Raw genomic sequence first — 72,089 nt, forward strand, 5'->3', positions numbered from 1 at the left:
ACACTTTCAACACCTTATGACGCGATGTTTTATCTATCTACCCAGTATGTGCTGAGAAAAAAGGCCACCACTGAGCTATTTCTGCTCACAGACAGACTAACAGGACTACTGATGGAGTACTCATCCAGGTGGATAGGATATATGCTAGACTGGTATCCATTTAACCATCTGAATGTTAATCAGGAGTCTTTAAGCGCAAGTCACGTAGCCACTTTTAAAAAGATAATCACATTTCTTTTATATCAATTAAAGTTGTATAGCAAAGCAGTACTGAAAGATTTTTAAAGAGTTTGAAGTTCAAAGAGATGAAAGTTGTGAGTTATTTTATGTCCTTTTAGAATCTTTGTAAGGAGAAGACAGCGATAGAAAAAGTGGAAGAGGGTAGAGAATTGAGAGATAACAGAAAAACATGAGCAAGAGAGACAGAAAGGGGGAGAAACAAAGAGAGGAAAAATGGATCAGAATGTTGTAGTGGGATAAGAGAGTCAAGGAGACAGGCAGAGAGAAACAGAAACTGGGATATGCCTTCCAAAGCCAAGAGAATGTTTCCCATCGTTCTGAACATCTCCCACAGAGTAGGGGGAAATTACTAGCACACACACACACACCGGATGACCTATCAAACACGTCATCTCACCACAGGCCTAGCAGCATTGTCACTACAAGGTCTTTCCTCCTAAACCATTATAATTAGTCCACACCAAACTCCTGCAGTTGACCCCTATGGTGGTACGGGAAATCCCCGGAAAATTACTGCAACATAATTGGGAAAATTCTCTTCAAAACAACAATCTCATTTGATATATCTGGCAAATTAAAATAGTTTAAGGACAGAAACTTGGACTAGAAATAAGACCTAATAATTATGTGCTTTGAAAAACAACTCGTTTTTTTTAAGTCAATGATTTCCCTTGAATTTCTCCAAGATCTTTTTCCATGGGACAAATAGATTGACTCATTTGTGATGCACATCTACCAACATAACTGTAATTTTGGCAGTCAATTTGTCTTTGAAAGTGCACTGTACATACCACAAAATGATCCATATCATCTCTAGATGCCATCTCTGATCGTTTCCTTTCTTTCAAAAATGTTAATATTAATCTTCTGCTCGTTTTAGCTGATAGGCTCAATCTAATTGCTATGCTCAGCCATCGAGTGTCTGAGTTTTTAAAAGCAAAGTTATAACTTCCAGCTCATAAAATATTATAATAGGAGGTGGCACTGCGATGCCTAAGGTAGTAATCATGTCATCATGACTGGAACTCAGATCAACAGGGGTGCCAGAGAGTCATACATAACTCCTGGTATACTCATTCCACCCAAACACCCTCTGTTTATGTCGGGGAAATTAAGTGGGAATATCATTACATTTGATATAAACCTGGGGCTAATCGTCCTGGTTTTGATTACTATGACACTGAGGAGAATAGAGGCTTCATCAGCCCTGACATCTCAAGTCCCTGTAGTGCCTATCAAGCGCCGCATTTCCCAAACTCGGTCCCGGGGACCCAAAGGGTCCAGGACTGAGTTTTGGAAATGTTAATGTCGTGAAAGCAAGAGAAATAAACAGAGTGAGGACTCCAGATGCCTGTGGTTCTGCCCATTAGCTGTGTAGAGACAAGGTATCGTAGAGTATCCAGGGTGAAGTGTAATAGCCACTCCTAAGATGACAACATGTGTCCCTCTGCATTATTGGTTCTCCCATTTCCATTAGGGTTGAGATGAGCCTCTCTACCCCTGCCTGTCCACATCCAAGGAATGCACAGGGGGATGGGCACAACACTGGTGCCAAGACCCACACATTTATGCAACACACATCAGCCATGAAATTGAATTCATTCAAAATGCTGCCAGTGGCCAGGCAATGGGATATGAATCCAGGCTGTAATAACATTCGCACTAGTCTTTTTCTACTAGCACTGACTTTGCTGATCACTACTTTATTGAGGAAAATACAATTATTATGACTGTAACAGGTGGTTTCTCTGGAGAAGAGGATCTACTAAATGACTAAAATGTACACTGAACAAAAATATAAACTCAACATGTAAAGTGTCTGTAAATAAGCCCAATTGTGGGGAAAAACGGATTCTGTTTGGCTGGGCCTGGCTCCCAAGAGGGTGGGCATGGCTCCCAAGTGGGTAGGGCCTAATTTATAGATTAGGGCCTAATTTATAGATTAGGGCCTAATTTATTTATTTCAATTGACTGATATGAAGTGTAACTTTGTAAAATCTTTGAAATTGTTGCATGTTGCATTTATATTTTTGTTCAGTATGAAATGTATTTGTTAAATGCATGTGTTGAATATAGGGAGTCGACCTATAAGCGATCTCTTTTCACACAGATACACACACATGAATACAAATGTATGTAGACTCCGGGTTCAGAACGCTGATTATACAGACTTAATTAAAGTTTTAGATTATACACGTAGTCAATTATCTTGGGCTCACATAATCATAATCGTATTTTGCTTGGAAAAGGTCACGTCTGTCAAGGACGGCTTCCCAGAACAACAGTATTCAGTAGACCTACAGACTTACAGCAGGCCTACAATACCTACCTCTCTGAATTGCTCTGTTTCAACCATTTCTCCGAACATGTGCCCTCACATTCACCAATAGTAGCATGTGGCTGAAGAGTTCATCTGAACCATAAACAGGAAGAAAGCCAATCCATTTGCTTCTTTCTCGACCTTTTTCCCTCGACTACTGTACCAATGACATCCAATCCTCTAATATGTATGAAAAGGCCTGCTGTGGAGGTTAGTACAAGGCTAGTGGCCAAGAGTACGTCCACCATTTTCATGGGTTCACAACAGAGAGCAGTGGAAAGTTGTAGCGGTAGATTGAGTCATTTAGATTCATTAAGTATGCAAAAATGAACACTCAGTGCTACAGGTATCGTAGCCTAAAGGATGATCGTAATGATATATGGGAAACATTTTTCAATTGTTCTCTTCCATTCATATAAAAATAGCATGATGAGAAGGACTGGTAAGAGGATGAATTCTGCTGGTCATATGGTCTTATCTTGGCTTTTTTTCTCAACTCACCCATTATCTGCCATGTGATGTAATGAAAGTGGCTTGGCTTGTCTGTTATGGTTGGTGGGTTAGCTTGATTGGATTGTTGCTCCCAGGTGCCATAGAAAGAAAATAAAGGTCAAATAATTGTCAAGAATACGTAGATGAAAAACTAAGGACAATGTCCTTCTGTAGCTCAGTTGGTAGAGCATGGTGCTTGTAACGCCAGGGTAGTGGGTTTGATCCCCGGGACCACCCATACGTAGAATGTATGCACACATGACTGTAAGTCGCTTTGGATAAAAGCGTCTGCTAAATGGCATATATTATTATTATTATTATTAAAGTGCAATTCCACCACTTTCCGACTTCCTTTTAATTATCACCAGCACAATACCAGTGTCTAAATATGTGAAAACGGCCCCCTTTACTACGTTTTGTAGAAAAAAAAATATAAAGTTACTAAATTCTACCCGATGACATCCTCAAAAGTTAAAAGATTTTAAGAAACTATGATTTTCAAACACTATGAGATTTGCGGTGACGTGGGGAGCAAAAAAAGACTCCCTCTGGCCAGAAACACGTTGGGGGGGTTTAGAAAATCACTTTTAATCCTACCCTGTGATGATAAAACATTTTGAAAACATTTCTTCTTATCTTTTTAACCACAGATCATAGAAACATGCAATTTTCACAAATGTAGACACTGGTATGGTGATGTAGATAATGAATATGAGATATTAAGTGGTGGAATTGCACCTTTTTTTCATAGATAGCATTAATGATATCTATTGTCAAATTGATCATACTTGTTTGCCCATTAGTGCAGACAGCCTATGTAGGCCTATTGCACATAGTCCACGTGCATGACATTAAAGATTTTAGCTGAAATAAAAAATTGTAATCCAGGACAGGTCACCTTTAACTCCAGTGCAAAGGAAAGTTCCAGAGGTTCTGTTGGAAAAATTCCAGCAAGTCACTCCGTTTAAGTAATGTTTTGCAACAGAATCGGTGGAATGAATACACCCCTGTGTCTGTCAACAGGTATGTTCAGGGCAGGCGCCTTGGCTGTGAATGGAGAAGTGAGTATGAGAATGATCATATAGTGACATCTACTGGTAGTTGAGCAGTTGGTACTTAGAACTTTAGGTTATAAACCGGGGGTTTGTTCAGGACCACAACATTTTACAGCTGTTTGCAATTAATCAATACATCGGAATAACCACTACTCCCTGCTCCAGACTCTTTGTTCCCTGCAATACTCCCAGCACCAAAGATAAATAGAACTATCTGTAACGACAGGCTTTCACAGTCTTGTGGCATGCAGGAGAATCGGGTTCAAAGCCTGGCCGTTGACATAAAGCAACTCCCACCCCACCCACCCCAAAACACTATACCGGCAATAGCAATACCAGCACTACTCTTTAGCCCAGGGGTTCCCAAACTTTTTCACTCAGGCCCCCCTTCCAGCATTGAGGAACATCCTGCGCCACATCTACAGTATTTCTATGGGCACAAGCACTGTTCATGACACAAACTGTTCACACCCGTCTTGTTGGTGGAGAGAACATTTTGTGGGTTTAAAGCTTATTTCCTGCAATTCTACACATTTTGTCATGGGTACAGAGAACGTGTTATTCGTTTCAAAGCTAATTTTCATGCAATTCTAAACCTTTTGCCATGTCTAATATTTGACCCTCGCCCTCCGTAGGCGCTCCCCACAGTTCGGGAACCACTGCTTTTGGAATTTCAATGTTGCTGAAAGTTTATTGCTACCTCCACTAGATGAGAGCATTGTCAAGAAAAAAATAAGTTCCAGGGGAAGGCCTTTACAGTTTTTTCCAACTGCTTACACACAATCTTTTCATGTCACACAATTTTTGAAACCTCTCACTCAAAGTGCAAAACTACACACCAAATAACCAAACCCATACGCTATTTATCAGCCTTTGAGTCAGTTGTCAATTGCATAAAACACTTTTTTCAAAACACTATACACAATTCTCTACCTAAAACACAAAAATCTAACAGGAAGTGACTTGCTTTCCTTTTCCAAACACGACCAATCAAAATGTTACACTTATTCACCAGGTCACACACACACTCCTAATATGTGCAAAAACGAATAGCTTAACTGATCACTAACCAATCACTGCTTTACTGTAGTATAGGTCTATAAATAGGTCAACGGTCAGATTACCTGTTTTGAACAATGGATGCCAACAATGGACAGAGAGCAAGAGGAGTAGGAGGGAGAGGAAGAGGAAGAAGAGGACGAGGGCAAAGAAGAGAAGGAAGGAGAGCCATCTCTGATGGGATTAGGGCAACACACGGTTTGACCATGAGAGAGGCTGGACTGAGAGTCCAGTCCAACTTGAGTCGATTTACAGTGGCGTCCATAATTCGAACCTTCAGAAATGAGAACAGGTATGCTACTATCTAATGACTATTTTAGCATTACAGTAATGTACTGTAAAATACTTATGACTGCATAGTATTGCATAAACATTTGTAACTCTAAGCCATCCATTTACTACACTGCATTGAATGAATGAGGTTGGTTATCATGTTGTACTACATTTTTTTGTACATTGTTTACAGTTCCTATGCTGAACACATACTGTGTTTGAATTCTGTACAGAGTGGAAAGGCAAAGACATCATGGAGGACGAGGACGCTTGTTTACTGCAATTATAAATATGGTTTTGGCCAACAATGCAATTAGGATTCGAGAGATAAGAGAGGGCATATCTTGAATAATGCCACCATATTTAACAACATCAATGCTGTAAGCCTGTCGACCATACAATGCATCCTCCAACGGCACCGAGTGACGATGAAACAACTTTACAAGGTGCCATTTGAGAGAAACTCTGACAGAGTCAAGAATATGCGACATTACTTTTTAGAGGTATGTATGCAACACTACTTCCAGTACTTCAGACATACCATATTTACTCATCTGTATATCATTTTGTCTGTTACAGAGAGTATTGGAGCTGGATGCCCATGTAATTCGCCATGAATTTATTTATGTGGATGAGGTTGGCTTCAAACTCACCAAAGCCAGGCGTCACGGAAGAAATGTAATAGGACAGAGGGTATATTACCAATGTCCCTGGACAGCGTGGGGGTAATATAACTATGTGTGCTGCCATCACTCAAAACGGGGTCCTCCATCACAATGCCACACTGGGTCCGTACAACACCGGCCATATGCTCACTTTTCTGGATGCAATTTACAAATGCTTGTCCCTGATCCAGATCAGGAGCCTGCTAGATTTGTGGTTTTATGGGACAATGTTAGTTTTCACCGGGCTGCTCTGGTCCAAAACTGGTTTGCCACCCATCAACAATATGTAGTTTTGTACCTACCCCCATATTCACTTTTTCTAAATCCCATAGAGGAATTCTTCTCATTCTGGCGCTGGAAAGTGTATGATCGCCAACCCTATGCCCACATGCCGCTTCTCCAGGCAATGGAGGACGCATGTGGGGACATAGAGGTTGCCTCTGTCCAAGGTTAAATACTTCCCTCGATGTTTGGCAAGAGAAAACGTATCTTGTGATGTGGACGAAGTATGGTGGCCAGACCCAGGCCGGAGAAGAGATGAAGCTTAGCTTAGCACTGGTGACTGTATTGAAATGTAAATATAAGCCTATGAAAGACCAAAGAGCATTAGATTTAGAACAACAGTGTTTACATGGTATATCCAAAAATGTGCTATTATGAAAACAGTGTTTGCCATTTGATGCAAATGCTTCATTCTGACATGCATTTGTGGCATTTTGAATGCAGTGTTACATTTTGAAGGAGATGTGAGACATTTTGCATTTTGTGTGTGCAGTTTTGGGAATTGTGTGTAGAGTTTTGAAAAAAAGGAGACAGTTTTGAAAACTTGTGTAAGCAGTTGGAAAAAAACTGTAATACTTAGTTGATATGGGGAGCATTCTGGAAATTACTACTGAAATATAAGAATACAAGGTGAAAGGAATTTAAATCGTAGATCACTGTCTAGTATTCATCAACCAAAGCTATTGTGGATCGTGAACAAGCACCGTCATGCTGTTCATTTGGATTAAATGATTTTACCCTCAATCCTGATTATATGATTTTACAGAACATAAATAGAGCCTACATGAAAGCTTGATAAATTAAAATTAAAATATATATTTAACTTGTATTTATAGATGTGACATTCTGGGGGTCAAATATGAGGTTTGAGAGCATTTAGTGCACATGCATTTATTATAGGATACTTGGATCACAAATGAAATACTTTATTTGAATCCACCAATCAAATGTAGAAAAAAAGGATCCAAGCACATTTCAAAGGTCCCTGTGTGAATAATATGGCACTCAAAGGGCACAGAAAGCATCTCCATCTCCAAACAGCTAGGCTGCCCATGACAGCTGAAACAGAGCAGTACCTAGACAACTGCTTTGCCATAGTTTTTGTCAGGCCTGTAATCTGGAGGCCACACACTGCAAGCCTGTGTACATGGCCGTGACTGCTAAATATCACGCGCACGCGCGCACACACACACACTGTAACAGAAGTGCTCCCAGGGGAGACAGTATGGCAATGCAACATTTTCAGACTTCTGTAGTGAAATATTATACTTTATTGAATTCACTACTAGAAAACAAGGTGGTCTCAGTTTCTCTCTGTGTGTGTGGGGGGGGGGGGTGAAAAGACATGCAGGCTCGTGAACAGATTGTTCATTCGAATCCAGACCATAACTAATCACAAGAACTGCATCAAGTGCAGACACATGAATCCACGAATGATTCACTATTTGTCTTTTTGAAGATTGGTGTTTCCCTTTAAGAACCAAAGTAGCACCACGCATCAGCGTTCATCAATGTGCTTGCTGCTCTCAAACGGATCTCATGCATCTCAGACCAGCCCCGTGCACGCGAGCAAAGGCACACCGCTCTGGCGGAGTCCTAACCAGAGACTGGAATCGCGGTGTAATCAAGAAAGGAGGCGGTATCTCCGGTGTAACGATGGAACTGTAAAATAAATACGGAAGGGGGAAACAGGTAAACCTCAATCTTTTTAGATTCAAGATGTTGTAGCCTAATGTCATTTGGCTTAACTGTCATTTTGCAAAGGATGCTCAACATGAGACAATAAGTAAGAATGGAGTATTCTAGAAATTGAGACAATGCAGGGGGAGCTGCAAGATGTAGCGAAACCTAAAATATGATTTTGTTTATGAAGAGTTACGCACGCACATATAGCACATATCAGATGTCATGATGATGATGGTTGTTGTTGATGTTTGTGTGTGTGTGTCGCTGTCCAGCCGGAGCCTGCTGTTCCAAGGGTGCACCGCAGATGTTTGTGTACAATGTCATCTTTCGGTATACGTTCGCGGTAGCGGTAGGCTATTCTTTGGCCAGGTGATCACAACCATTACAAATTACACGTCGATTTTTTTTAGAATTGAGCTTGATACATTATTAGGCTATTGCCGCAATGTATTTGGTAAGCTTTTGATAGAGATGACGCATATGGAGGGCGGGTTCATTAAACGTTGGGAAAATGCACAATAATCTCAAGCCAAACAAACACTTGCCATGTTGGTACCCTATATCGTGACTGGCCTTCTGGCATGCAATTCGACCTTGCAGCAGTTTGCTATTTTCATTAAAACAGTCAATCTGACGGCATATGTCAGAAATATAACCATCTGTCTTGTAAAAGAGCTCTTGACTTTGTGTTTGTTGGTCTGGGGATTTTAGATTGTAGGTAAGCATACCCTACTCACACTCTCTCCCAATGTCCTCTAGAAATAGATGTTGTTTTTCCAGGAATCTGCAGTGGTTCAGCTTTGCATTATAGATATAGGCCTAAAAGTGTGTATTTACGGTCTTTGCCTATGGGTTTCAAAGGCCCGGTTCTGCCCAATTGAGAGCACATGCACCCCACATTGCCTGGTCCCACAACAACACCTATATCAGCCTTTTTCTCTAGCCGCCTCCTCTTTAGTGTTTACAGATTGTAGAGGACTGTCACCAGACTGATGTCAGCAAACTGGCCATGCTCCACCTAAATCAGGCATGTCTAATTTTCGGTCTTCAACTAGATTCAGGGGGCCGCACTGAAAATTGGTTGATACAACCTATTTTGGGGTCAAGTCATTTTAAAGTATACCGAGTTTGTTTTCCACCCCAAAGGATTTTTTTGGTAAAAACATATTTTTTAGTTTGACACCCTTGACCTATAGCCTTCAGTTGGATAAAAGCAAGCTTCTGCCTTATTGAAAAATTAATGCTTTCCATTCAGACATGCAAATACAAAAGGGGTAGGGGCCAGAGGTTGTTAGGCCTACTGGACCAGGTACCTCAGCTGTATGGTCAGCATTTTGGTCTGCAATGACAATTTTGCTGACCATCCAAGTGTAAAAATGACCAAGCCAGTATTATATTTGCTAGCTACGCACATTCTAATATTCAAATCCCACCCCTGATCCAGCCTGTTACACATATCAGCAGCTCACGTTCTGGAAAATTGGCAGATTGACCATCTCCATGGTGATCACTGTCATAGCATGCTGTTTCCTCTCAGTCCCCATTGTGCAGATCTTTCTCTCCAATTCCTCCTTTCATCTCCTCAGTGGTAAAGTGCTCTTTTTATATGTTTAAAAAAAAGTTGAGTTAAGAACACATTCTTATTTACAATGACAGGCTGCCCCGACCAAACCCTAATCCGGGCGACGCTGGGCCAATTATGCGGCGCCGTATGGGACTCACAATCACGGACGGTCGTTTTTCAGCCTAGAATCGAACCAGGGTCTGTAGTGATGCCTCTAGCACTGAGATGCAGTGCCTTAGAGCCCTATAGGTGAGATAGAGCTAAACAAATAATGTTAATGACGTTGTCATATCCTCAATCTCGGTTTGTACCGACAGATGTGGCCTATTGAATAGCACATCAATATAGAATATGCATAAAAACGTCTGCCTATGCCCACACATATTGTCTCAATATATTTATTTTAATTTTTAATACCCTCAAACATCAAGTTAGGCATACCTAATTTCAAAATAGGCCGTCATCACTGTCAATCTTATTGAATTAGTGTTTTGTGAGCAAATAAGAGCAGATGATGGTAACAAGCTATTAGCTTATCTTGTATTTTGAATCAATGCATATATCCTGCCTCGTGGTGTGCTATATTGAGTTTTGGCGCATGAGAAAAAGACTACTCAGCTTCAGCTAACCATCTTAAAAACTCATTAGAAATTAGGTGTTTTTGGTGTAGCGTTATAGGCCTGCTATGCTGTGCTATTATATTTGGTTCTGTTATGTCAAATGCAAATGAATCATTATGTGACATTGCGAGACATTGATTCAGCTTTGATCTAATTTTACTAAACGAGCACCATTGTGAGAAGTGATATACTTCTGTTCGTAATAAAGTGATGAGTAGGACTATTGAGCGTAGGCAACAGATCTAGATTAGTGTTATTTTAAGCGATTGGAACTCCCTTCATGGTTCTAAAAGGACAGCACCAGGATCGCACAGTGATGTGTAAAGGGACATTTAAAAAAATCTAACTTCATATTCCTCATCTCCAGCACCATCCCAACATCAACATATGTGAAAATGGCACGTTTCTATGTCTAGTAGTAAAAAAAGATAGAGGAAGTTTCCAATGACATAATCAACCAGTTAGTAAGCAATGCCTACTCATGATTGGTTCAAATCACATGATGCACAACGATGACATTGGAAACACTTCCTTTATCGTTTTTTCCATTATACATAGAAACACACCATTTTCACATATGTTGAGGTGGTGCTGGAGATGATGAATATGAAGTTGACATTTTTTTTATGTTCTTTTATAGAAGTTGAACCAACTTTGGTTGCTGACGGATAACTGAAGGATAGCTCTGCCATTCGGCCAGTTTAGGAAAAACAAAAACGATAATTTGCGGTATAGCTTAATAGTCCTACGAATACATGGTATAGCTATTTGTAGGCTATTGCCTAATGTAGACACATATAGCTTAATATCAGTGCACTGTTTGTGAGGAGAGCTTTAGTTGTTAATAGGCATTTCATTGTGTTGTGTAGCTTACACTACACTGTATCATAAATAAACTTTGATTTGATTAGCTTGAACACATGGTTTCAATATAGGCCTTCCCTATTACAGAATACAATAAAACAGAGGTGAACTATCAATTCATATAATTGATTTACATAGATTAAACATGCTATCAAATCAATTGACCAAGTAGTGAACATAAATCATTACTAAACTCAGTAGAATTGCAGGAAATTTGTTTTAAAACAGCCAAATAATCAAGCTTTTATGGTGGTTTATTCATGCATCTCAATAAACACATTATTACCTCCAACTTGTCCCAATTCGTATTTCCAATTGCCCACCCTGACATACCAAACTAGAATAGGCCCTATGTCTCAACCAATATCCAGTATAGGCTAAATATTCCAAACAGGGCTACAGCAACGTCCAGAGAGGGTCAGGCTCCTTGGACTTTGCGGTGGCCACTCTGGTTTAGGTGTCCGTGGTAGAATGGTGTCGTAACCAAGTGGTCATGTATTGCTCTGGTTCCACTGAGCAAGAGAACGTCCGTGGAGTTTTATGAACATCAAGGCACTACATTGTTGGGCTTGTAAGTAAGCATTTCATGATAAGGTCTACACCTGCATGTGACAAATAAAATGTGATTTGATTCGACTCCAGGAAAGGGGATGACATTTCATGCTAAATTCTAGCAGTCCAAATTACTGACAGATGGTTGACTTCATAATCATTATATGATGGATTCTTTGGTCTTTGTTTCAGTGGGGATTTGCATGCAATGATATCCAACTATAATGCAAACATGCTGAAGGGCAAAATGATGTCATCTGCGCCGGTGACCCTCTCTCATATACTGTACTACTTTAACCACTGAACCACACTCATAGTATCTGGAAGTTCTGAATTTGTGGATCCAGATTCCAAATAAATAATGAAGAAGTCTATTTTTCTCTAATATTTACAATTCTAAATTCTAAAGTTAGGCTTATCCCTCCTGGATAAGCCTACTTTGTCATTACTCCTGTGAGTCAGTCGCTGTCCACAGTCCATGTGCTGAACACCGGAATTCCGATCCTATAGCTGTCCATGGTGCTGAACCGCTGATCGCTACTATTGTCACTTATTTGGTTTGTTTCAACATTGGATCTTTTACACTTTTTCACAGAATTCCAGATGTGTTCATTTTCCTGTGAACCTGTCTTTTTGGATCAGCAGGGTTTCTAGAGGTCCCGATAAGATCACAGCTAGACTCCTCAAGGAAAAGTATCTCTGGTCAGTTAGGGGCAGAATGCTGCTGTTACTGGTTTTCATGACCTTTCTTGAGAGCACTCAAATTGAAAGACTACGCCTGGACCCTATAGATTAGAGCAAATCATGGTTTGCAATACAAATGTTGGCTGTGACTTATCTGCTTAGGATCTTCTCCTCTGTCCAATTGTTGGAATTTCCTTCTCCAAACCAAAGTCTTTTGGGTGATTTCAAAACACAACCTACGTAAAGAAATGAAATAAACACATATGGATGTTTAATGTAATTACAGTGTAGGTATACATTGTTACATAGCCTTCTTACTAAAACCATAAGTCAAGGGGGAGGTATATTTGAAGTATATTTATACATTTTGAAATAGAACAATGTAAACTAAGAACATGCTAATTCCTGAATATCTTTACAAAGATGGCAACACAGTTAAATATTGCACGTGGCTGCATTTGTTATTATGATCTTTGTCAAATCAAAATGAATGTTTATTGGTTGAGTACACCAATTTGCAGATGTTATTGCAGTTGCAGCCAAATGCTTGTGTTTACAGCTCCAACAGTGCAGTAATAATCCAGAAAATGTTTAAAAAAATAAGTTATATCGGATGAGCCATTACTAGAAGACAGTGCATTCGAAAAGTATTCAGACCCCTTGAAGTTTTACACATTTTGGTATGTTTTTCCCCTCATCAATGTACACACAATACCCCATAATGACATAGCAATAACAGGTTTTTAGAAATGTTATCCAAAACTGAAATACCACATTTACATAAGTATTCAGACCCCTTACTCAGTACTTTGTTGAAGCAACTTTGGCAGCGATTACAGCCTCGATTCTGATTGGGTATAACGCTACAAGCTTGGCACACCTGTATTTGGGGAGTTTCTCCCATTCTGCTCTGCAGATCCTCTCAAGCTCTGTCAGGTTGGATGGGGAGCGTCACTGCACATTTTCAGGTTTCTCCAAATATGTTCAATCAGGTTCAAGTCCGGGCTCTGGCTGGGCCACTCAAGGACATTCTGAGACTTGTCCCGAAGCCACTTTTGCATTGTCTTTGGCTGTGTGCTTAGGGTCGTTGTCTTGTGGGAAGGAGAAACTTCTCTCCACACAGTTGCAGAAACATCTCACGGATAATCAATGGAAACAGGATACCCCTGGGCTCCATTTCGAGTCTCAATTTGAAGGGTCTGAATAGTTATGTAAATACGTTTTTTGTTGTTGACATTCCTAAAAACCTGGGGTATCTGATGAGGGGATAAATAAATATTACATTTTAGAATAAGGCTGTAACGTAACAAAAAGTGAAGGAGTCTATATATTCCAAATGCCTACATACTGTCTACATATAAAATGGGTGAAACAGTATGCAAACACTTGACCAGTGTTCAATGACCAGTGTTCAATGACTCTATGTACTTAGGGAAGCAGTCTCTAAGTTGCAGGGTAGAGTACCGAGTGGTAGCTGGCTAGTAACAGTGACTAAGGTTCAGAGCAGGGTACTGGGCAGAGGCCGGTTAGTGTTGACTGTTTACCAGTCTGATGGCCTGGAGATAGAAGCTGTTTCTCAGCTTTGATGCACCTGTACTGTCTCCGCCTTCAAGATGGTAGCGGGGTGAACAGACCGTGGCTTGGGTGGATGAGGTCCTTGATGATCTTCTTGGCCTTCCTGTGACACCGGGTGCTGTAGAAGTCCTGGAGTGCGGGCAGTGTGCCCCTGTTGATGTGTTAGACTGACCACACCACCCTCGGAGAGCCCTGCGGTTGCGGACGGTGCAATTGCCGTACCAACAGGATGCGCTCGATATTGCATCTGTAGACGTTTGTGAGGTTCTTAGGAGCCGAGACAAATTTATTGAGCCTCCGGCGGTCTAAGAGGCGCTGTGGGACTATTTCAGGTTGTCAGGGATGTACACGCCAAAGAGCTTGAAGCTTTTGACCCTCTACCGCAGCCCCGTCAACGTGGATGGGGGCATGCTCCCTCTGCTGTCTCCTGTAGTCCACGATCAGCTTCTTCTTTTGGTTGATGTTAAGGGAGAGGCTATTTTCCTGGCACCAGTCCACCACGGCTCTCAATGCACACTCACAGGACTCCACACACTGACACTCCATCACACACACACACTCACTCACTCACTCACTCACACACTCACTCACTCACTCACTCACTCACTTTATTTGTTCATACACACTTAACATGCACACACATTTATACTGACTCTACACACACGCACACTCTCATACAATCATCATATACACTACTGCTACTCTATGTATCATATACCCTGGTACCTAGTCACCTTACCCCTATACATATCTACCTCCATCACTCCAGTATCCCTGCACATTGTAAATATGATATTGGAACTGATTCTGTATATAGCTTACTTATTTCTCACGTTCTTCTTATTTGTATTTATTGTGTGTTTTTGTTCTAGCTTATGTTTTATTTTAGTACTACATTGATATTGATTACTGCATTGTTGTGTTTTTCAGCTTGCAAAAAGGGTATTTCGCTTTACTTGTCGATGTGAAATGAACAACTTAACTTGTAGGCTGTCTCATAGTTGTTGGTAATCAGGCCTATCTCTGTTGTGACGTCAGCAACCTTGATGATTGAGTTGGAATTTGGAGACGTGGGTGGTCCCGCAGTCATGGGTGAACAGGGAGTACTGGACTGGGCTGAGCACTCACCGTTGTTGAGGATCAGTGTGGCGGAGGTGTTGTTGCCTACATTCACCACTTGAGGTCAGCCTGTTAGGAAGTCCAGGATCTCGTTGCACAGGTGAGGGGTCAGACCCAGGGCCCTGAGCTTAGTGATGAACTTGAAGGGCACTATGGTGTTGAAGGCTGAGCTGTAGTTGATGAACAGCATTCTTACGTAGGTGGGATAGGGCAGTGTGCAGTGCAATTGCGATGGCGTCATCCTAGAATCTGTTGGGGCGATATGTGAATAGGCTGTCAGGTAAGGTAGAGGTGATATGGTCTTTAACTAGCCTCTTAAAGCTTTTCATGATGACAGAAGTAGGTGCTATGGGGCGATAGTCATTTAGTTCAGTTCCCTTCGCTTTCTTGGGTCCAGGAAGAGTGGTGGACATCTTGAAGCAAGTGGGGACAACAGACTGGGATATGGAGAGATTGAATATGTCCCTAAACACTCCAGCCAGCTGGTCTGCACATGCTCTGAGGACAGCTTGGGATGCCATCCGGCAGCCTTGCGAGGGTTAATACTCTTTCTTAGGTTGGCTACGGAGAACGAGAGTGCATAGTTCTCATGAGCCTCGGGCGCCCATGTCGGTGTCTCTGTTTTCCACAAAGACGGCGAAGAAGGTCTTTAGCCTATCGGGTAGCTAAAGTGGAGGTGCTCTTGCTACATCTCAGGAGGGGAGTGGGACGGGTGCTGGCTCCTGACCTGTGATATCCAGATGTCAGTCCAGCAACCTCTCCTCAACCTCTCCTCCCCTCACACTCCCGGGTATAGGCCCTCTGTTAAGGACACCTCCACTGCCTGGAACGGTGTAGATGATGCTGCAGTTTTCTGACATGCAAGGTCATAATGACGGTAATGATGTTGATGATGGTGATGTTGTCGCAGTTGTGGTTGTCCCGAAACTAGGCCTTTGGCCTGGTTATGAATGGTTAATGGCTATGATAATGGTACTGCTGATATTATCATTAGTGAAGTAATTATAGATGCCTCTGTGACCCTTTCAGGCCCCTATTTGTTACCTTTGTCCTCCTCTAGATGGCACAGCCTTCGCCTGTGGACCCATCCTGTGAAAGAAGCCTCACAGATCCTCACTGCTCAGTGTTGTGGCAGATACAGTGCTCTGCTTCTGGATCCCTCCTTCCCTCTCCTTCTCTCGCTACACTGTTTGGCCTCTTTCGCAGGATTATGTGGATAGTTGGACTGATTGATTAAATGGACAGAGCTCTGCTGCTGTAAGCTGCTCTGCAGTGCAGTGACTAGGCAGGATTTTGAGATTCTTGGTAATGAAATGTTGTCCTGTCTAGAGGCCGACCGATAAATCGGTTGACCGATATTATCGGCTGGTATTAGCCTCTCACTGAAATATTTTATTTCACAGATAAATCACTGTTGTCGCAGTTGTGGTGCCGAAAATAGGACTTTGGCCTGGTAATGAATGGTTAATGACTATGATAATGGTACTGATGATATTGCCATTAGTGAGGTAATTATAGATGCCTCTGTGACCCTTTCAGGCCCCTAGGCCTAGTACAATATCTATTTGTTACCTTTGTCCTCCTCTAGATGGCACAGTCTTCGCCTGTGGACCCCATCCTGCGAAAGAAGCCTCATAGATCCTCATAGATCCTTCAACGATTGCCTGAGTAGGGCGATCTACGAGCTGCTCATTGAACATCATTCAGCCCGTAAGTCACAGTGTGATAGAGTGGACATGGTGGTTTGACGGTGAGTAGCTTGACACAGCCGGCGACAGCATATTTGAACAAGTAAATAATCAAAAGTACACTTCAGCAAGCAAGCAGCATTGTCCTGATCATATGCTTACTTAGTTAACGTTATCTGACTAGCTAGCCAGCAAGATAGTTAGGCTAACTGGCGAGCTAGCAATCTGTGCTACTTTTGTGCGAACACTGGACGGGCGCCAAAGTAAACACTGACTCATCCTTGGTGCAAAAATTACACAGTTAAAATACAGACGCTGATATCTAGTGGTGATATTACAAACTGCATCTTACTACATTTCAGCTGCATAGTTTGTGAAGTTGTCGACGTTGCAGTTTCAGATTTACTTTGAGACTAAGTTTAATTCATTCAGCCCTTCTTGTTTATTAGTGTGCTTGTGGCGCTTCAACATACACACTTCTGCATTCTTATCCACTGCCTTAGACACATGTTTAAGTTGTACCTAAGAAGGTAAACTGAACACGTGTTTGTAGTTCTATAGACGAGATCGTTGCCTTTTGGTGGTTATCATGTAAACCAACAACTAAATGTTCTTAAATAATGTTGATTTTAATATTTAGTCAAGAAATCATAATTTAGAGTATTTGTTAACCTTTTTGGAGCACAATTTATGGAGAATAAGTGTGTTTTTCATTGGGCATACCTGGAACCAGTTACAAGTTCTGCATTGGAGCTGTTGTGTCTTGTGCAGTCATATTGTCGGTGCTGAACCTTGCCTGTAGGATTGTAGAGGAGATGGGGGTCCTTCTTAAAGTTGTTTTGAGGAGTATACTCTGCTCTCACACATTTATCAATTTTGTCAGTGTGATTATAATGTTAGTATTTGTCGCGTTATGAGCAGTTCTGGGCTGAGGTTGTGAGTGCATGGGGCCATTTCCCTAGCTTCTAACTGAGCGGGGTGGCCTGATAAGAGAGTGTGAGTCATAAGCTGCTGCAAACCGACTCATATATCTATTATTTAACTAACTCAGTGGATAATTATTCCACTGTGTTGTTCATGGGGAATGGGAGGACATCTAGGGTCTTGGATACTGTACATACTGTTGTAGAGCTACTGTTACAAGATACATTGCTGTCAAAGTATTCATACCTCTTGACTTATTTCACATTTTGTTGTGTTAGACTGCATTCAACATGGATTAAATATTTTAAAAATCTGACCCATCTACACACAATACCACAAGTATTGTTTTTAGAAATGTTAGCAAATGTATTGAAATTGAAATCCAGAAATATCCAATTTACATAAGTATTCACCTTTGGCAGTGATTACAGCTGTGAGTCTTTCTGGGTAAGTCTGTAAGAGCTTTGCACACCTGGATTGTGCTACATTGACATTTTTTCAAAATTCTTCAAGCTCTGTCAAATTGGTTGTTGATCATTGCTAGACAACCATTTTCAGGTCTTTGCCATAGATTTCCAAGTAGATTTAAGTCTAAACTGTAACTCGGCCACTTAGGAACATTCAATGTTGTCTTTGTTAAGCAACTGCTGTGTAGATTTGGTCTTGTGTTTTTTGTTATTGTCCTGCTGAAAGGTGAATTCATCTCCCAGTGTCTGGTGGAAAGCAGACCGAACCAGGTTTTCCTCTAGGATTTTGTCTATGCTTACCTCCATTACGTTTATTATTTATCCTGGAAAAACTCCCCAGTCCTTAACAATTACAAGCATACCCATAATATGATGCAGCCACCACCATGCTTGAAAATATTACCAGTGGTACTCAAACAGGATGCATGTTTTGAAATATTTTTATTCTGTACAGGCTTCCTTCAACTAGGTTAGCATTATGGAGTAACTACAATGTTGTTGAACCATCCTGAGCGGTTTCCTTCCTCTCCGGCAACTGAGTTAAGAAGGACGCCTGTATCTGTGTAGTAACTGGGTGTATTGATACACCATCCAAAGTGTAATTAATAACTTAACTTTACGCAAAATAATATTCAATGTCTACTTTTTATTTTATTTTACCCATCTACCAATAGAGGTGCCCTTTGCGAGGCATTGGAAAACCTCTCAGATCTTTGTGGTTGAATCTGTGTTTGAAATTCCCTGCTCGACTGAGGAACATTACAGACAATTGTATGTGTGGAGTACAGAGATGAGGTAGTCATTCAAAAATCATGTTAAACACTATTATTGCACACAGAGTGAATCCATGTAAGTTATTATGTTTATTCCTGAAAGTATTTAGGCTTGCCATAACAAAGGGGTTGAATACTTATTGACTCGAGACATTTCAGCTTTTCATTAAAAACTTCTTTTTTTTATACGTAATTCCTCTTTTTTGGGTATTAATTCAGGCTGTAACACAACAAATGCTGAAAAAAGTCAATGCTGTGAATCCTTTCTGAAGGCACAGTATACAAACTGCTTTAGAGATTCCATGACTATGCAGAAAAACTGTCAGATCAACCGTTGGGCCTAATATGTAAATAACCTATTCCACAGCATTTGTTGCAGCCACCACTGCTCAAATATTCAGAAACCAGCCATGCTCAATTCTGACTGTTTTAAAACGGGCACGTTTACAGTAATGTTGATGTTAATGTTAATATACGCATGTTTGTATGCTCAGCAGTACACACTTTTAACACACTTCTCAGACTCTCACTTGACGTACATCAACATACATACTATTATATATACCTCAGTGGGAGGCGCCGACAGAGATGGCCGCCTCGCTTCGCGTTCCTAGGAAACTATGCAGTTTTTTTTTTTTTTTTTACATTGGTTACATTGAATGTACATACATTACATTTTACATTGTGTTATTTCTTACATTGGTACCCCAGGTCATCTTAGGTTTCATTACATACAGTCGAGAAGAACTACTGAACATAAGAGCAGCGTCAACTCACCATCAGTACGACCAAGAATATGACTTTCGCGAAGCGGATCCTGTGTTCTGCCTTTCACCCAGGACAACGGAATGGATCCCAGCCGGCGACCCCAAAAAACGACTTCGTAAAAGGGGAAAATGAAGCGGTCTTCTGGTCAGACTCCGGAGACGGGCACATCGTGCACCACTCCCTAGCATTCTCCTCGCCAATGTCCAGTCTCTTGACAACGAGGTTGATGAAATCCGAGCAAGGGTAGCATTCCAGAGGGCCATCAGAGACTGTAACGTTCTTTGCTTCACGGAAACATGGCTCACTGGAGAGACGCTATCGGAGGCGGTGCAGCCAGCTGGTTTCTCCATGCATCGCGCCGACAGAAACAAACATCTTTCTGGTAAGAAGAGGCGCGGGGGCGTATGCTTCATGGTTAACGTGACGTGGTGTGGCCACAACAACATACAGGAACTCAAGTCCTTCTGTTCACCTGATTTAAGAATTTCTCACAATCAAATGTCGACCGCATTATCTACCAAGGGAATTCTCTTCGATTATAATCACAGCCGTATATATTCCCCCCCAAGCAGACACATCGATGGCTCTGAACGAACTTTATTTGACTCTTTGCAAACTGGAATCCATATATCCGGAGGCTGCATTCCGGAGGCTGCATAGCTGGGGATTTTAACAAGGCTAATCTGAAAACAAGACTCCCTAAATTTTATCAGCATATCGATTGCGCAACCAGGGCTGGAAAAACCTTGGATAATTGCTATTCCAACTTCCGCGACGCATATAAGGCCCTGCCCCGCTCTCCTTTTGGAAAAGCTGACCACTACTCCATTTTGTTGATCCCTGCCAACAGACAGAAACTAAAACAAGAAGCTCCCGCGCTGAGGTCTGTTCAACGCTGGTCCGACCAATCTGATTCCACACTCCAAGTCTGCTTCCATCACGTGGACTGGGATGTGATTCGTATTGCGTCAGACAACAACATTGACGAATACGCTGATTCGGTGAGCGAGTTCATTAGAACGTGCGTTGAAGATGTCGTTCCCATAGCAACGATTAAAACGTTCCCAAACCAGAAACCGTGGATTGATGGCAGCATTCACGTGAAACTGAAAGCACGAACCACTGCTTTTAATCAGGGCAAGGTGACCAGAAACATGACCGAATACAAACAGTGTAACTATTCCCTCCGCAAGGCAATCAAACAAGCTAAGCGTCAGTATAGAGACAAAGTAGAATCTCAATTCAACGGCTCAGACACAAGAGAAATGTGGCAGGGTCTACAGTCAATCACGGATTACAAAAAGGAAACCAGCCCCGTCACGGACCAGGATGTCTTGCTCCCAGGCAGACTAAATAACTTTTTTGGCCGCTTTGAGGACAATTCAGTGCCACTGACACGGCCCGCAACTAAAACATGCGGACTCTCCTTCACTGCAGCCGACGTGAGGAAAACATTTAAACGTGTCAACCCTCGCAAGGCTGCAGGCCCAGACTGCATCCCCAGCCGCGCCCTCAGAGCATGCGCAGACCAGCTGGCTGGTGTGTTTACGGACATATTCAGTCAATCCCTATCCCAGTCTGTTGCTCCCACATGCTTCAAGAGGGCCACAATTGTTCCTGTTCCCAAGAAAGCTAAGGTAACTGAGCTAAACGACTACCGCCCCGTAGCACTCACTTTCGTCATCATGAAGTGCTTTGAGAGACTAGTCAAGGACCATATCACCTCCACCCTACCTGACACCCTAGACCCACTCCAATTTGCTTACTGCCCAAATAGGTCCACAGACGATGCAATCTCAACCACACTGCACACTGCCCTATCCCATCTGGACAAGAGGAACACCTATGTGAGAATGCTGTTCATCGACTACAGCTCGGCATTTAACACCATAGTGCCCTCCAAGCTCATCATCAAGCTCGAGACCCTGGGTCTCGACCCCACCCTGTGCAACTGGGTACTGGAGTTCCTGACGGGCCGCCCCCAGGTTGTGAGGGTAGGCAACAACATCTCCACCCCGCTGATCCTCAACACTGGGGCCCCACAAGGGTGCGTTCTGAGCCCTCTCCTGTACTCCCTGTTCACCCACGACTGCGTGGCCACGCACGCCTCCAACTCAATCATCAAGTTTGCGGACGACACAACAGGAGTAGGCTTGATTACCAACAACGACGAGATGGCCTACAGGGAGGAGGTGAGGGCCCTCGGGAGTGTGGTGTCAGGAAAATAACCTCACACTCAACGTCAACAAAACTAAGGAGATGATTGTGGACTTCAGGAAACAGCAGAGTGAACACCCCCCTATCCACATCGATGGATCAGTAGTGGAGAGGGTAGTAAGTTTTAAGTTTCTCGGCGTACACATCACAGACAAACTGAATTGGTCCACCCACACAGACAGCATCGTGAAGAAGGCGCAGCAGCGCCTCTTCAACCTCAGGAGGCTGAAGAAATTTGGCTTGTCACCAAAAGCACTCACAAACTTCTACAGATGCACAACCGAGAGCATCCTGTCGGGCTGTATCACCGCCTGGTACGGCAACTGCTCCTCCCACAACCGTAAGGCTCTCCATAGGGTAGTGAGGTCTGCACAACGCATCACCGAGGGCAAACTACCTGCCCTCCAGGACACCTACACCACCCGATGTCACAGGAAGGCCATAAAGATCATCAAGGACAACAACCACCCGAGCCACTGCCTGTTCACCCCGCTATCATCCAGAAGGCGAGGTCAGTACAGGTGAATCAAAGCTGGGCCCGAGAGCCTGAAAAACAGCTTCTATCTCAAGGCCATCAGACTGTTAAACAGCCACCACTAACATTGAGTGGCTGCTGCCAACACACTGACACTGACTCAACTCCAGCCAATTTAATAATGGGAAAAGATGTAAAATATATCACTAGCCACTTTAAACAATGCTACCTAATATAATGTTTACATTATTCATCTCATATGTATATGTATATACTGTACTCTATATCATCTACTGCATCCTTATGTAATACATGTATCACTAGCCACTTTAACTATGCCACTTTGTTTACATACTCATCTCATATGTATATACTGTACTCAATACCATCTACTGTATCTTGCCTATGCTGCTCTGTACCATCACTCATTCATATATCTTTATGTACATATTCCCTCTCACCCCACCCCCCCTAAGTTTTAGATGCACTATTGTTAAGTGACTGTCCCACTGGATGTCATAAGGTGAATGCACCAATTTGTAAGTCGCTCTGGATAAGAGCGTCTGCTAAATGACTTAAATGTAAATGTAAATATTATTTATCCCCTTACACTTGTGTCTGTAAGTCGCTCTGGATAAGAGCGTCTGCTAAAAGACTTAAATGTAAATGTATAAGGTAGTAGTTTTGGAATTGTTAGCTAGATTACTTGTTGGTTATTACTGCATTGTCGGAACTAGAAGCACAAGCATTTCGCTACACTCGCATTAACATCTGCTAACCATGTGTATGTGACAAATAAAATTTGATTTGATTTAGTAAGTGACGCAGGAAAGACACACTCTCGTATCTTTCTTGCTTTAACAGTGTCATGTACATGGAATTCCTGAGTGTATATGAGATTAGTCAAGGTCACCTTTCCTTGAGAGAGCAGGGACATTCTGTTTCCGGAGTGTGAGCGTGTGGATGAGCGAGAGACCATGCTGAGGTGTGACAGTGTGTGCATGTGTGACTGTACCGGTGTGTGCGTGATATACATAACCATGGGGTGTGTGTGTGTCCAAGGTGTTACATTCCATCAAGGATGTAAAGAGCTTTCACTGTGACTCCCACAAAGGTGCAAATTTATACAGGTGGTCACTACAGATGCTAGACATGAGAAGGATAGATAAGCACTATGAGGCTTGATGGTAGATTAAGGTTTTCCCTACTTCTCTGTCTAGCTTCTTCTCTCGCCCCCCCCCCCCCCTGCAATATTTTATCTTTGCCCCATGGCAAAATATGTATAATTATTGGGGGGGACCTAATGGTACCTTGCAGGGGGACCTCATGAAATTGCGGTACGTCATTGTCTCTTTCATCAGCTTTGAAGCTGCTTGCGTGCTGCTGTACCTGTCTGATGCTGCCCGTACTTTTGGCTGAGGATGGTGTTATATAATAGGGCTTAATAAATCCTGTATGAATGCCTTGTGATGTACACAGATATACACTATATATATATATTTTAAAGTATGTGGACACCCCTTCAAATGAGTGGTTTCGGCTGTTTCAGCCACACCCGTTGCTGACAGGTGTATAAAATTGAGCGCACAGTCATGCTGTCACGTCCTGACCTTAGTTCCTTTTTTTATGTCTCTTATTTTAGTTTGGTCAGGGCGTGAGTTGGGGTGGGCATTCTATGTTTTGTTCTGTGTGTTTGTCCTGGTATGGTTCCCAATCAGAGGCAGCTGTCAATCATTGTCTCTGATTGAGAGCCATACTTAGGCAGCCTGTTTTCCCACTATGGTTTGTGGATAGTTGTTTTCTGTTTGTGTGTCTTCACCTTACAGAACTCTTTCGTTTCGTTCGTTCGCTCTCTTTGTTGTTTTTTGGTTTGTAGTAAAACGCCAAATGGATCTACCTCCTGGTCCTCTTCCCCTGTCTTACCCACCAAGGGTAGAGACAGAGATGACCTCGCCTACTGAAATACCGGATTGGGCAAAGCCACCAGAAGACGACTCAAGCCAACCAACTACTGAACCTGACTGGTGTCAGGAAGAATCACCCTCTGCCTCAAGTGACACCTCTGAATGGGAACAGCTGATAGACTCATTGCTGATAGAGTAAGGGCACTGTCATAAACAGAGGCCCATATATGCACTGTAAGAAAAGTATTTCCTGTTGTAAGATATGTCATCACCCTCTCTGCTCTGAGGGAATGGGAGGAGCAGCAGATCGGGTGCAGAGAATCAAAAGGTATATAAAGAGACATTTGCCATTACTTTGGCGCTGACTTCTTGAATTCTGAATTCATTTAGACAACCATTTGACTTCGGGTAATTGCCACCTGACTCAAATTACTTAAAGATTCTAACTTGTTGGATCTGAGAAGGGTCTCTCCGATATACCGTTTAACTATTGAACAGCTGTTCTCTCGCCTGTGGCCTTGGTGCTTGTATACTGACGCAAATTATACCCAGAGCCAGTCTTTGAAACTGCAACTCTCGGTTGAGCTCAGTACCTAGCCCTAGTTGCATGGCACGGACGCTGCGGTAGTTCAACGGGACTGAGAGTCACTCTAGTCCTTAAGTTGATCTCCTGTTAATACCTACGGTTATCTGAATTGACCCTGTCGCCCGCGGCCTTGGTGCTTGTATACTGACGCAAATTATACCCAGAGCCAGTCGTTGAAACTGCAACTCTCGGTTGAGCTCAGTACCTCGCCCTAGTTGTGTGGCACAGACTCTTCGATATTCCAGTGGGGCAGGGAATCACCAGCGGGTTCTCTCATCCAGTCCAAACTTGGATCTCTCAATTTAGTAAACCGCCGACTTCAAGTCAACCTTTCAGCCAGTAGAGGGGAGTCGCTACTAACTAAATTCTAAAAGAACTCAATTGAATTGACCAATTGAAACTCTGCTCCCGATCTCGTGGGTCTCCTCGTCATCTCTCAAAGGTAATTAAATAACTATTATAAGCATTTAATGTAGAGATAAGTGTTATCATTGTACCCGGCATTTTATAGAGCATTAAGGCAATTGCATGTTTTTGATTAACGCTGTGTGTGACCGAGTAACAATTGTGTATTTTGAAGTGTGTTTGATTGTAAAAGACAAAAAACAGAGTGTTTTCAAAAATAAACGGTAGTCTTATTTTGTCTCGAGTAAACGGTTCTCTCAAAGACAGTTAACGGCACGGGAGATAACAACTCTGACACTCCCCGCTACCGGGACACTGGAAACGGAGATCAGTACTCTATGACAGAATGAGTTACTATTAAAAGACAAAGAGGAAGGTGTGTCCAGTAGTAATTCATTTAATTGTCTTATCGATCTATCTAAGTTTTATTTTCCAAGCGATACATAGCCGACGGGCAGAGTAGTGAGACTAAGTTGACTAAAGGTCTTCACACTTTAAACTAGATACATCACAGAGGGGAAACACTCAACCACAGGGAAATCATATAGAGACTGGTAGGACTAGTGCTTAATAATAACTCAAGGACCAATTAGTGGTGAAACAAAGAGTCTAGAGGATAAAGGTGGGGTTCACACATCCCAGATAGAGCTAGACCGTTGAGAGTGACAAGGCAAAAGACCTCTCTACGCGGACAACGCTTTGATATAGAAAGAGAGGCAGGGCTACGCGAGTGGTCCTGGTTATACCGAGATAACCTGAAGTATCTATAGTGCCCTGTCCAATCCAGGGAACGGAATGCTAACCACCTCTAGCACCCCGCTGCCGGCCAAGGGGCGGGGCTGAAGGTTTCGTATCGCGACAGGTTATTGCAGTGTTCAGTTTATTTATTAAAGTAAACATGAACACTTACCACGCTGCATTTTGGTCTGATCCTTCCTTTTCCTCATCTGAGGAGGACACGTTCATTACACATGCAATCTCCATAGACAAACATTGGCAGTAGAATAGCCTTGCTGAAGAGCTCAGTGACTTTAAACGTGGCACCAATGTTCCCTCTAAACTGCACACGTTCTGGACTGCCATGCAGAAGAAATATCAGCTCGCGCAGAGAAGCACAAGATTGAATTTCACTCAATTCACTCAATTTCACTCAATCTAGAGTTTTCCCTGTTAGTCAACACAATCAACATTTCCCTTTATTGTGGGAATTGTGATTGAATCAACATAATATTAGTCACTTTCAATGTAAAATACTGAAAAAAAGCAAACAATGCCAGACTTAGTATACAAAACTAACTATACAAGAGATTTTGTTAAAGGCAGAACGCATCGGATTAGGATTCTATTGCAATGACAGGCACGACTCAGACCCGTACTCTACACAGACCGGTGCGCCATAACCAATCAGAGCTGAAGTAGGCTTACTGTATATGCAAATAGACCATTGCCATATATGGATCTGTGTCATTCACTTTGAACTGGACTGTGTTTACAGCATGAGCGGTCATGAGGAGATGAGCTGTTTTGAGATCAAAGCTAGAGCTACATGTAGCGACGTGCACATTTGTTCATATCCTTTGCTAGTGAGTTATTAGTCCAGTTATTGGCAATTTGTAGTCAGCAATAGGGGAGTGATTGCTTCTTACAAGGGCCCAAAATGTGTGTATTTCTAGATATCTTTGAAAGTGTGTCAGGTAAAGAGTTTTTTTGTCTTTAAAGTGGCAGTGTTGTATTTTGAGACAGGATTGAATAAGCTAAGTGACCAGAGGGTAGCATAATTTTTCTGATTCTCTGTAATAATGGTATGGGAATAATGATGAATTTTATTTTGTAAAGTGGTTTCTTGCATCAAACAACACAACAACATTTCCAGTCACCTCCTTGTCTGAAGGACAAGTGGATGAACAGGTTAATGTCAAGCCCTGCATGTTTTTTCAAAACAAAAATCTCATGGCATGTAGGGCTCAATTGAACACCACACATTGGCTGCTACTGTAGGCTGGACAATAGAACAGCTATTTACATGTTAAAATGTTATGGGATGCATTTTCTCCATTGTTTTTGATGGTAGGCCAATCTGGTAGGCCTACATTATGATCAAATAGCCACAGTAGCCAACTGCTAAAACGAACTAAAAGCGGGTACAGCCTCAGTATTCACAGTAAACGCACACCAGAAGTTGTACATAATTTTTACAACTCTCAAGTTTGCGTTCAGCAGACCTGAAATTTGCTCAGTGATGCAAACGATTTGAGGGAACATTGTGTGGCACCACCATAGGATGCCATCTTTCCAACAAGTCAGTTTGTCAAATGTTTGCCCTGCTAGAGCAACCCTGGTCAACTGTGAGTGCTGTTATTGTGAAGTGGAAGCGTGTAGGAGCAACAATTGCTCAGTCAACAATGGCTCATAATGGTCAGGGGCTGTTTTTCTTTTTCGGTCTAGGCCCCTCCGTTCCAGTGACGGGAAATCTTAACACTACGGAGTTATCCTAGGAGCGGATCCTCTGTTTGGTCCACCACCCAGGACAATGGATCAGATCCCAGCAGGCGACCCAAAACAACGGCGCCGCAGAAGGCTCCATAGACCGGCACATCGCCCATCGCCCACCGCCCACCGCCCACCGCTCCTGTGTATACTACTGGCCAATGTCCAGTCTCTTGACAACAAGGTAGACGAAATCCGAGCAAGGGTTGCCTTCCAGAGAGACAGCAGAGATTGTAACAGTCTCTGTTTCACGGAAACACGTTATCAGAGTCGTTACAGCCACCTGGTTTCTTCACGCACCGCGCCGACAGAAACAAACATCTCTCTCTTAAGAAGGAGGGCAGGGATGTATGTCTTATGATTAAGGAGTCATGGTGTGATCATAACAACATACAGGAACTCAAGTCCTTTTGTTCACGTATACGCTGATTCGGTGAGCAAGTTTATTAGCAACTGCAATGGTGATGTTGTACCCACGGCGACTATTAAAACCTCCCCCTACCAGAAACCGTGGATTGATGGCAGCATTTACACAAAACTGAAAGCGTGAACCACTGCTTTGAATCAGGGCAGGGCAACCAGAAACATGACCGAATACAAACAGTGTAGCTATTCACTCCGCAAGGCAATCAAACAAGCTAAGCGTCAGTATAGAGACAAAGTAGAGTTGCAATTCAAAACACGAGAGGTATGTGGCAGGGTCTACAGTCAATCACGGACTACAAAAAGAAAAACAGCTCTGTCGCGGACCCTGATGTCTTGCTCCAAGTCAAACTAAACAACTCCATTGCTCGCTTTGAGGACAATACAGTGCCACCGACACGGCCCCGTTACCAAAACCTCCTTCACCGCAGCCAAAGTGAGTAAAACATTTAAACGTGTTAACCCTCGCAAGGCTGTCGGCCCAGACGGCATCCCTAGCCACATCCTCAGAGCAAGCGCAAACCAGCTGGCTGGTGTGTTTACGGACATATTCAATCAATCCTTATCCCAGTCTGCTGTTCCCACATGCTTCAAGAGGGCCACCACTGTTCCTGTTTCCAAGAAAGCTAAGGGAACTGAACTAAATGACTATCGCGCCGTAGCACTCATTTCTGTCATCATGAAGTACTTTGAGAGACTAGTTATGCATCATATCATCTACACCCTACCTGTTACCTTAGACCCACTCCAATTTGCTTTACCGCCCCAATAGGTCCACAGACGATGCTTTCGCCATCACATTGCACACTGCCCTATACCATCTGGACAAAAGGAATACCTATGTAAGAAAGCTGTTCATTGACTACAGCTCAGCATTTCACACCATAGTAACCTCCAAACTCACCAAACTCAGACCCTGGGTCTCGACCCCGCCTTGTGCAACTGGGTCCTGGACTTTCTGACGGGCTGCCCCAAGGTGGTGAGGGTAGGAAACAACATCCCCACCCAGCTGATCCTCAACACTTGGGCCCCACAAGGATGCGTTCTCAGCCCTCTCCTGTACTTCCTGTTTATCCATGACTGTGTGGCCATGCACGCCTCCAACTCAATCATTAAGTTGGCAGACTTGACTACAGTGGTAGGCTTGATTACCAACAATGACGAGACGGCCTACAGGGAGGAGGTGAGGGCCCTCGGAGTGTGGTGTCAGGAAAATAACTTCACACTCAACGTCAACATAACAAAGGAGATGATCATGGACTTCAGGAGAGGGAGCACCTCCCTATCCACATTGACGGGACAGTAGTGGAGAAGGTGGAAAGTTTTAAGTTCCTCGGCGTACACATCACGGACAAACTGAAATGGTCCACCCACACAGACAGCGTGGTGAAGAAGGCGCAATAGCGCCTTTTCAACCTCAGTAGGCTGGAGAAATTTGGCTTGTCACCAAAAGCACTCACAAAATTTTGCAGATGCACTATCGAGAGCATCCTGTCGGACTGAATCACCGCCTGGTACGGCAACTGCTCTGCCCACAACCGTAAGGTTCTCCAGAGGGTAGTGAGGTCTGCACAACGCATCACTGGGGGCAAACTACCTGCCCTCCAGGACACTTACAGCACCCGATGTCACAGGAAGGCCAAAAGGATTATCAAGGACAACAACCAACCGAACCACTGCCTGTTCACCCCGCTATCGTCCAGAAGGGGAAGTCAGTACAGGTGCATCAAAGCTGGGACAGAGAGATCGAAAAACAGCTTCTAGGCCATCAGACTGTTAAACAGCCATCACTAACATTGAGTGGCTCCTGCCAACATACTGACTCAAATCTCGAGCCACTTTAATAATAAAAAAATGGATGTATCACTAGTCACTTTAAACAATGCCACTTTATATTAGGTTTACATCAAATCAAAATCAAATTTTATTTATATAGCCCTTCGTACATCAGCTGATATCTCAAAGTGCTGTACAGAAACCCAGCCTAAAACCCCAAACAGCAAGCAATGCAGGTGTAGAAGCACGGTGGCTAGGAAAAACTCCCTAGAAAGGCCAAAGCCTAGGAAGAAACCTAGAGAGGAACCAGGCTATGTGGGGTGGCCAGTCCTCTTCTGGCTGTGCCGGGTGGAGATTATAACAGAACATGGCCAAGATGTTCAAATGTTCATAAATGACCAGCATGGTCGAATAATAATAAGGCAGAACAGTTGAAACTGGAGCAGCAGCACATTCAGGTGGACTGGGGACAGCAAGGAGTCATCATGTCAGGTAGTCCTGGGGCACGGTCCTAGGGCTCAGGTCCTCAGAGAGAGAAAGAAAGAGAGAATTAGAGAGAGCATATGTGGGGTGGCCAGTCCTCTTCTGGCTGTGCCAGGTGGAGATTATAACAGAACATGGCCAAGATGTTCAAATGTTCATAAATGACCAGCATGGTCAAATAATAGTAAGGCAGAACAGTTGAAACTGGAGCAGCAGCACAGTCAGGTGGACTGGGGACAGCAAGGAGTAATCATGTCAGGTAGTCCTGGGGCATGGTCCTAGGGCTCAGGTCAGTTGAAACTGGAGCAGCAGCATGACCAGGTGGACTGGGGACAGCAAGGAGTCGTCATGTCAGGTAGTCCTGGGGCATGGTCCTAGGGCTCAGGTCCTCCGAGAGAGAAAGAAAGAAGGAGAGAATTAGAGAACGCACACTTAGATTCACACAGGACACCGAATAGGACAGGGTACTCCAGATATAACAAACTGACCCTAGCCGCCCGACACAAACTACTCCAGCATAAATACTGGAGGCTGAGACAGGAGGGGTTAGGAGACACTGTGGCCCCATCCGAGAACACCCCCCGGACAGGGCCAAACAGGAAGGATATAACCCCACCCACTTTGCCAAAGCACAGCCCCCACACCACTAGAGGGATATCTTCAACCACCAACTTACCATCCTGAGACAAGGCTGATTATAGCCCACAAAGATCTCCGCCACGGCACAACCCAAGGGGGGGGGGGGGGGGCGCCAACCCAGACAGGATGACCACAACAGTGAATCAACCCACTCAGGTGATGCACCCCCTGCAGGGACCCCCTGCAGGGACGACTTAAATACCCTACATTACTCATCTCATATGTATATACTGTACTTTATACCATCTACTGCATCTTGCCTATGCCGTTCGGCCATCGGTCATCCATATATTTATATGTACATATTCTTATTCATTCCTTTACACTTGTGTGTATAAGTTAGTTGTTGTGAAATTGTTAGATTACTTGTTAGATATTACTGCATGGTTGGAACTAGAAACTACACTCGCATTAACATCTGCTAACCATGGGTATGTGACCAATCAAATGTGATTTGAAGTCCATACAAAAATTATTTATCAAGATCGGTGTGGAGGAACTTGATTGGCCTGCACAGAGCCCTGACCTCAACCCCATCGAACACCTTTGGGATGAATTGGAATGCTGACTGCCAGCCAGACCTAAATGCCCAACATCAGTGCCCGATCTCCCTAATGATCTAGTGGCTGAATGGAAGCAGGTCCCCGCAGCAATGTTCCAACATCTAGTTGAAAGCCAGAAGAGTGGGCTATTATAGCAGCAAAACGGAGACCAAGTCCATATTAATGCCCATGATTTTGGAATGAGATGATCGACAAGAAGGTGTCCACATACTTTTGGTCAAGTAGTGTAGGATCTTAGTTTGAGCCAGTTTGCTACAGCAGGAAAATAATCCTGCAGCAACAGGAAATGTTAACTATTAAGTGGATATAATTTTTTTAGGGGTTGGTACGAAAAATGTAAGGGAAAATCAAGTCTGAAATTTCAAAGTGGAAATTACAAACTTCAGAAGCCTTTAAAAAAAACTGAAATATACAAGTTTTTAATTTCCACTTCGATCCGACATCTGTAGTAGGAAGTATTGCCTCTGCCTCCCTCCCAGTCTACCTGCTCCCGTCAAACCAGCATTCCACAGAGTTCTTATTGTTATCTTTGCTCTAATGTATGTGTGTGTATGTGTGTGTGTGTGTGTTTATTTCCATATTTAATCATGTTCCCCTGTTTTCCACATCAGAAGGCCTTGATTGCCCCAGAGGGTTTGATGTTGCTTAGTGACAGCCATTATCAGGAAAGCCATCATGGACACAGGTGTGTCTTCCTTCTGGGTGGCACTGAATCATTTCTTCCTTTGTTTCTACGATCTTTGATTGTTCTTTGTCTGTTGTTTTCATATCAGCTTTACTTTTATAGGGCTACTCTTATTTACATAACACATGAATGGATGAAATAGCGATGTATAGTTCTCTATTGAATGCCACGTAATTAACATGTGATAGAAGGACATTGTTAGAGCAATGCTTAGTGCAACAGATCATTCAAATATATCACATCAGAGCATTAGGCCAGTAACCAAAAGGTCACTAGTTTGAATCCCCGAGTCAACTTGGGGAAAAATCTGTCACTGTGCCCTTGAGCATGGCACTTAACCCGAATTGCTCCTGTAAGTTGGATAAGAGCATCTGCAAAAAAAATGTTTGTTTTTTACATTTATTTAACTAGTCAAGTCAGTTAACCTGTTACTCCTACCCCCCTACTTTTTCGAACATTCTGTTAAAAATTGCGCAACATTTCAGTGCCCTGCTACTCATGCCAGGAATATAGTATATGCATATGATTAGTATGTGTGGATAGAAAACACTCAGACGTTTATAAAACTGGTTAAATCACGGCTGTGACTATAACAGAACGTGCGTTTCATCGAAAAGTGCAGGAAAATCTGATCACTGAAAATGGGAAAATATATCCATGCGCCACTTACATTTACATTACATTTACATTTAAGTCATTTAGCAGACGCTCTTATCCAGAGCGACTTACAAATTGGTGCATTCACCTTATGACATCCAGTGGGACAGTCACTTAACAATAGAGCATCTAAAACTTAGGGGGGGTGGGGTGAGAGGGATTACTTAACCTATCCTAGGTATTCCTTAAAGAGGTGGGGTTTCAGGTGTCTCCGGAAGGTGGTGATTGACTCCGCTGTCCTGGCGTCGTGAGGGAGTTTGTTCCACCATTGGGGGGGCCAGGGCAGCGAACAGTTTTGACTGGGCTGAGCGGGAGCTGTACTTCCTCAGTGGTAGGGAGGCGAGCAGGCCAGAGGTGGATGAACGCAGTGCCCTTGTTTGGGTGTAGGGCCTGATCAGAGCCTGGAGGTACTGAGGTGCCGTTCCCCTCACAGCTCCGTAGGCAAGCACCATGGTCTTGTAGCGGATGCGAGCTTCAACTGGAAGCCAGTGGAGAGAACGGAGGAGCGGGGTGACGTGAGAGAACTTGGGAAGGTTGAACACCAGACGGGCTGCGGCGTTCTGGATGAGTTGAAGGGGTTTAATGGCACAGGCAGGGAGCCCAGCCAACAGCGAGTTGCAGTAATCCAGACGGGAGATGACAAGTGCCTGGATTAGGACCTGCGCCGCTTCCTGTGTGAGGCAGGGTCGTACTCTGCGGATGTTGTAGAGCATGAACCTACAGGAACGGGCCACCGCCTTGATGTTAGTTGAGAACGACAGGGTGTTGTCCAGGATCACGCCAAGGTTCTTGGCGCTCTGGGAGGAGGACACAATGGAGTTGTCGACCGTGATGGCGAGATCATGGAACGGGCAGTCCTTCCCCGGGAGGAAGAGCAGCTCCGTCTTGCCGAGGTTCAGCTTGAGGTGGTGATCCGTCATCCACACTGATATGTCTGCCAGACATGCAGAGATGCGATTCGCCACCTGGTCATCAGAAGGGGGAAAGGAGAAGATTAATTGTGTGTCGTCTGCATAGCAATGATAAGAGAGACCATGTGAGGTTATGACAGAGCCAAGTGACTTGGTGTATAGCGAGAATAGGAGAGGGCCAAGAATAGAGCCCTGGGGGACACCAGTGGTGAGAGCGCGTGGTGAGGAGACAGATTCTCGCCACGCCACCTGGTAGGAGCGACCTGTCAGGTAGGACGCAATCCAAGCGTGGGCCGCGCCGGAGATGCCCAACTCGGAGAGGGTGGAGAGGAGGATCTGATGGTTCACAGTATCGAAGGCAGCCGATAGATCTAGAAGGATGAGAGCAGAGGAGAGAGAGTTAGCTTTAGCAGTGCGGAGCGCCTCCGTGATACAGAGGAGAGCAGTCTCAGTTGAATGACTAGTCTTGAAACCTGACTGATTTGGATCAAGAAGGTCATTCAGAGAGAGATAGCGGGAGAGCTGGCCAAGGACGGCACGTTCAAGAGTTTTGGAGAGAAAAGAAAGAAGGGATACTGGTCTGTAATTGTTGACATCGGAGGGATCGAGTGTAGGTTTTTTCAGAAGGGGTGCAACTCTCGCTCTCTTGAAGACGGAAGGGACGTAGCCAACGGTCAGGGATGAGTTGATGAGCGAGGTGAGGTAAGGGAGAAGGTCTCCGGAAATGGTCTGGAGAAGAGAGGAGGGGATAGGGTCAAGCGGGCAGGTTGTTGGGCGGCCGGCCGTCACAAGACGCGAGATTTCATCTGGAGAGAGAGGGGAGAAAGAGGTCAGAGCACAGGGTAGGGCAGTGTGAGCAGAACCAGCGGTGTCGTTTGACTTAGCAAACGAGGATCGGATGTCGTCGACCTTCTTTTCAAAATGGTTGACGAAGTCGTCTGCAGAGAGGGAGGAGGGGGGGGGGAGGATTCAGGAGGGAGGAGAAGGTGGCAAAGAGCTTCCTAGGGTTAGAGGCAGATGCTTGGAATTTAGCGTGGTAGAAAGTGGCTTTAGCAGCAGAGACAGAGGAGGAAAATGTAGAGAGGAGGGAGTGAAAGGATGCCAGGTCCGCAGGGAGGCGAGTTTTCCTCCATTTCCGCTCGGCTGCCCGGAGCCCTGTTCTGTGAGCTCGCAATGAGTCATCGAGCCACGGAGCGGGAGGGGAGGACCGAGCCGGCCTGGAGGATAGGGGACATAGAGAGTCAAGGGATGCAGAGAGGGAGGAGAGGAGGGTTGAGGAGGCAGAATCAGGAGATAGGTGGGAGAAGGTTTGAGCGGAAGGAAGAGATGATAGGATGGAAGAGGAGAGAGTAGCGGGGGAGAGAGAGCGAAGGTTGGGACGGCGCGATACCATCCGAGTAGGGGCAGTGTGGGAGGTGTTGGATGAGAGCGAGAGGGAAAAGGATACAAGGCAGTGGTCGGAGACTTGGAGGGGAGTTGCAGTGAGGTTAGTGGAAGAACAGCATCTAGTAAAGATGAGGTCGAGCGTATTGCCTGCCTTGTGAGTAGGGGGGAAGGTGAGAGGGTGAGGTCAAAAGAGGAGAGGAGTGGAAAGAAGGAGGCAGAGAGGAAAGAGTCAAAGGTAGACGTGGGGAGGTTAAAGTCGCCCAGAACTGTGAGAGGTGAGCCGTCCTCAGGAAAGGAGCTTATCAAGGCATCAAGCTCATTGATGAACTCTCCGAGGGAACCTGGAGGGCGATAAATGATAAGGATGTTAAGCTTGAAAGGGCTAGTAACTGTGACAGCATGGAATTCAAAGGAGGCGATAGACAGATGGGTAAGGGGAGAAAGAGAGAATGACCACTTGGGAGAGATGAGGATCCCGGTGCCACCACCCCGCTGACCAGACGCTCTCGGGGTGTGCGAGAACACGTGGGCGGACGAAGAGAGAGCAGTAGGAGTAGCAGTGTTGTCTGTGGTGATCCATGTTTCCGTCAGTGCCAAGAAGTCGAGGGACTGGAGGGAGGCATAGGCTGAGATGAACTCTGCCTTGTTGACCGCAGATTGGCAGTTCCAGAGGCTACCGGAGACCTGGAACTCCACGTGGGTCGTGCGCGCTGGGACCACCCATCGTTAAACATGAACCACATTAAATGGGGCCGAGGTTGCAATACCTACAGCTTCCACACAATGTCAACAGTCTTGTCATTTGCCTACGATTTGTTTCTTGGTCAAACAGACACGAGGCAGCGCAGTTCTTCCGGTCTCCGACCGGATATTTTGGTTGAGATTTACACGGACATTATATCAAGACATACAGCTATAGAATATACATCGCCTCGTGATCAATTTGATCGCTTATTAACGTTTACTAATACCTAAAGTTGCATTACAAAAGTATTTCGAAGTGTTTTGTGAAAGTTTATCGTCGACTTTTTTAATTTAAAAAAATGACGTTACGTTATAAAACGCTATTTTTTTCCTTGATCACACAGTCTTCATAGATCGATATCTAGGCTATATATGGACCGATTTAATCGAAAAAAAGACCCAATAGTGATGTTTATGGGACATCTAGGAGTGCCAACAAAGAAGATGATCAAAGGTAATGAATGTTTTATATTTTATTTGTGCGTTTTGTGTAGCGCTGACTATGCTAATTATTTTGTTTACGTCCCCTGCGGGTCTTTTGGGGTGTTACATGCTATCAGATAATAGCTTCTCATGCATTCGCCGAAAAGCATTTTAAAAATATGACTTGTTGCCTGGATTCACAACGAGTGTAGCTTTAATTCAGTACCCTGCATGTGTATTTTAATGAACGTTTGAGTTTTAACGAGTGCTATTAGCATTTAGCGTAGCGCATTTGCATTTCCAGGTGTCTAGATGGGACGCCTGCGTGTCGGGTAGGAGCAAGAGGTTAAGAACAAATTCTTATTTACAATGACAGCCTACCGGGGAACAGTGGGTTGACTGCCTTGTTCAGGGGCAGAACGACAGATTTTTACCATGTCAGCTCGGGATTTGATCTAGCAACCATACTAGTCCAACACTCTAACCACTAGGCTACCTGCCACCCCTAAATGACTCAAATGTAATAGAAATGTTTGCGTAACTGCACTGTTTGAGGTAAGTACCTGGTTAGGCAGCGGCGTAGGTGAAATTGTTGTCTTCTTTCTATGTTGCGTGCTGCTCTCCTACGTGTGTATTAACTGTATTCCCAAGAGTTAACAGCTGTTTCAACCAGGCTACGTCACACCCTGTGGGTGTAGATGGGTTATCAGGGATGAGGTGAGGTGATAACCAGCTGGGTCTCTCTCTGTAGCAGTCTCTCTGTCTCTCTGTAGCAGTCTCTCTGTCTCTCTGTAGCAGTCTCTCTGTCTCTCTGTAGCAGTCTCTGTCCCTCAGTCTCTCTGTCTCTCGGTATCAGTCTCTCGGTAGCAGTTTCTCTGTCTCTCTGTAGCAGTCTCTCTGTCTCTCTGTAGCAGTCTCTCTGTAGCTGTCCATCTGTCTCTCTGTAGCAGTCTCGTCTCTCTGTAGCAGTCTATGTCCCTTTGTCTCTCTGTAGCAGTATCTCGGTCTCTCTGTAGCTGTCTCTCTGTAGCAGTCTCTCTGTCTCTCTGTTTCTCTGTAGCAGTCTCTCTGTAGTAGTCTCTCTGTAGCAGTCTCTCTGTCTCTCTGTAGCAGTCTCTCTGTCTCTCGGTAGCAGTCTCTCTGTCTCTCTAGCAGTCTCTCTGTCCCTCTGTATCTCAGTCTCTCTGTAGCAGTCTCTCTGTCTCTCTGTAGCAGTCTCTGTCCCTCAGTCTCTCTGTCTCTCTGTATCAGTCTCTCTGTAGCAGTCTCTCTGTCTCTCTGTAGCAGTCTCTCTGTCTCTCTGTAGCAGTCTCTCTGTAGCTGTCCATCTGTCTCTCTGTAACAGTTTCTGTCTCTCTGTCTCTCTGTAGCAGTCTCTCTGTCTCTCTGTAGCAGTCTCTCTGTAGCTGTCCATCTGTCTCTCTTTAGCAGTCTCTGTCTCTCTGTAGCAGTCTCTGTCTCTCTGTATCAGTCTCCCTGTCGCAGTCTCTCAGTCTCTCTGTAGCAGTCTCTCTGTAGCTGTCCATCTGTCTCTCTGTAGCAGTCTCTGTCTCTTTGTCTCTCTGTAGCAGTCTCTCTGTAGCTGTCTCTTTGTCTCTCAGTAGCAGTCTCTCTGTCTCTCTGTAGCAGTCTCTCGGTCTCTGTAGCTGTCTCTCTGTAGCAGTCTCTCTGTCTCTCTGTTTCTCTGTAGCAGTCTCTGTCTCTGTAGCAGTCTCTCTGTAGCAGTTTCTCTGTAGCAATCTCTCTGTCTCTCTAGCAGTCTCTCTGTAGCAGTCTCTCTGTAGCAGTCTCTTTGTAGCAGTCTCTCTGTCTCTCTGTAGCAGTCTCTCTAGCAGTCTCTCAGTCTCTCTGTAGCAGTCTCTCTGTCTCTCTCTATAGCAGTCTCTCTGTCTCTCTCTGTAGCAGTCTCTCTGTAGCAGTCTCTCTGTAGCAGTCTCTTTGTAGCAGTCTCCCTGTTTCTCTGTAGCAGTCTCTCTGTAGCAGTCTCTCAGTCTCTCTGTAGCAGTCTCTCTGTCTCTCTGTAGCAGTCTCTCTGTAGCAGTCTCTCTGTAGCAGTCTCCCTGTTTCTCTGTAGCAGTCTTTCTGTAGCAATGAGACAGGTGTCTGTCTATCTGTGTCTGTCTGTCGCAGTGGACACTGAGTTGGTATCTGTCTCAGGTTGTCTGTCTCTCTGAGTGGCTGGCTGACTCTTTGTCTGTCTGTCTATATGACTTGCCTAGTTTAAAAAAAAGGTTAAAATTTAAAAAATAAAAAATTAATAAATGAATATATAGCATTGCAGGCTGAGTGGGCGTCTGTCTGGCCAGCTGGCTGGCTGGCTGCTGAGGGGTGATTCAACATGGTTACTCACTCTACACTGCAGGGTTGGGACAAACAGTACACTGCTGCCCAACCCTGTCAGGCAAGGACAGAGGAAATGGGGACAACATAAACTACAGCGTAGCGTTGTCTTTGAGAGTCTGAAGGGCTGGCTTTTCTCACATAAGGGTAGGGTCATTTTTCATGATCAGAAACGCAAAGCAGAGGGACAGAGGAAAAGTAAAGGAATAACTATATGGGAGTGTGTTTTAAGAGAGGGGATGACAGATGAGGAGGAAGAGGTCAAGGAGGTAGCTCTGTGCCCACACAGACAGAAGAATGGGTGGGTTTATGGAGAAGCCTGAGGGAGGTTTAGGGGACAGGTTTATGGAGAAGCCTGAGGGAGGTTTAGGGGACAGGTTTATGGAGAAGCCTGAGGGAGGTTTAGGGGACAGGTTTATGGAGAAGCCTGAGGGAGGTTTAGGGGACAGGTTTATGGAGAAGCCTGAGGGAGGTTTAGGGGACAGGTTTATGGAGAAGCCTGAGGGAGGTTTAGGGGACAGGTTTATGGAGAAGCCTGAGGGAGGTTTAGGGGACAGGTTTATGGAGAAGCCTGAGGGAGGTTTAGGGGACAGGTTTATGGAGAAGCCTGAGGGAGGTTTAGGGGACAGGTTTATGGAGAAGCCTGAGGGAGGTTTAGGGGACAGGCTTATGGTGCACACTTGGCTCCTGAACTCACTAAATCCTGTGTTCTATTATTAATGGGATTAATCCCCTCTTTCCCTTCATGTACTCTCCCTCTCTCTCTGTCTCTCCTCATCTACCTCTCCTATCATACCTGCTACCTCCCCAATCAGGTCTGTCTCTCAATCCTCACTGCTTATCTCCACTGACTGTGCATGGCCAAGAGGTTATGAGGAATAGACATACTTGGCACATTGTTGACCTTGAGACGCATATCTTATTTTGCAATCGGCATTTGCGCAACATTGTAATATATTTCAACTTGAGCTTTGAAAGCATGTTAATTAGATCGTTTCGAAGGACCGCAACAACTGTCGCATGGCTTTTCTGACTTAGATTGTAATTTATCACTGAATCAAATCCATAAACCATTTGCTGTTGAAGCACAAACACTGCTCTCTACAGTCTCAGGTCTGTGGCCAGACTAGCAAGTGGTGATTGGCTGACTCTCCCTGCTGCTCTGTCTGGCAGGGCTGATCCCAGATATGGCCATCCCTGGCCATCCCTGGCTCCAAAGAAAATTCTCCCACATGAGGACAAAGGCTATTTTAAATTTAAGGGTTAGAATTAGGGGTTAGGGAAAATAGGATTGTGAATTTAAATTAATTTTAGGTCCCCACGAGGATAGAAAAACCTCACTGACTTATTCATATTTGAAAACAATTGCATGATTTGTTGGTTCAAAACAGTGTGTCATGCCTGGTCCACAGTGACACAGAGTCAGTGCCTGTTTGTGTGTTTGTATAGAACTCACTGTGTTCATTTGTCTGTTTTCCTCTCTCAGGCTGGCTGTCACTGCAGAGCTGAAGCTGCAGAGTGAGAGAGAGACACAGAGATATACGAAAAGAGAGGGCGAGAGAGGCTGTCTGGCTCCATGTCTGCCCCTGCGCCTTCCACCGGGAGGTCTGTGTCGGGCTCACACAGGTACAGCACCGCATACACACCTACACATCTGAAACTCCTACTCTCTCCCCACTGGGCGCAGACGTCAATTCAACATCTATTCCACGTTGGCTCAACGTGGGTGGCAGGTAGCCTAGTGGTTAGTGTGTTGGGCTAATAACCGAAAGGTCACTGGTTCGAGCCGCCAAGATGAGGAATCTACTGATGTGCCCTTGAGCAAGGCACTTAACCCTAATTTGTTCCCGTGGCGCTGTACTTCTATGGCTGACCCTGTAAAGCAACACATTTCACTGCACCTATGCGGTGTATGTGACTATAAAAAACATAATTGAAATGACGTGGGAACAATGTTGATTCAACCAGTGGGTCCGTCTGTCCTCATTTCTCTAATTCATCCTCTATCGCTCTCCTTTCGTCTTCTTTTTAGATTACCTTCACACTCTTATGTTCTCCACTTAACCCCGTCTCTTATATAAGTACACCCTCATTTATTTTTGACTCATCCTTTTAAAATCCCTCGTACTCTGTTTTACTAATCTCCCTTTTCTATTGAACAGCCCTATTTTCCTCTAAATCCTTCTCTTTTCAACTTTTTCAGTCAACCTCTTAGTCAACCTCTCTCTCGCATCTCTCTATTTTGTTCTCCCTACTTCATCCATTTTGTCTTCTTATCATCAGCCACAAGAAATGGTCAGGGGTGAAGAATGTGGGTATGTCCCTCTCAGAGAACCCGTTTAATTATGTGATGTCTGGCTGAGTATTGAATGCTGTGTGTGAACTTGTGTTTGTCTTTATTGCTACAGGGGATTATCATCTCCTGGGAAAGCTGAGGCTCAGTTTTGCGTCAGTCCCATCAGCTGCTGAGCTCCATAAGCGGTTACAGGCCAATTTTCTCTCTCACCCTCTCTCTCTCTCTCTCTCACCCTCTCTCTCTCAACACAGTTGTCAGCACTTTAGAGCTTTGCTTTTCTCTCTTTTTTCCCAACATGGTTGGTTTGACCATGTAACTGCTTTGTCAGCTAAAAATGAATGCAGGGGTGTGTTGGGATTATGGTAAGAGTTGCTATAAAAGGAGTGAATGATTGGATTTAACACACTGCAAGTATATTGTGAACTTGCACTCTGTCTATTTAAAGTTGTCTTTATGTTGATACTGTATTTCACTTCAATCAATTACTCCTGTCCAATGTTCTAGCTACAGCGCAAGAGTAGCATGAACTCTATTAGGCTTGGAAAACTGGAGCAAAGATAGAACCCAGCTCTGGTCCTTTCTGTCGTCTCTCTCCCTAGATTCAACCCTCTGAAGGCTCTGCAGCCCAAACGGCGCTTGCAGCAAATGCTGTCGTCCTCCTCGCCCGTGCCTGTAGCCGTGCCCGCGCCCCCTGCGTGAGACACCCTTCAGTTATACTGTCCCAGAGAGCATGCTCATGTGCCGTAGTCATAGCTGGACAGACCGGCACAGACAGAGATCCATTGATCTTTGACATTCACTGATAAACCCTCCAGATGCACCAAACAGAATTGGTGGTACAGTGACGTACTGTATAACAATATTATAACCAATAGCTTGATGAGGTGATTGACTGATTTAACAGTGCATTTACGGAAGAGTACTGCTGTTAAAGTAGTAGTGCTGGCTGGTCAGTCACACTGGACAATCTCTCAAACCTGAAATCTTCAAATCTGACCGTAGTTATTGTGTGGTAGTTTATAAGAGCAGGTCTCTCTGTCCCACCACATTCTCGTCTCACTTTTTACAACCACTCTGTATAGGAGTATTCCTCACACAGCGTCAGCACAGCCTGCATACACATCATAACACCAGCTTGGCCCACATCAGGCACGTTCACACCAGGGTCCAACTCAAAGGAGAAGAGATGTAATGATGGACTGAAATTGTGCCGAACCTTATTTAGCCCACATATTTGACATTTTCTAGACCTTTCTTTCCAGGCTTGCTTCCGCTGCATTTTTCAGCTTGACCCTTTTCTGTTTGTCTGCTGATGGCCTTTGTCATAACCTGACATAACCCTTTCTCAAATAAAACTGCTCCCAACAGCTGGTTCTATCTGCTTGGCACTGCTTATCTCCTCCCACCCAGTCTGGGAGCCAGTGATTGGGCAACACTACTGTCCTCCTGGATAACTGCCAGAATTGGATTGCTTTGTTTAATTGCCTGTCATTAGTAAATGTACCAATTTGTCAACAGTCACAGACTAGTACAGGACAGGAGTTGCCCATCACAGTGCCCCTTCCCCATTCCTTCACTAATAAAATGTAGAAACTACATGAATATGATTTCAACTGAATTTCCTTCTACTTTCTTTAGTTTTCTTCTTCTCCCAGTTGTTAATTCTGCTGACTTTGTTTTTGGTTTCTTGTCCTGATGTTGTTTTTAAGGGTTATGTGAGGTAGGAATTTCCCCAGATTGCAGGCTGTAATTGTGCATATTTTTTGGTGTGGGCTCTGATGCCACTGCTCACCTTTCGTCCTGAGGGGGACAGGGTAAGAAGGCAGAAATGTGTCTGGTCCACATGTCAGCATCTTAATCATGGTTGAATCATTTCTTTGTTTAGGCGAATCATGTTTAGATGAAGTCATCTTCAGATGCCCTGTTAGCCTATAGCAGACCTCGACAGGGCAAGTTCATGTCTCGTTAGTAGTTGTAATCTGCCTATGCTCTCTCTCATTAAAGAACAAATCTGCTGTATTTGCACACATCAGTGTAGAGGAAATCCTTGGCTCAGGGAGATAAGTTCTAATGAGCCAGTTTTTAAGGAGAAGTAATATTTGAATCCATTTCATTCTAAATGCATTTCTCATTCATCATTAGCCAGTGTTTCTGCTCTAAACAATCCAGGCTACGGTCTTTATTTCAATTTAAACAGTCTCACTATCAAACTAGATAGGTACTCACTTTTCTTATCCCCTGATGACCATTGTTGATGTATTTGGCCAACACAGAGTATAAGCCCTAAGTACTATTGATGTTTGTCACTGGGTTGTAGTCTGACAGACATCACTACCTCCTCACTGTAATAGCTTGTTGTCTTTGGTCAGGTTCGACTACTGCAGGTTCATAGAGCTAGACTACATTCCAATGGAGACAGACTATATGGTTTCAATGCGCCCAACGGAACGAGGATATCTCACTACCAAGTCTCCGGAGCGGCACTGTCGGTCAGCACAACTCTCCTTTTATCCCTCTCTCTCCGTCAATGTTTTGTTGTTGTATCTCTCTGACTTCGTGCCGTAGGCATGTGCAGTGCATTCAGAATGTATTCAGACCCCTTCCCTTTTTTTCTACATTTTGTTACGTTAGACTTCTTCTAGGAGGGAATTAATAGTTTTTTTCCCTCATCGTTCTACACACAATATCCCATAATGACAAAGCGAAAACAGGTTTTCAGGTTTTCAGAAATACCTTATTTACATAAGTATTTGGAATCTTTGCTATGAGACTCGAAATTGAGCTCAAGTGCATCTTGTTTCCATTGATCCTTCTTGAGATGTTTCTACAACTTGAATGGAGTCCACCTGTGGTAAATTCAATTAATTGGACATGATATGGAAAGGCACACACCTTTCTATATAAGGTCTCACAGTTGACAGTGCATGTCAGAGCAAAAACCAAGCCATGAGGTCGAAGGAATTGTCAGTAGAGCTCCGAGACAGGATTGTGTCGAGGCACAGATCTGGGGAAGGGTACCAAAAGAATTCTGCAGCATTGAAGGTCCCCAAGAACAAAGTGGCCTCCATCTTTCTTAAATGGAGGAAGTTTGGAACCACCAAGACTCTTCCTAGAGCTGGCCGCCCGGCCAAACTAAGCAATCGGGGGAGAAGGGCCAATGGTTACTCTGACAGAGCTCCTTAGTGAAGATGGGAGAACCTTCCAGAAGGATGACCATCTCTGCAGCACTCCACAAATCAGGCCTTTATGGTAGAGTGGCCAGACGAAAGCTACTCCTCAGTAAAAGGCACCTAAAGGACTCTCAGACCATGACAAACAAGATTCTCTGGTCTGATGAAACCAAGATTGAACTCTTCGGCCTGAATGCCAGGCGTCACATCTGGAGGAAACCTGGCACTGTCCCTACGGTAAAGGATGGTGGTGGCTGCATCATACTGTGGGGATGTTTTTCAGCAGCAGGGACCGGGAGATTAGTTAGGATCGATGGAAAGATGAACCGAGCAAAGTACAAAGAAATCCTTGATGAAAACCTGCTCTGAAGCGAAGGTTCACCTTCCAACAGGACAACAACCCTAAGCACACAGCCAAGACAACGCAGGAGGGGCTTCGGGACAAGTCTCTGAATAGCCGGCCAGATCCCAGACTTGAACGCGATTTGAACAACCTGAAAATAGCTGTGCAGCGACGTTCCCCATCCAACCTGAGGATCTGCAGAGAAGAATGGGAGAAACTCCCCAAATACAGGTGTGCCAAGCTTGTCGCATCATACCCAAGAAGACTCGAGGCTGTAATCGCTGCCAGAGGTGCTTCAATAAAGTACTGAGTAAAGGGTCTGAATACTTATGTAAATGTGATATTTCATTTTTTTAAATTGCTAACATTTCTAAAAACCTGTTTTTTTGTATTCTGTGTAGATTGAGGGGAAAGGGACAATGTAATCCATTTTAGAATAAGGCTGTAACAAGATCGGGGGGAAAAATCAAAGGGGTCTGAATAATTTCCGAATGTTCTGTATTTAGTCTTCATGCCAATATATTGAATGACAAATGTATATTGTCATTTAATATGCGTTTTAAAGTCTTAATTTGAACTTCTGATAACATGTTCTGTTGTTGAGCATCACTAGATGTGGGATGTTAGAGTGTTATGGTACAAGGTCCATGGCATGTAGATTGAATCCAGGTACTTCCTAAACCATCACATGCAAGCTGATCTGTTGTTGGCTGGGAGTAACCTTTCACCTTTTGGCATTCTCATTTATTGATGAGAATGATTTATTGACATGATTGAAGTTCTACTTTGTCTTGGCTTTTGGTTTTCTTGACCGCTTTCATCTACTCAAAGTGCATGGCATCTTTGAGCCATCGTGTACTATCACCTGTGTTGCAGAGCATACTGTATGTCCTCCTTCATCATGGCCTTTTAATGCATGTCGGTCTTGGCACGTTTTGAGTCTGTTTTTTAGTGGGCATGTTTGAGGGTGAGTTTTTGGGCATAATTTAATGTTGGTTGAGTTTTATTGAGGCAGGATTTGTTCTGGTGTTTGATAATGTCAGTTAATAGTACTCTGTCTGTCTATAATGCCTGATGTATTAACGGTCCCTCTCACTCTGGTACAGAAGGACAGCTGCCCCAGTCAGCAACAGAGATCCCTATGGCAACGCCTCTCTCAGCAGCAGCAGCACTAACTCTGGCTCCTGCAAGGGCAGTGATTGCAGCCCCACCAAGGGGTAAGACAACAACTGTCTACCCCATCAAACTATAAGACTAAGGGCTCTATTCAATCCGCATCGAGGAAATTCAGCGTCCCAGTGGGATTGAAATTTAAAGGCAATGTTCCCGCATTAGCTGAGACGGCATTCAAGGTAAACGCTGTCGATTTTCCGCTTAGTAGGAACTGGCCTTTACATTTCCTCAACGATACAGATTGAATATAACCCTATGGCCTGCTATGCCCCCATGTCAGTATCATTCTCCTACATGGGAGAATGAGTGCCTACAAAGTCTTATGTTTTGTATCATAAGGACATGTAATTAAAAGGTCTTATAACTTGTTAGAGGAATGTATGAGCCGTAGCCCTTGACACTGATCAGCGCCTACATTGGAACGCAGTGGCTGTACGTGTCGTCAGAGTTCAGGGTCTCCGCTTCACAGCTCTGTATGGGTTTTGACTGACAGCCGTTCTGAACTTGAGCACCGCGCACGACAAGGAGTTGCCCCCATCCCTCCCGCTAATTGGGCAACTTCTGAAAAATGCTTGTTGTCTGAGTGAGAGAAGGTGTAAATTACGAGGACTCTCTGTATTTTGAAAGGTGAGAGGTTGAAGATTATAACACATACTGCTTTGATGTCATGCAAGCAAGCTAAACACACGTGATGCCCAAATGTGCACTCCACATTTACATATCATAAAACTCATGTCGTATACAGTGTCCACATTTATGATAACTATGTTTGATGTACAGTTACAAGGTAACATGGCGTTATACCCTGGGTTGTCCTGAACAGAATGAGCCTATGTTTGTTGAATTGTGAAGAAAATCTGCCGTGGACCACGCATCTGAATACACTCATGACTCTATTCTATTTGCACCAGAATTACGATCCGCTTCTCTTAATTGCCTTGAGAAAACCTAACACTGTAAGATCGTATTTCGACGGGACAGTAGTGGAGAAGGTGGGAAGTTTTAAGTTCCTCAGCGTACACATCACGGACAAACTGAAAAGGTCCACCCACACAGACAGCGTGGTGAAGAAGGCGCAGCAGCTCCTCTTCAACCTCAGGAGGTTGAATAAATTTGGCTTGTCACCAAAAACACTCACAAACTTTTACAGATGCACAATCAAAGAGCATCCTGTCGGGCTGTATCACCGCCTGGTACAGCAACTCCTCTGCCCACAACCGTAAGGCTCTCCAGAGGGTAGTGAGGTCTGCACAACGCATCACTGGGGGGGAAACTACCTGCCCTCCAGGACACCTACAGTACCCGATGTCACAGGAAGGCCATAAAGATCATCAAGGACAATAACCACACCGAGCCACTGCCTGTTCACCCCGCTATCATCCAGAAGGCGAGGTCAGTACAGGTGCATCAAAGCTGGGACTGAGAGACTGAAGAACAGCTTCTATCTCATGGCCATCAGACTGTTAAACAGCCATCACTAACATTGGTTGGCTGCTGCTGACATACTGACTCAAATCTCTAGACACTTTAATAATTAAAAATTGGATATAATAAATGTATAACTAGTCACTTTTAACAATGCCACTTTATATAATATTTACATACCCATTACTCATCTCATATGTATATACTGTACTCTATACCATCTACTGCATCTTGCCTATGCCGCACGGCCATCGCTTATCCATATATTTATATGTACATATTCTTATTCATTCCTTTACACTTGTGTGTGCATAAGGTAATTGTGAAATTGTTAGATGACTTGTTAGATATTACTGCATGGTTGGAACTACAAGCACAAGCATTTCGCTACACTCTCATTAACATCTGCTAACCATGTGTATGTGACAAATAAAGTTTGCCATGAATATTGGAAAGTCATGTTGGAAATAAAATTATGCCCACCTGACCCAGATTGCGATTTTATAATGGAACATTTTTGGATTGTTTCAACAACAACAGTAATTGTGTAAAGTCTGGGACACAGGGCTGTGTTCCAAACAAAGTCTGCTTGCTCTAGAACGGCACCACTAGGAGAGTAAAAACAGAGCACCTTATAGTTGAAGACTCTTCTTTGAGTCATAAAAGTGCATTGAAATGACTTGAGAACTGTGCACACTTTGGAGAGGTGTGTGGCCACTTGGAGACGCCAGTTAGACCTCTCACTCAAGACAACAAATGACAAGGGTTTATGTTGTACTTACCCCCAAAGTATTTTCAGATTTCATTATCAACAAATGTGGTGAGAAGTACAGTAGATGTCAAATGTTAATAAAATCAACAGTGTAATGTTTGGATTCAGTCTTGTGTTACATGAGCTGTTGTGTCCTCACATTTAGTCTAGTCATTTCCCCGTAATCTCTAAACTGTAGTTATGCATTTGCTTTCCATATTTCTTCTGTAAGAAACATTTCAATCTATCGCTATCCATATAGGCCAATTCCAACGAGTGTAAGGGGTTTTAATAATGTCTTATAATTCAGCTTGTAGAAGATAATGGATTCCAATACATCTTTGTCTCTCCTGTTTCCTCTCTCTCTTTCTCCAAGGCGTCACATGAAGGCATACGCCTCATGTACAGATAACCATGGCATCCGCCCCCCTCCCCCAGAGCAGTACCTCACACCCCTGCAGCAGAAGGAGGTGTGTATCAGACACCTGCGGGCCCGGCTCAAGGAGTCAGTCGACAGGCTGCAGGACAGGTGAGACACAAAAGGACACACTGGAATGATTCTCTAGCCAAAAGGACACACTGGAATGATTCTCTAGCCAAAAGGACACACTGGAATGATTCTCTAGCCAAAATGACACACTGGAATGATTCTCTAGCCAAAAGGACACACTGGAATGATTCTCTAGCCAAAAGGAAGATCTGGACTCGGACCATTACATTTTCCCATTTACTCTGGTCTCGTTCAAACAAGTACATTTTCATTTGAGCATTTTTTGTTTTGGAAATATTATGCTCTTTGAAATATAGATTTGAGTGTCAACTTCTACCCCATTTCTATCAAATTACCCTCATAACGCTTTCATTTCGTAATTATGTTGATATATAAACATCATTTTTTGGGGTCAAATTACTAAATCGCCAAACATTATTACTAAATCTCTCTCTTTAAACCTCCCTTGTTCACTCCCTCCCTCTCTCTCAACCTCCCTTGTTCACTCCCTCCCTCTCTCTCAACCTCCCTTGTTCACTCACTCCTCCTCCTCTTCTCTGTCTGTCTCAGGGACTCTGAGATCGATGCGTTGAAGGCCCAGCTGTGTCGGATGCAGGAGGACTGGGTTGAAGAGGAGTGTCACCGCGTGGAGGCCCAGCTGGCCCTGAAAGAGGCGCACAGGGAGATCCAGCAGCTCAAGGAAGTGGTGGACGTGGTGCGCACCAACCTCAGCTCCAGCGACTCCACCGACACCGGCGTCCAGAAATACTTCCAGGACATCAATGCCCAGAACCTCAAGCTGGAGAACCTGCTGCTCAGCATGGAGCTGGCTCAGAACGGGGTGGCCAAGGAGCAGGAGGCTGCTGCAGCAAGAGGAGTGGCAGGGGGTCTCGGGCTGGGAGGCCTGGGACTGCGGGGTCATGGCCTGGGAGTAGTCCCGCTGCATCAGGGACTGGAGGGGTGGCTCCAAGAGTCTGTGTGGGTCCTGTGACGGCTCCCCCGCCCGTTCTCTGACTCATAGCTCTACCTACACCAAGCTGAGCGACCATGCACTGGGGGATAAGAACGGGAACGGCCTGTCAGGGGAGGAGAACCATGACAGCGGCTTTGTGTGCTGTGGGGAGAGTCACAGTGCAGCCAGCAGTCACAGGGCAGACAGCAGTCACAGGGCAGACAGCAGTCACAGGGCAGACTTACTCCTGGAGGCAGCCTTCCTATCTGAAGAGACAGCCTCACTGCTCAGCACCTACTCCCACCTGCCACAGTCCTCCACCTACGAGAAGCTGTGCACCGGGCAGGACAGGGTGGTGCCCCTGCGCTGTGCCATGGGTGGGGCGGGCAGCACCAACCACTCCTGTCTGTCCCACCACCACCTGTACCTGCACCACCTCAGGGAGCAGGCCGTCCAGACAGAGAGCTGCCCCGTCCCGGTGGGGTTGGGCTACGCCTCTGACCTGGACACCATCACCGAGCGCACCTTCCGCTCTCAGGCCTGCAGCCCGACCTCCACCTGGGTCTCAGATGAGGGAGATGACCTGGACTCAGTTACCATGACGTCAGTCACCATGACAACTCTCACAGCTACAACAGCTGAGCCCGCTCCTGGTACTCCTTTACCCAGCTCTGCCTCTGTCTCCTGTGCAGTGGATATGGCCTCCCTATCAGTGAAGGAGGATGGGAAGATGGTGGGAGAGTTGGAGAGGCATATAGAGGTAGTGGGGGAGGGTGCAGTGGGGATGGTAGAGGTAGGCAAGCAGCAGGAGGAGGAGGATGTGGGGTTGGTACAGTTGTGTAAGCAGGAGGAGGTAAAGGTGCTGGGGTTGGTGAGGGAGTGGAAGCAGGGGGATGTCCGGGAGTTAGATCTATATAATCAGAGTGAGGAGGTTTTGGAGGTGAAGAATCAGAGAGCGGTTGAGGAGGTGAGGTCAGTGGAGGTGGAGGAGCGGCCCCACACCTCCCAGCCCAGGAGCAGCTCGCTACAGGAGATAGCTGGGGTGACAGTGGTGGAGGTTGATGATGATGAAGAGGCTGAGGTTCAGGGAGCAGTAGGGGGAGCAGAGGAGTCTACCTCTTCTGAGTCTGGACCTGCAGTGAAGAGCTACTGGAGCCGCCACTTCCTGGTGGACCTGCTGGCAGTGGCTGTGCCAGTGGTTCCCACGGTGGCATGGCTGTGCCAGGGGGCACGGCGCGATGGACTGCCAATTTACCACTTCGGCTCACTGCTGCGTGGCTGCTGCACAGTGGCCCTCTCCTCCCTGCGCAGGGGCGGTGGAGTCAGGCACTACCCCGCGGGCACAGGTGGGGTAGCCATGGGGGGCACCGAGATCTGAGACAGGCCCCATAACAGCCTGGGAACTGCACACACACAGCACTGCCCTCTCTGGTCCTGGGTCCTGGGTTTGTCCTCCACCTGAATTACTGGGTAAAGAAAGGAGGGGAGCGATGATTTTGAATAAATTATTCCGAAGACAGGACAGCCCCAGCAAACCATATAACCCTCTCTGGTGGTGGCCTCTTCCACCTCTTCCGCTAGACTGAGAAGGGACACCAGGATGTGTTGAACTGACACTAAATGGTAGAACTGAACAGTTCAATGGATACTGAATGGCCGGAGTGTGACTGATGGGGATTGTAACCACTCTCGTGTGCAGGGAGACTGAAAGGTCTGTCCGTCACTTTGGCTCCCTTTATTGGTCCAGTTCCATTTTGACTCGTGTGTAAGAAATGTGTGATCACAAGACATGTGTGTTGTGAGTGTGCAGCATGTGTGTGTTCTTCTCTGTGTTGTATTGCGTTGTGTAGCCAAAGCACCTAGGTGTCTGGAGGCAATCGCAGCCATGGCTGTGCAGTAGTTGGTATGCTCATTTACGAGTGAATGACTGAAGTCTTGACACATGGCAGTTGCCACCTAAAGGTACCAGGCAAGCTGCTGCTGTACATTTCTGCTTCCTGTCACTGGTGTCCTAGATTAACAATCACTCTTGTAGCATTCAGTCCGTGTCCGTTGTCCAAGTGTTAGTCATTCCAGACCCATGAACCAGAAACATCTCAAGAAGGAAGCAAATAGAAATATAATAATTGAAACTAAGTTTATTTTTCTTTCAAAAATAGGAAATGATTTGCAGTGTCATACCTGAGTTGGAAGAATCTGAGTGTCTTATTGTTTAGGGCTGTAATGGATGTAGTCATTGACGTGAAATAGTTGAAAGGCTGAGCAAGGAGTGTACTGTAATGTTTAAATATAAGTCTTTGTTAGCGATTTCTGAGCCAAACAAGTGCTAACTGATGTCCACAAGATTGTGATGCAACCAACAAGAACAGTCCTTTGAGTTGAAGTACATTGAGTTCTTTAGAGAGGAAACAGGATAGATCTTATTTCTTTAGTAATTTATTAACAATGTTTTGCACTATTATTCACTTTATGAGGTTAAGCAACTACTTGAAGTCAAGTTTGTGTGTTTCCAAAGTCGAATGCGGCCACAGTTTTGCTTCTGAGGTTTTTTTGTGTTCAAATATACTTTCTCACAGATACAACTGTCTAATGGAATATGCTTCAAAGTAAAGGTGTCATTTTTCTTTGAACACTGAAAACTGTTGCCTTCCGTCCATAACTTTCTTTTCCTGTAGTGTTTTAGCCGTAGGGAATATCCTTCTCAAAATGTTTCGCTGCTTTCTGGAATGTGCGTTGGATGTGCATTTGTGGTGTTGTTTCTCTATTCCCCTTCATTTCTGCTGCTTGACAATCCCTTCTGTGCGTGTTTCTGCTGATTTGACCTCCTCACGATGACTTCCAGCACCTATGAATTGTGAAACACACGAGCAGCACTGACAAAATAGATTGAGTGGTGAATTAATGAAATGCTTGGGAGTTGTCTTACACACTTTTCAACGTCGTCATGTGCTTTAGATTTGAACACTTTCCACAACCCTGTTGGAATTTTTGTATTGTGTCTTGATATTGTGCGTTGCTGTAGCTCTTCTCCGTCTTGTTTCATCATCATGACCTGTGAATGGTCCCCCTGCCATTTGTAAAGCCTGCTTGGTGTAAGTGGTTCAGGAAGCCTCTGCATTTAAAAATAATTAAAAGCCATACTCCTTCCTGTAAGGTGAATGTGTTTAAGAATGTCTCTAGCAGAAACACAATGATGAAAATAGTGTGATTGATAATCATATTGATATGCATTTGTAGATGACTCACCTGAAGTCTCCCCAACAGTACATGGGGTGTTTTGGCCAATAATTGGAAAAACGTCTGATCCGATTGGTCAAATTACAAATTAGTGGCAATATATCAGAATTTGGCTCCCTGTGTAAACAAAGCCATCGCTTGTTAAACCTGTACTGGACTATTTTATATTTCTCAAGCAATTTCATTGGTGTGTGAACAGTCAAACAACACCCCTTCATTATGTCCCTCTACGCACAACAAAACAAGCTTAACAGTAATGTGTGTGTCTGTGATGTTAAGTGAATTACTAACGGGTCATGCTTATGTTATAGTTACCGTCTGCTAATTGCTTGTTATTTTCCTGGGTTTTGAAGCATAATTAGATGTCTGATGTTCTGGTCTTGCCACCATAGTACTTTAACAAGCCCAGCTCTCTCCATCGGATGCTTGATTTGATTTGGTAATGCACTGCTATGATGTTAGTGTGTCTGTCCTTTGGGATAATTCCCTTTCCCCAAAGTGTACTGTTTTTGTGTGAAATGCTTTAAGCATCAACAAAGATGATCAGGGTAATGGATTTATTTATAGCTCAAAAGAACTACCCAAATCACATTGGGAGTCACTGGACTTTGCATTTGGACATACCTGTAGGTCATTGGAGCTTACGTTAGGACATACCTGTAGGTCATTGGAGCTTACGTTAGGACATACCTGTAGGTCATTAGAGCTTACGTTAGGACATACCTGTAGGTCATTAGAACTTACGTTAGGATATACCTGTAGGTCATTGGAGCTTACGTTAGGACATACCTGTATGTCATTAGAGCTTACGTTAGGACATACCTGTAGGTCATTGGAGCTTACGTTAGGACATACCTGTATGTCATTAGAGCTTACGTTAGGATATACCTGTATGTCATTAGAGCTTACGTTAGGACATACCTGTAGGTCATTGGAGCTTACGTTAGGACATACCTGTATGTCATTAGAGCTTACGTTAGGACATACCTGTAGGTCATTGGAGCTTACGTTAGGACATACCTGTATGTCATTAGAGCTTACGTTAGGACATACCTGTAGGTCATTGAACTTACGTTAGCCTGTAGGTCATTGTTAGGACATACCTGTATGTCATTAGAGCTTACGTTAGGATATACCTGTAGGTCATTGGAGCTTACGTTAGGATATACCTGTAGGTCATTGCTATATATATATACTGCTCAAAAAATAAAGGGAACACTGAAATAACACATCCTAGATCTGAATTAATGAAATATTCTTATTAAATACTTTTTTCTTTACATAGTTGAATGTGCTGACAACAAAATCACACAATTATCAATGGAAATCAAATTTATCAACCCATGGAGGTCTGGATTTGAAGTCACACTCAACATTAAAGTGGAAAACCACACTACAGGCTGAACGAACTTTGATGTAATGTCCTTAAAACAAGTCAAAATGAGGCTCAGTAGTGTGTGTGGCCTCAGGGCATGCTCCTGATGAGATGGCGGATAGTCTCCTGAGGGATCTCCTCCCAGACCTGGACTAAAGCATCCGCCAACTCCTGGACAGTCTGTGGTGCAAGTGGCGTTGGTGGATGGAGCGAGACATGATGTCCCAGATGTGCTCAATTGGATTCAGGTCTGGGGAAGGGCGGGCCAGTCCATAGCATCAATGTCTTCCTCTTGCAGGAACTGCTGTCACACTCCAGCCACATGAGGTCTAGCATTGTCTTGCATTAGGAGCAACCCAGGGCAAACCGCACCAGCATATGGTGTCACAAGGGGTCTGAAGATCTCATCTCGGTATCTAATGGCAGTCAGGCTACCTCTGGCGAGCACATGGAGGGCTGTGCGGCCCCCCCTAAGAAATGCCAACCCACACCATGACTGACCCACCGCCAAACCGGTCATGCTGGAGGATGTTGCAGGCAGCAGAACGTTCTCCACGGCGTCTCCAGACTGTCACGTCTGTCACATGTGCTCAGTGTGAACCTGCAAATGCCAAACGTCCTGCACGGTGTTGGGCTGTAAAGCACAACCCCCACCTGTGGACGTTGGGCCCTCATACCACCCTTATGGAGTCTGTTTCTGACTGTTTGAGCAAACGCATGCACATTTGTGGCCTGCTGGAGGTCATTTTGCAGGGCTCTGGCAGTGCTCCTCCTTGCACAAAGGCGGAGGTAGCGGTCCTGCTGCTGGGTTGTTGCCCTCCTACGGCCTCCTCCACGTCTCCTGATGTACTGGCCTGTCTCCTGGTAGCGACTCCATGCTCTGGACACTACGCTGACAGACACAGCAAACCTTCTTGCCACAGCTCGCATTGATGTGCCATCCTGGATTAGCTGCACTACCTGAGCCACTTGTGTGGGTTGTAGACTCGGTCTCATGCTACCACTAGAGTGAAAGCACCGCTAACATTCAAAAGTGACCAAAACATCAGCCAGGAAGCATAGGAAATGAGAAGTGGTCTGTGGTCACCACCTGCAGAACTACTCCTTTATTGTGTGTCTTGCTAATTGCCTATAATTTCCACCTGTTGTCTATTCCACTTCCTAAGTGGACAGTTTGATTTCACAGAAGTGTGATTGACTTGGAGTTACATTGTGTTGTTTAAGTGTTCCCTTTATTTCTTTTTTTAGCAGTGTGTATAGCACTTAATGTTGACATTGATAAACAGGTAGTCTAGAGTGTGTTTGGAAAGCAGTGTTTTAACAGGGTTGTTACTGTATCCTACATCCATGTCACTCATCTTTATTTTACAATGTGAATGGAAGATATCTTAGTACCTCATTTAGTTTTTTATACATTCAGTCCAATTCAGAGCACTGTATTGTTGCTCTGAGGTAGGTTGTGTCAGTGACAGTACATGTGCATTAATGTGAGATTGTACTGTATATCCCAGAGAAACCCACAATCTTGGTGGAAATCATGACGTTTTCTCTTTGAGGGTATTGTATTGAATGTGCAGTATCATGTCTAATTGTCAGATTATTTGTTAGATATAAAGGGATCTATATCAAAGATGGTTATGAGACATCTTTACCTGAAGGACATTTTCCCTCCTAAATGCCTTGTATGGGGATCAAGTAGCCATCATTATTAATAGCTATAGATCAATTATCTTAATGGCAATAGTGTGTACAGTGCAGACATCACAGTTCATGAGTACAGATGCATTTTTCACTCCCACCATACTGTATAAAGCAAAACCAAAAGGCCCCATATTAAACCGCATGATGTAAAACTGACACTTGTGTTTCTGTTCAGTTATCCAAAGTACTTTCAAATGTTTTCACTAAATGGAAGGAATTTAACAAAGTTGTTGTAAAAAGAGTTTAGGTTTAAGCCTCATGGGCATTCCCACTATTGTGTTCTGGCAGCCTTTAAAAGGATAACGTCACCAGGTATGAAACCCGATATGAAGGAATGTGGCCCGAGTCCATCCATACTTTAAAGCAATACTGTCAAGATTACCTACACACTATGGCTGGTTATTATTAGTCCAAAGGCCAATTTAAAGGGATTAAATCACCTAAAATTGTACAAGGCAGAAGATGGGTGTTCTAAACTAGAGTAAATGTGTTGGACTAGTAACCGGAAGGTTGCAAGTTCAAACCCCTGAGCTGACAAGGTACAAATCTGTTGTTCTGCCCCTGAACAGGCAGTTAACCCACTAGTCCGTCATTGTAAATAAGAATTTGTTCCTAACTGACTTGCCTAGTTAAATAAAAGGGACATATACTCTGAGTAAAGGGATGGCACACACTGAGTGGACAGCAGAATGAATGAACAGAAGGATTATTTATTTGTTTTACAGTTATTTTGTATATAAACTTTTAGATTCTAGCCTTCAGAATGATGGCTGTATGATTTATCAAGGATTACGAAAAGAAAGCAACCAAACGAACAGCAAAGGAACATTCAGAGAAACGCTGTGCACATCAATCACAGAATATATGCACTAAACATGATTGAAACCTAGATATGTTTTATTTGTTGATTACTTTGTGCATCAAACAAATCAATTCCCAGAGTTAACTTCTCCATACTTCCTAGTTTATTTTGACTCCACTTGAACAATAAGAAAACACTGAAATGGTTAGAGGAAAGACTACCTCTAACAGGAAGTGGAAAGTGCACTTAGTGGATCCGCCCAGCGTAACACCCCAGCTGCATAGGGGAACGATCAACAACCATGGGGGTCATTGGCTTTTACAGCATTTTGACACAAAGGGTGAAAGTTCACGAGCCAATGATCCATTTCCATGCTATATTTGAGGAAGCTCTGGACTCGTGGTAATGTTCATGTCTTTAAAATAAATGTGTACTCAATGCCACATACATAATGTAATACTTGACTACAAGAATGATCATATAAAAAGATGAAATGTAAATAGAGACAGAGGGATGAAGTATAAAAGGAACTACATTGAATAACTATTGTTACGATGAAGGTGATTGTGATACAAGAGGTTTTTTCGAAAGAGAAAGAACCACATTGGACATTTAGGGGCCCAATGGGAACCATCCTGCAGGAGAACGTGGTCACGTTCTGGGTCCTCACACCTCTGGCACAGAGTGGTCCATGGCTGATCGCAGGAGGCCGCTGGACATTCTAAAAACAAAAACACATTCTATTAATCTAAATGGCTAAGTATTTTACCAGCGTTACTGATCTGAGGAAACCGTGTAAAGCTATTCCTTAGACACTCAGCTCCTGACCGGTTACCTCTTGATCATGTGTTCGTAGATGAACTTGGGCATGATGGTGATGGTCATAGCTGTAGGGGAGGTGGTCAGGATGTCCTTGATCTGAGCGTCCTGCACATAAACAGAGTATTAGTATACATTAGACAATTTTGGACACATTCATCGTTATGGAGAAGTCTCCGTCAACAGTTACAAGTCAAAACTCACCTTGAGGCCGATAACATTCTGGCCATTGATCTCACAGATGTAGTGGTCGGTCAGAAGGCCATTGCGAGCGGCCGAACCATCCTTGACCAGCGAAGTGATCTTGCCCGACTTGAAGATGAACCCAACGTGACCCGAGCTGTCTTTGTGCATGGTGACAGTACGCTGGAACGGCCTGAAGTCAGACCACAAACAAAGACAAATTAGGTACTCAATGCTAAAGAAGGGCACTTAGTAGTAGCGCAGTCTACTTTCTCCTAAAATCTCTCAAATGGGTTAGGGTTGGTAGTGGCCTAAAGCTGCTTTAGATTTATTTTCCTGCTTTAGACTTTTGGCCTTTTTTTTAAACCATGTCCTTTGATCAGAATGCAGTTTCTCAAAAGATGATAGAAATTAGCCTAACAGCAAAAATGTACATCAAGTGTGGTGATATGTCCAGCAGGAGGAGCCAGAGCTACAGTGTCAGATGCACAGAGCATCTAAGGAAATTTTACACCATCTCCTTATCTATTAGCATTCCCCCTAATGGCCAGACATACTGATAAACACCAAAACTCCATGACATAATCCAGGAAACTGATCAAACTGGATTACACTGGTTCCTCTCTGGAGGTCTTCCTAGATTCCTGCTTTCCTGGGAGTTGTTCCCAGCCATTGTGCTTCTGCTTCAGCTGTTTCGGTGTTCAGACCAGGTATTTGTAAAGCACTTTGTGACAACTGCTGATGTAAAAAGGGCTTTATAAAATACATTTGATTCAAATGTTGGTCATTCATTTGGTATTCATTAGGATTCCCATTAGCCACTGCAAAAGCATCAGCTACTCTTCCTATGGTCCACATGACATCGTGCAGAACATCATTAGTCAAGGACTGAAATACATACATTTAAAACATCACACATAGCCTGCATATCAGTACAAACACACAATATCTAGGTCTAATACATAGTACAGTGCAAATTATAATACAACATATGGGTCTCTTCACAGTCCCCTTTGTACAGTAAGGTGCTCTTTTAAAACTGGTTTTATTGCTAGATTGGGGTGGCAGAGTTCCATGTAGTTACTACAGACCTGGGGACTGTGAAGACACCTCTGGTTGCATGTCTTGTGCTGCTCCGATGAGTGTCCAAACTGTGTGCCAACTGATTGAACAGACAGTTTGGTACATTCAATACATCAACACCTCGCACAAAGACCAATAGTGATGCAGTCAATCTCTCAACTTTGAGCCAGGAGAGAAGAACATGCATGTTACTGACACTTTCCCTCCGTCTACATCTAAGTGCAACACGTGCTGCTTCATCTCCTTACCTGTCCCGGACGATGAGCTCGATGCGGGTCTCGGCCGCAGCCTTCAGGACTTTGTGGGCCTTGTCCAGGCTCCAGCCAGCACAGTTCTGCCCGTTGATCTGGAGGACCTGGTCCCCGAAGCGCAGACCCCCCAGGGCGGCCGGGGAGTTGGCTTGAACCAACTGGATAAACACTCCCTGAGGAGAGGAAATACAACATGTTCCACTGAAGTTAACACACTACATAAGTCTCCCCTGTTGGAATAACAGAATCCTCTTAGGTCTGCAGTGGAAATTAGATACAGTGCATTCGTAAAGAATTCAGACCCCTTCCCTATATTCACATTTTGTTACGTTACAGCCTTAATCTATAATTGATTACATCAATTTCCCTCAATATCCCATCCTGACAAAGCGAAAAACGGTTTAGACATTTTAGCAAATGTATTTAAAATAAAACACAAAAATACATTTTTATTCAGACTGTTTGCTATGAAACTCAAATGTGAGCTCAGGTGTTTCCATTGATCATTCTTGAGATGTTTCTACAACTTCATTAGAGTCCACCTGTGGTAAATTAAATTGATTGGAAATGATTTGGAAAGCCACACCTGTCTATATAAGGTCCCACAGTTGACAAAACCAAGCCATGAGGTCCACGCAATTGTGTCGAGACAAATCTGAGGAAGGGTACCAAAATAATTCTGCAGCATTGAAGGTCCCCAAGAACACAGTGGCCTTCATCATTCTTAAATGGAAGAAGTTTGGAACCGCCAAGACTCTTCCTAGAGCTGGCCGCCCGGTCAACCTGAGCAATCGGGCGAGAAGGGCCGTGGTCAGGGAGGTGACCAAGAAACCGATGGTCACTCTGACAGAGCTCCTCTGTGGAGATGGGAGAACCTTCTAGAAGGACAACCATCTACAGCACTCCACCAATCAGGCCTTTATGGTAGAGTGGCCAGACAGAAGCCACTCCTCAGTAAAAGGAACATGACAGCCCGCTTGGAGTTGGCCAAAAGGCACCTAAAGGACTCTCAGACCATGACAAACAAGATTTTCTGGTCTGATGAAACCAAGATTGAACACTTTGGGAGAAACTCCCCAAATATAGGTGTGCCAAGCTTGTAACGTCATACCCAAGAAGACTTGTAAACACTACCAAAGCTACTCCAACAAAGTACTGAGTGAAGGGTGTGAATACTTATGTAAATGTGATATTTTCAACAACAAAAAATAATAATAATAATGTTTTTTGCTTTGTCATTATGGGGTATTGTGTGTAGATTGATGAGGGAAGAAAACCATTTAATCCATTTTAGAATAAGGCTGTAACGTAACAAAATGTGGACAAAGTCAAGGGGTCTGAATACTTTCCAAATGCACTGTACATTTATATAGGCTCGACTGCTTATTTAATAAATATTCAGCGATTGCTTTAGGGGGGATTTAAGTTTCTTAGGCAGATTTAGAACAAGTGCCTGCGGCCCAGATATAGACTGGCCTGAGGATAGATAACCCCAAGCTTTAGTCTGGTGGTAAGGCTATCATGATGACTCACATTGTCGATGGCTCTCAGCCTCAGGCCAACCTTCTTATCCTGGTCCTTACAGAGGATGATCTCACGCAGGCCGGGTCGGATCTCTGCCCTCCTGATCCCCACGTCTGACCCAGTCACAGGACTCACCATGCCACCGATGCCCATGCCTGAGGGCACTGCCACCTGCTGTAGAGGGAGGGGGAAGAGACAGGCAGATAAAATTGAGAGAGAATTCAGAGATTGGAAGAGAGATGGCAGGGGTGGAATTGAATGCTACATTAATAAGCAGTTGGATGGAATGGAATGGAATGTCCATGGGAGGAGGTATACTGAACAAAAATATAAAAAACGCAACCCAACAATTTACAGGATTTTACTGAGTTAGAGTTCATATAACAAAATCTGTCAATTGAAATAAATTAGGCCCTAATCTATGGATTTTACATGACTGGGAATACAGATATGCATCTCTTGATCACAGATACCTTAAAAAACAAGGTAGGGGAGTTGATCAGAAAAACAGTCACCGCCACCATGGGGAATTCTGTTCACAACGTTGACGTCAGCAAACCGCTCGGCCACGCAATGCCATACACGTGGTCTGAGGCCGGTTGGACATAGTGCCAAATTCTCTAAAACGACGTTGGTAGAGAAATTAACATGAAATTCTCTAGCAACAGCTCTGGTGGACATTCCTGCAGTCAGCATGCCAATTGCACTCTCCATCAAAACTTGAGACATCTGTAGCATTGTGTTTTGTGGAAAAAAAATAGTAGCCTTTTATTGTCCCCAGCACAAGGTGCACCTGTGTAATGATCATGCATTTTAATCTGCTTGTTGATATGCCACACCTGTGGTGGATGGATTATCTTGGCAAAGGAGAAATGCTAATTACCAACATTTGAGAAAAATAAGCTTGGTGTGCATATGGAACATTTTGGGGCTCTTTTATTCAGCTCATGAAACATGGGACAAACACTTTACATGTTGCCTTGATATTTTTGTTCAGTGTAGATTCAATTCCCAGCATCACCTGGAAAACTTCCACTTGCTAAGCCAGGAGGATTAAACCACCTAGAACATAATAAAGATGATAAGACCTGCTTTTGACATGACTTCTTATTCTCTCACTCATGTTAGAATTAGAAGACTAAATCTGCATCGTTTATTTGGCATTTTCTTTAATCTTCTTTTTGGTGTTCTAAAGTGAATAAGAGAACTAAATGTGAGTGGACATAATACTGGGCATTATGAGAGCTCACCCACACACACTGGCCTACACACTGAGGGGGAGCAGAGGCCTCACCCACTCAACACTCCAGGCTGCTGCCGAGTGAGTCAGTGGTGCTCTTGGAACACAGTGCTACACAGCACTCTAGTTTCTAAAGAGTCTTCTATGACTCAGTCTCATAGCGCCTTCAAAACCAATGTCCCTCCTGCCTCCCCCTCAAAAAACTAGGCTACACGTCTCATTCTTGTACAACTCTTGACAAAATATGTACCGGGGGGGTTAGTACCATACATCTCTTGTTGAAGCCTTGTGGTTTGCATTTACTAACGACATCCGCTGAATTTACTAGCTGCACTTCCGAATACCCTTTTGAATGCAACCTATTCTGTGAGGCGGTGTCTTCACTAGAGACTAACAGGATGTGTTGTGTGAGCTGGCCTGATGGAACTGGGGTCCTCTGTCTGACATTAAGCATCAGATAGACTTTACATAATATTCAGGCATCCACAGAGAACTCCCCTTATCCCTCACTCAGCCAATGAGGAGAAAACACTTCTGACCGAGATCACCAGTGACATCCTTCACAAAAACGCATCATCTGACATACACCAACAAGAGGTGGGCTCTCTCTCTCGTAGTGCTTGGTGGATTAAAACTACCCACAATACTTACATTGTCTGCCATGGGCACCAGGGCCATGTTCCTCTGCACCTCATCACTGTTGAGGCTCAGGCCCATGTACTCTCCCAGATCCTCCAGGTTAGGGTACAGGGCTAGAAGAGGAAAAACACATGAATACAATAAAGCATTTGGACGATGCTAATTATGACTCCTGGCTGTGGCAAAAGTAATCAATGGCTTAATGTGGATTTTGTCCCTATGGGCCTTCAGGCAATTCAAGGTCAGGGGAATTTGACTCAATATACATTTTGCATCGACTACCCCCTTAAAATAAACATGCGATATTCAGAAGTCAACCAATCAGAACACAATACTGACAAAAAAACATTTTCTGTATGTCTCTTCAGTCGGTATGTGTTACAATATTTACATAATGAGCAATAAGAGGCATTGAACACTCCTACATTGTGATGAGTTGTATTCAGTCACACTGACCACTAAAGCAGGGTTAGTCTTGAGCTGCTCTGGAGGAATGCTACTAATAACCAGGCTGCTGTGCTTTAGCACAGCTCTCATTTTCTGACAGGACTCCCTCTCTTCATGGCTCTGAAAGAAAAGGCTGTTTCCCTGTTCCACTTTTCTGACAGGAGCAGGCTGGGCTGGAGTGCCCGCACTGCCGCAACCTCTCCCTCTCCAAACAAGGTGCATGAATTGAGGAGAAAACTGAAGTAGAGAGGAGATTCGGCAACTCTTGGAGGACAATAGAAGTATATCGAATTTATTAAGTAAAACCAACATGTTTCGGCTCTTGCCCTCAGAGTATTGCACCTGTCCAGTGAACAGGAGACCTGTGCTATTTCAAACCCACAGCCAGAGCACAGTGGGAAAGGTCGAAAGGAAAAGCACATACATACAAATTGTACACAGATGCAAAGACATGGTCAGCCTATGTGGATAAGGGCTTAAATACATTTTAGCAAATGTATTTCAAATAAAACACAAAAATACATTTGTATTCAGACCGTTTGCTATGAAACTCGAATTTGAGCTCAGGTGCATCCTGTTTAGACTGATATGATAAGACAGAGACAGTCAAACAGTAGACAAGCATAAAAGTCATACTGGCTATAGGGCATCATTTTTGGTTCAAGCAAAGGAACACAGAGACCACCACCCACACAGACCACAGATGCTGTGTGTGAGAAGGATTTGCAGACAGCGATTCACCCAACCACCGCCTACACGCATCATTACAACCTCTTCCTATGAAGAGGGAGCAGGAGTGGGAGCTTTGTTTGGGCTGTAGTCCAGTGATGATGCCAAGGCCATTTCCTTCACCTCCTTTCCAGTCTGTCCCCTTCAGGCCTGAGAAAAAAACACCCCTCCCCCTCCTCAGCCCTGCTGCTCGGCCAGCCTTCTCCATGGCAACCCTAAACTAGCTTCACTGGAAGAAAACAAAAGCCCAGAGGACATCCCATCCTGAGAGAGAACCGGCAAGAGAGAGCAAGAGTGAAAGAGGAGAACAAGTGAAAAAGAGCAGAAAAAACACATTTTCCTCCCTCTGGGCCCCCTGTCCATCTTCTACTTTCCTTTTAGCTTGTACTCCTGCATCATCCTCCCCCATTCGGACTTGTGCATTGAGGGAGTACTCACTGCGGTCTCCCTGCCCATTTCACCCTCACTCAAAGACCCTGAGGCTGAGAGGAGTGAGAGCCACGGAGTAGGAGCTGAGGGAAATTACATTCACTCCCCTGGTAGGCCCAAGACCCCATCTCACTCCCATCCTCTCTCTTTGCATTTATCTATTTCCCCTCAATACCACAAAACACGATAGAGGGCAAATGCCTGCCTGCTCTAAGAATAGACTGATTCAGGGAAGACCACCACCAGAGACAAAGATGGAGGGAAACCAAGTGACAAAAGAGTAGGGAGAAAGTGAGAGATCAGGGCCCGTGTTCACAAAGCATCTCAGAGTGCTGATCTAGGATCAGGTCCCGCTCTTATTATGATTTAAAAGACAAAACAGATGCTAAATAAGCACTCCTACTCTGAGATGCTTTGTGAATATGGGTCCTGGTCTGCAGGAAGGCAACAAACAGGGAATCTATAAAATATGGTATGTGATCTTCAACGTGTGATTACAGGCCTCACAGAGCCAGGGACCTACTTGTTGATGGCATCCCCAGGCCAGCAGCCTGCGGCTGGTAGGTCCCCTCAGCGATGGCTGGGGTAGCAGTGGTATGGGCAAATTGGGCTTGGGCCTAGGGAGAAAGACAGTAGAGCAGTGTATTAAGTTGTCATACTGAAACTCAATACAACTCTTACAGTATAAGAGGACTTCTCCCCCGGCTATCCATCCACACACACACACACACACACACACAATACCATTAAGCTAGCAAATGCAAATAAGTACAAATCTTTTTAAGAACAGCCACTTCATTCTTCTTGGAAGTGAAAAAACAGGAAAGGTAATAACGTTGTCCCACCTTACAATAATATGCAGCTGGACTGATATCCATTAGAACATTTATTTGGAAGACAAAACGTCACTAGAGTGTAATGGACCCTAGAACACCTTGGCGTAAGCTTCAGAGTACTACTCCAATTTGTCTTCCTCTCTTTTAACAAAGAGCAAGGCTGATTTCATTTAAATGTTTATTTTGGTTTTAGCCTCCCGCTAGCTTCGTTGTTATCAGGAAGAGAACTTGATCAGCCGAGAGGAGCTCAGAGTAGGCTACTTCAAAATGGTTGAATATTCTGTCTGATACTTGGTTTGCCTTACCTTCATGACCTTGTCCACCTTAAGATCCTCGAGAGATGGATACAGCGACATTCTGTGTGGGGGAAAAAAAACAAATAAAATGTTTAAGTGTTGGCATGTGAGGAGTAAAAACTGCATCAATACAAATGGGAGCTCACCCATCAACTGCTAACCTTTGATGAGAATCAATAGCTGAAATTTAGGGTGAGGACAGGTCCAGAGGGTGAAAGCCTATTTGAGATAACAGCCCGATGGAGTCTCGACCACACAGACAGAATTGTTGGAGGGCACAGCAGTTGGTCTGTCTGTCGATAGACCGTGACCATACACAGCTCTGACCGTGTGACAGACATGGAATGGCATTGGGACTCCAGAACCATAAAGCTCTTAATGAGATTCCTGTTTCAATTAAGTGTTTCACCACTAATCCACCATGATCCGTTTCTGCCCATCCAGCACCCATTTATCATTGCACATCCTTTCATTATTGTGAGATGAAAAAGAGAGCAAAAGGTAGCTAATGGCAACAGAAAGATGTGATGTAGGCTAAGGAGTAGATAGATGGGTGGTCAGAAACCTCACAGCCTACAAGACCAAACAAACAAGTCAGAGAAAGCCTTATTATCCACAGTTTCTAAATGGTTAGTTCTAGAACTAGCCCAGCCTGACTGTAGCCTATAAGCTAAGGCTAAAGCTAACAGTCAAAACATACACAGCAGGCAGAACGTGTCATCGTTCACACACAGCCATCCCTCAGGCACTTCGTTGGTTAGAAAACATGTTATGCAAGCCTCAGCCTGCTATCTGCCTTGTCCCCACTGAACGAGCACACTGCCAGTCAGTACAGGTGCATCAAAGCTGGGACCGAGAGACTGAAAAACAGCTTCTATCTCAAGGCCATCAGACTGTTAAACAGCCACCACTAACATTGAGTGGCTGCTGCCAACACACTGTCATTGACACTGACCCAACTCCAGCCATTTTAATAATGGGAATTGATGGGAAATGATGTAAATATATCACTAGCCACTTTAAACAATGCTACCTTATATAATGTTACTTACCCTACATTATTCATCTCATATGCATATGTATATACTGTACTCTACATCATCGACTGCATCCTTATGTAACACATGTATCACTAGCCACTTTAACTATGCCACTTTGTTTACTTTGTCTACACACTCATCTCATATGTATATACTGTACTCTATACCATCTACTGTATGCTGCTCTGTACCATCACTCATTCATATATCCTTATTTACATGTTCCTTATCCCCTTACACTGTGTATAAGACAGTAGTTTTGGAATTGTTAGTTAGATTACTTGTTGGTTATCACTTCATTGTCGGAACTAGAAGCACAAGCATTTCGCTACACTCGCATTAACATCTGCTAACCATGTGTATGTGACAAATAAAATTTGATTTGATTTGATTTGCCAAAATATCTCAATGAGCCGCGTTTGATCGCTGGTCATCTACTATCAAGAAAAAAACATTGACGAGCATAAAAAAAGTTGATAGCAACTGTACTAAAACCAAGAAAGGTAAACTGAAACCTATTAGCAAACACTGAAAAATATGAAGAAGCTTGTTGTGGTATCTGCTTGGTATGTGAAAGGCCTGATGTATGGTCTGGGATGCAACATACTGAGAGTGAATGAAGACAAAGTACTTGCGCTCTCAAAGCTGGAAAACAAATACCACAGAAATTATCATGGAAAACTACCATCACATGGCTGAGGAAGACAGAGCTAAACTAATGGATCTAGGCCTAAATGAATAGCGAGGGAAACAGGATGACAGTGCAAATTCCCTTTTACTAGAAGTGGTACAGCCAGAGGTAATGAGCAACTAAGAGCTCACTTATATTTCACTCGTTGCAAAGATAGAAAAGGGTGGGACATGAAACTCAGAAAGAGGGAATGACATCATGACTGAGTACACACTTTCAGTATACAGAGTAAATAGAGATCAGCTGTAGCACAGGGCATAGCAGAAACTCAACAAACCCTGAGTTTAAAGTAGATACCATGCCCAAGAGTGCGAGCCCTGTCACTTATGACTAATCATCATGCAACATAACACACCTTGCCTTTAAGGACAAAGGCTTAACACTGGGCCAATTGTGCGATGCCCTATGGGACTCCCAATCACAGCCTGATGTGATAAAGCCTGGATTCGAACCAGTGTCTCCCGACCCATCCTGTCTCAGCCTCCAGTATTTATGCTGCAATAGTTTGTGTCGGGTGGCTAGGGTCAGTCTTTCATATCTGGAGGATTTCTCCTGTCTTATCCGGTGTCCTGTGTGAATTAAAGTATTATCTCGCTCTCTCTGAGGACCTGAGCCCTAGGACCATGCCTCAGGACTACCTAGCCTGATGACTCCTTGCTGTCCCAAGTACACCTGGTCGTGCTGCAGCTCCAGTTTCAACGGTTCTGTCTGCGGCTATGGAACCCTGACCTGTTCACTGGACGTGCTACCTTGTCCCAGACTGGCTGTTTTCAATTCTCTATAGACAAGAGGAGCGGTAGAGAAACTTTGAATGATCGGCTATGAAAAGCCAACTGACATTTACTCCTGAGGTGCTGACCTGTTGCACCTTCTACAACCACTGATTATTATTTGACCCTGCTGGTCATTAAGAACATTTGAACATCATGGCCATGTTCTGTTATAATCTCCACCCGGCACAGCCAGAAGAGGACTGGCCACCCCTCGTAGCCTGGTTCCGCTCTAGGTTTATTCCTAGGTTCCAGCCTTTCTTGGGAGTTTTTCCTAGCCACCATGCTTCTACACCTGCATTGCTTGCAGTTTGGGGTTTTAGTCTGGGTTTCTGTACAGCACTTTGTGACATCACCTGATGTAAATAGGGCTTTATAAATCAATTTGATTGATTGATTTACTATTGTGCTTTTCTGATGAAGGTGTTGGTGTATGCGTACATAGAACAACTTATTCATTAGAATATGGTTGAGAAAGGAAAAGTCCAAAAAGTGCTGTTCCTTTGTCACTTCTCTATTACTGACAGTGAAAAGATCACAAGATCTGCTATATGCTAGGAACATGAAATGGGAACTTAGAGGTAGGCAATGATACACTTACCATGACTAAATGAAGAACAAAAATGATACAACACACAGCTTACTTAAAAGGAAAATAACACACCTACACATGTATAAATCATATCCCACAACATTGATGCAAATTACACTTACTCCTACATGCATAACACTGCCATATGAAAATAACCAAATCCTTGTTCCGCTAAAAGACCATTATACAAAAAAAACACAATTGTGAAAAGACATAACACTACTAAGTAGTTGACACTACTACACAGTAATACGGATAAAAATAAGCACAATGTGAACATTCAGCACAATCCCAGAGCCAATCTAAACATGCCGACCGCAATTACATTACTGAGAAACTTCCTGCTCAGGCCCAGACTACACTACGCATCCCATTCACAGACCAGGGAGACAAACAATCCATTATGTCATTGAGCACCAAGGCACTTTCCAGGTTTTCATCTCAACTGTTCCTTCTATCGCCTTCACCCATTCAGAAACATGGCCTGGGTTATTCCCGGGTAAGCTTGGAAAATAACATTTTCATCCTCAACTAGGATCTACAAGGTTTTTTTTAGGACTGATGTGGGTGGAATTCCTTAACAAGAATAGACTAACTTTGAGACTCAAATAGGGACAGAAGAACAATGTGTTTCTGACAAAAAAAATATCCTGAGTGATGCAACTTCCGTCACTCTGCAGGAAATACCAACATCCATTTTTGTAAACTGGCTTTTGGTCTAGCCACTACCCCGATATGTCCAGCAGCAGCAACAAACAGAGGGGTACATTTCAGCACTTCCTTGAGCCTGAACGAATTGGCAAGATACATGAGGAATGGTATCCCCTTGGCAACGTATTCTGGTCTATTGACATGGTTGAGAAAGGGAGCTGTGGTAATCATGGCTAGAGAGAGCAGGGATGGTGGGGGAGGAGGAAAACTATGACAATGATCACAAGGTCTGTTATAACTTATGTTTGAACTGTTATGTCCAGTGCACCACTATGGCAGCACTCACCCTCTTTTTCAACAAGTATATACCAAATCTTCTCCTTCGAAGCCCTACTGCACCATAGCATAAACATATCAATAAACCTGTTTCAGTGTCTAGAGGGTGACTGATATTATTCTAAAACAAGGTAGACATTGTGCCAAACTTGAACCTATTATTAACCGCATTTTCCTAAGCATGGTTACAGCTAGCTCTAGTTAGATCCCTGTAATATATGGATATGTATTTAGAGTTGGGCCAATGCGGTTTCTGGATGATACATTAACATTTTATGGCAGCCATGTTAACTCCCCATTAACATTACATGGGGGATATTTAAACAATGCTATGGAACCGAATGTCTAGAATAAGAACAATACTCAACATTATAAAAGTTGTCCCAACTCTCTTAATGTTAATATGGCTCTGGAGCTAGGTTACAGCTCTACACACATCTCTAGTGTGATATTTTACATTCTCCAGAATGTGTCAAGAAATCAGATAATATCACGAGTAGGGGGGTTTGAAACATTGAGTTGAACAGTTGTAAACATCGACAGTTAACGTTAACTAGCTAGTTAGCTATCTAGTTTGTTAGCTAGCTAGTTAGCTACTTCACTGGCTAGGCTAACTTTAATAGCATTACTTAATATGACTAACAATTTGACACCATATAGACGGCACATATATTAGCTGGCTAGATAGCAAACGTGGTTAGTTAGTTAACTAACTGTTATATGCTAGCTAAACTATGAGACTTAATCAGCTAAAAAAACAAAGTTGTGGCTAAACAGTAACTAGTAGTAAGTAGCTAGGTTTGACAGTTAGCTAACTAAATCAACGTATCAAGACAACATTCTTTGTTCGTCTAATCTTGGCTAACACATCGCTGGTGAACACTAACTTGACTATACCAATCACAACCTTGCTTCGATAACAGGTAAAGTTAGATAGGTAGCTCGCTATATTATGCCTTATTCATGATTTAAATTCGATTGCAATTACATTAGCTAGCTAAATTAGATACGCTAGCTAACGGGAGATGTGGTTAGAAATATGTAAACTCACCTTAAACGTTTTGGTTGTCAATATATTAGAAAAATCTCCGAATATAGTTCCAATACACTTCTCCTTTTTTGCTGCGTACTTCGGACGACACCACTGCTGCTGAGAAGTGATATTCCTGAGCGATAGAGTGATATTCTGAGTCACCTCACCGCTCATTTCCTGGTCGACAAACGCAAGTCAATCACTTGTGACGTAAACCAATGACCGCCTAGCAGCTGCTGTTGATTTTGTCACAAGATTATTACTTACTCGACGCAATAGTTAGCTACATAATGAATGTATGATGAATATCTTTGCAAGTACAGCATGTTGAAATTGGGAAATCTGGGGTGGTTATAGACAGAATATGTGCATTTCGTTAGCTCAGACAGGAACTATAAATGGGTGAAAAATATGAGCATAGGCTAGAAATCAGTGGTGTAAAGTAACTAGCTAAGCAAAAATACATTGAAGTACTACTTAAGTAGTAAGTGGTAGTATCTGTACTTTACTTTACTATTTAGATTTTTGACAACATTAACTTTTACTCCGCTATATTACTAAAGAATATAGAATATATATACTTTTTACACCCATGCCTTTTCCCTGACACCCAAAAGTACGTTACATTCTGAACGCTTAGGCAGGACAGCAATATGGCTGTCCATAAAGTTTTTAAAAAGAACATTGTGCCGTCTGGTTTTCTTAATTTAAGGAATTTCATGTATAGCACTGACTTTTACTCAAGTATGCCAATTGAGTACTTTTTCCACCACTGTACTTAAGTACATTTAAAACCAGATAGCCTACTTATACTCAAGTAGTATTGTACTGGATGACTTTCACTTTAGTAATTTTATATTAAGGCATCTTTAATTTCACTCAAGTAGTATGACAACTGAGTAGTGCACAGTGGGAGAATGATGCCACTCCTCTATGGCTGCGTTTACACAGGCAGTCTAATTCTCATATTTTGCCAAGAATGGGTCTTTTGACCAATCAGATCAGAAATGTTGCCAGTAATTGGGCAAAAGATCAGAATTGGGCTGCCTGTGTAGCCATACAGCTATGACAGCTATGACTGATAGTTTATACAGGTAACTGCCGAAATAAAGGAAACCCCCAACATAAAGTGCCATAATAGAGCATTGGGCCACCAGGAGACACCAGTCTGTCTATAACACCATTCTTCCACAAGAAATTCCATAATTTGGTGTTTTGTTTTCCATAAACACTGTTTTAGGCACTGCTCCAGAATATACCAGAAATGTTCAATTGGGTTAAGATCTGTGCACGCACTCACTTTTAGCCATTTTAGGCATTTTTATACAAGACCCTAAGCATGATGGGGGACGTTAATTGCTTCATTAATAACTTTCAATATACTTTGTTTCCCTCATTTACTCAAGCGTTTCCTTTATTTTGGAAGTTACCTGTATATTTTATTCCCCTCAAATTTAACTCTGGACATTGAAGCCAATGCCACTGCTTGTTTATTTTGCTATAGAGAGAGACAATGCAGACTAATTCAACACTGATACTTTAACATTGTTTTATCCTTGATGCCAGATAATCCATTAATTGACTCAGGATAAATCAAATGTATGCATACCCATATATCAGCGCAACAGTATAGTCTACCACCAATGTCCCACTTTTTCCTGACAACTAGATACCCAATATCCCTCTATGCCCTACCATTGACATCACAGATACCTAAAGGGGGAAATATATATAGTTTTTCCCAAAGCAGCTTAGAGATCACTGTTGCAACGGCACATTTTTTAAAAATTTCATCATTGGTTTTGCCTGCGTATGTAACTCGGCACACAAATAGACAATACATAGGAGGACCATTTGTGCCACACACCTAGAAAGCTGTAACATCAAGAACAATGATGGCCAGCATCTGAAAAAGTGCTTTCTGAATAATAAAATTAACATTATTTCAACAGGCTTTATTTAATGTGATACAAAACATGGATGCCTCTGTCACCAGACTACAACAACACAG

General features: G+C 43.8%; 3 protein-coding genes across 3 annotated transcripts in view; 1 reads left to right on the top strand and 2 right to left on the bottom strand.

The window, feature by feature from the left end:
- Nucleotides 1-7,940: 7,940 nt before the first annotated feature.
- Nucleotides 7,941-51,155, top strand: snphb (syntaphilin b). The gene is made up of 9 exons (XM_046343720.1): nt 7,941-8,078; nt 16,639-16,800; nt 40,261-40,400; nt 41,670-41,765; nt 43,440-43,559; nt 45,690-45,800; nt 48,309-48,461; nt 48,993-49,274; nt 49,381-51,155. Exons 3-9 carry the CDS (start codon nt 40,351-40,353, stop codon nt 50,750-50,752), a joined length of 2,184 nt encoding a protein of 727 aa, XP_046199676.1. The 5' UTR covers nt 7,941-8,078; nt 16,639-16,800; nt 40,261-40,350; the 3' UTR covers nt 50,753-51,155.
- Nucleotides 51,156-56,377: 5,222 nt separating this feature from the next.
- LOC124031917 (syntenin-1-like) lies at nt 56,378-70,275 on the bottom strand. The gene is made up of 9 exons (XM_046343721.1): nt 70,097-70,275; nt 64,975-65,026; nt 64,357-64,450; nt 62,241-62,341; nt 60,359-60,523; nt 58,823-58,998; nt 57,513-57,684; nt 57,325-57,416; nt 56,378-57,210 (listed from the first exon to the last, which is right to left on the bottom strand). Exons 2-9 carry the CDS (start codon nt 65,023-65,025, stop codon nt 57,156-57,158), a joined length of 906 nt encoding a protein of 301 aa, XP_046199677.1. The 5' UTR covers nt 65,026; nt 70,097-70,275; the 3' UTR covers nt 56,378-57,155.
- Nucleotides 70,276-72,012: 1,737 nt separating this feature from the next.
- LOC124031918 (peptidyl-prolyl cis-trans isomerase FKBP1A-like) overlaps nt 72,013-72,089 on the bottom strand; it is a 7,097-nt gene continuing 7,020 nt past the window's right edge. Inside the window, exon 5 of the mRNA XM_046343722.1 lies at nt 72,013-72,089. This exon is cut by the window's right edge and continues 2,323 nt beyond it. The gene's annotated coding sequence lies outside the window, so the exon portion shown is untranslated.

This window comes from Oncorhynchus gorbuscha, linkage group LG03 (assembly GCF_021184085.1).
Source record: "Oncorhynchus gorbuscha isolate QuinsamMale2020 ecotype Even-year linkage group LG03, OgorEven_v1.0, whole genome shotgun sequence".
Classification (NCBI taxonomy): Eukaryota; Metazoa; Chordata; class Actinopteri; order Salmoniformes; family Salmonidae; genus Oncorhynchus; species Oncorhynchus gorbuscha.

Excerpts from the sequence above, each read along its gene's own strand:
- snphb (XM_046343720.1), top strand. The coding sequence starts at position 40,351 with ATGTCTGCCCCTGCGCCTTCCACCGGGAGGTCTGTGTCGGGCTCACAC. Across the intron at positions 45,801-48,308 it reads GATTGCAGCCCCACCAAGGG|GCGTCACATGAAGGCATACG; the intron begins GTAAGACAACAA and ends TCTTTCTCCAAG. Across the intron at positions 48,462-48,992 it reads GTCGACAGGCTGCAGGACAG|GGACTCTGAGATCGATGCGT; the intron begins GTGAGACACAAA and ends TGTCTGTCTCAG.
- LOC124031917 (XM_046343721.1), bottom strand. The coding sequence starts at position 65,025 with ATGTCGCTGTATCCATCTCTCGAGGATCTTAAGGTGGACAAGGTCATG. Across the intron at positions 64,451-64,974 it reads AGGTGGACAAGGTCATGAAG|GCCCAAGCCCAATTTGCCCA; the intron begins GTAAGGCAAACC and ends CTTTCTCCCTAG. Across the intron at positions 58,999-60,358 it reads GGCTGAGAGCCATCGACAAT|GGAGTGTTTATCCAGTTGGT; the intron begins GTGAGTCATCAT and ends TCCTCTCCTCAG.